The sequence below is a fragment of the Struthio camelus genome, chromosome 14 (genome assembly GCF_040807025.1).
Source record: "Struthio camelus isolate bStrCam1 chromosome 14, bStrCam1.hap1, whole genome shotgun sequence".
In the NCBI taxonomy this organism is placed as follows: domain Eukaryota; kingdom Metazoa; phylum Chordata; class Aves; order Struthioniformes; family Struthionidae; genus Struthio; species Struthio camelus.
The window spans coordinates 5721965-5792360 of NC_090955.1; the positions used below are offsets into that span (position 1 = coordinate 5721965).

Genomic DNA, 70396 nt, shown 5'->3' on the forward strand with positions numbered 1-70396 from the left:
AGCTCCTGATTTCTGCCTACTCTATTAGTGCTGTGATGACTGCCTAAAATTAGCTAGGACTTCACAGTTTCCCTGCACCCTTGCAAGACTAGCTTTGAACTTGAAAGCCTCCTACACTGAGTGCTCCCCAGTAGCAACCTGGTCACAGGAGAGGTGAGAAACGTGGCCCTGAAGAAAGTGGCTTTCCAATAAATACTTCCGCATGACTCGCAAGATCAAAGGCACAAGTGCAAGTACCAAGGTCATTAAACATGAATGAAAATACAGAAATGCAACAGCTTGCATTAAAGGCTTAGCTCGACTTTAAAGTTAAGTGATGAAAGCCTGTGCAGTCAACGATTGTTCACCCATAATAATGCTCGGCTCTTGCCATCAGTAGTTCTCTGTGCTTTACAGAGGTGAGTAAGAATAATTAATCGTTTTCCAGATAAAGTGCTGAGGTATGGGGCAGTTAAAGACTCGTACAAAGTGAAAAAGGCTTGGAGATGCTTAGCATGGTCAGCTCTAGGGAACGTCAGAGCTCCACACGGATGTTAGGATCATTTGAAATTCGGCTCTTGGTTTCCAGCTGTACAGCCGAGAGCTCAGCCCACTGCGATGAGTAAGGATTTACCCGCAAAAACGCCATTGTGACTGGTGTGACACGAGGAGCCAACGTCACGAAGGTAGCTTTGGGGTACAACTTCCAAAAACATGTCCGAAGGCCTCTATACCCCAGCCCAATACAGTGCTACACCAGCTTTTAAGAGACCATCTTCACTGATGGTCCTGCTTTCTCAGATGGCTCCATTTCTTTGAGATATCACATTTTATGATATTCTGAAGCATGCCAAAACCCAATCACAGGAGACGCTTCCTGGCTCATATCAGAATAGTTATTGTAGTCTGTGCAGTGTTTTGAGCAACTGTAATAGAAGCTGTGCTAAAGCTGAGGATATTTGGGGATCTGTGTTAGCAAACAGACCCCCCCCACACACACACTTTTAGGGGTTTGTGGGTTTTTTTGCAGCATAGCTATCTAATAAGGTTTCTGGGGTGTTCTGATATGTCATAGTATCATCTGACCTGCAGCCTGTTAATGAAGTGTCTGGAGATACTGAACATCACCTGCTGCCAATGTATGTATACTGCACTGTTTGGAGCCACTTCTCTGCTGGGATGGTTCACTGGCAGGGCGCTACCCCCAAAGGTGTAGGGTAGGTCCTCGGAGGTAGCTTCCTCTCCCCAGCGGCAGGCCTGCTACCAAAAAAGCAAGCAACGAAGGCTCGTTGGCTACACGTTCCCCATGTTCATCCCCCACCTCCAGCACAGCCACTGAGGACGGACCTTCACCCAACAGCGTAACTCAGCTGGGGCCAAATATTTTAGCCCCTTTCCTAGCCGACCAACTCTTTTCTCACACTGAACTGTGGGGTCAGAAGCTCCCCACAGTATCACCTCAAGCTTTGAGCACTGTAAACCACAGGCTCCTGCATCCAGTACTGAGATTTCAGACCAGTGTCATTTTTCACGTTGGCTTGACATTTAAGTCTATCCTAAAAAAACTCCACTGACTCCAGCACGGTAAGCTTTTTGACTGGGGAAAGTTTGCGAGAAATGTGTTACATACCTGGCGGGTGAGTGAAGATGCCAGCAGCAATTGGGATTTTCCAGTGCAGCGCAGCTCACGGTGCGACTGCAATTCTCCAGCCACAGCTATGCAAAAGCAAGCACGCCACGACCACCGAGCCAGGCTGCGGAAAATCTCCAGGGAGATGATGGCAGTATTTCCCATGAGATCAAGCAGTCATGCTGCCAGGAATACGGAGAACTGTTTCATATATGTTCCAGATACAAGAGGGGTGCAAAGAGGACTAGATTTAAATTCTGCTCAGGTACAGGCAGATGGCAAAGTTGAGAGAGCCGAGCCGTCACTCAGCCCCCACCCCGAGCCCTCCGAGGGCTCAGCCTTTCGGGCAGCAGCATCGGGGATGGCTCCCTCTGCTCAGCCCATGCTCCTTACCGTTATTTCTCTAATTCTGCTATTCAGAGCAGGTTTTTTCCTCTCTCTCACACTTTTTCCATGCTCTCGGTCGAAGCATTTAACCTCTGCGCCTCGCTTTCCCCGTTTGCAGGTGAAGGGATGCTGTGTGAACATGCTAGTGCTGTGAAGTGCTTTGGAAAAGCTATTTTTTTGTAATTTTCTCTTTTCTTACATTTCAGAAGGAGTGTTTTTTTTCCCCTGGTGTTTCTCCAGCCCTTTCTGGCCTATCATACATTTTTTTTGTGCGTTCTCAGCCAGCAGGACCGATTTGTGAAGTGGGGTTTGTTGGCCGCACTGAGTGCTGTTTGGCTTTCTGCACGTGGCGCTCTCCTTGATGTTTAGTTTCGCGTTCTCTGGAATCAGGCTTTGTTGTAAAACACCTATCTAAACCCTGAATTAAAGCTACTGGAGTTCCTTCTCTTTTGTACTAGCCAGAACCAGAGTCTGCCCAATGCTACAAATACCTAAAATATAAAATTGATTTAACCCTTCACACAGCGCTCACTCTGCCCTCACAGTATGTCAGAAGTCCTGAGAGAGCTCTGAAAGTTATACAAGCAAAAGGCAAAATATACAGACATCCGTTTTTTAAATTTTTTTAGGGGGTATACTTTTGCGATAGCAAGGCCGGGTGTGATTGCAGTGATAGGTGCAAGGCATCTGTTCTCGGCCGTGGGTAAAAACCGGTCCCCCCAGCTGGGATATCACTGGGATGGGCAATGCCTGCGTTTGCAGAGAGAGCACGAAGACAGGCGCTCACTGCAGCAGAGCGCCTTGATTCACTGCCTTTCCATTTCCAAGTCTAAATAAAACCATCAGGTCACCCAAAGGTGATTTTTTTTCCTCCCCCGCATATACAGCTGACTACAGAACTCATGTTTAATTTTTCTTCCCCCCCCCCCCCCCAAAAAAAGTGAAAAATGTGATCTTTGCCGTTTTTAAGGATGTTTTAAAATAACTGTTATTTTAAAATAACTGTTCTGTCAACATCGTGGCTTAAACGGAATCATAATCCTGCTACTTATAGCTTGGAAAACAGATAAGATCCCAAATATCAGATATTTTTAATAGAGTTGGAGAAATAAAACATTGGCTATTTCCTACTCCTGCCGGTACGAGAAAGCAAGATTTAAATTAGAGACCACCGTTCTAGGCTCCTGTTATATACTCTTAAGGCATCAACAACTGTTAAATACCTTTACCTACACAGGAAGTTCCTTAACTTTGTAAGGAGCTACAATTTGGTGAAACCGGAATCCCACTGAAAAGCCCCAACAGTCAAACAAGCATGACAGGTATGCTCAGGATACAATTCCCAGCAACAGCGTGGATGTCTTGTGCGTAAATCTGTGCAACAATTCTGCTTACTCACCAGCTAAGATTCATGGCTGTGTGATCTGGCATTTCAGGATGAAAATGCAATTAGCACTGATAACCAATTTCTGCTGCGGTCTGACGTTCTCCACAGCTTTCCTTCTCTACACAGACACGCTTTCACTAGCAGTTTTGGAAATGGTCATTAAGTCTCACTTTGTTTTCAAGCTTTGAGATACGTAATCCGTTATTATATGTATTTCTTAGTCGGGCCTTGACAGCATCAAGGCAATGATTTAGGTGCATCTGCCTGTTGACTACCTTCTGCACCGTTACACTGAAAGCTCAAATCACAAACTTCACGTTAGGCACGTCCAAGAAACGTTGCCTCTGTGGTTTCCAAATCACAGGTACAGAAGAAAGGTAAAAAAGGCAAGGCAAATCCAAGGCAAATACCCCACCTGGTTTCATGACTCCTTGCCTAAACTTGAAGCTGTCACCTTAGCCCTCTTCTGATGCAACCATCCAGCTATTAAGCATGTCTCTTCTGCAACCACTTCAGTCAGAACAACTATTTCTCAGCTGATATATAATAATTTTGGACTACTCTCTTAGAAATGCTCTTACCACAGACACTGAGATTTCTACGTGGAAACTGAGCTCATTACCTCTGTCATTTTGTGTGCAACTTGCTACAAAACTGCAATGATTAATGTTTCTTAAATGTTACATGATACCACAGAAAGCAAGCACGTCAGACATAGCTTCCTCTGGGATGGCTAAAACAGTTGTTTCAGGATGCTGCCATCAGGCTGCTGGTTAACGTACTTTCAGAGAAGTTTTTGCGGAACAATAAAGCAAGTTAAAATGCCATGCATAATGACTTTAAATTACCTGTTAAGAATATAGTTTACAAACGAATACAGTATTAACCAAGACACCATGTTGAGAAACTGCTTTGCCTAGTAAAACTAGTGATTCACAACTACCCAGTCTTTTCCATCATTAACAGCAGAGCAATTAGCTAGAGCAGAATTTGGTTTCAGGAGACCAACAAAAATGGTGCTATTTAAACCTGTTGCCCATCATGAACTTAAGTCTTCTTAAAAATAGCTTTAGTCACTTTTATTGGTAGAAACACCTAAATTGAGATCTAACAGCAAATAAGGATTGCTCATCCATAATAACCTCAGCTGTGAAATCTACTCAGACACAAGACATACAACCTTCTATATACATAAGTTACTTGTCAGCAAAGCAGTATGCTGCCATTCTGAAACAATTACATACAGTAAAGGTTTTCAATATTTTATTAAAGAAAACAGTCAAAATGTACAAGTATTACCCAGGTTTGTAGATAACTTCCTATAAAGGCAGTAAAATATGAATTTCAATCTAGGTTTAAAAACTGCTATAGTTGATTATTTTTAAAGTTGATATTTTAAAATCACGTTTCACAAATAGTTCGGAAATATTACCAAATGAATAGTGCAACAAGAAAATTGAAATTAGTTCTACGCTGTGTTTGCATGTCAAGCAAAAGTTTTAAGTAACTGCTTTAAATACTTAAATCATTTGAGAATGAACAACCCAACAGCTCCCACCAAAAACTGACTTCTGACCACATTAGAAGTGTCCTCTTCTTGTTCTTCAATTAAAATCAAATAATAATAAAACAACACCTCTTGAGGTCATCAAAAATAACTTTAGTATAAAATTGTCTTGGCCTTTATCAAATATTACATGAGTAAAATCGTTAAGCCTTTATCAAAACAGACAGGAATAGGAAAAAAAATGTCATGGCCTTAATCCGTATCTGTTGGAATCACGTCTAGAAACGTTAGAAGCAAGACCAGAAACTTGGAGCCCTGTTTTGTTTTTAAAAACCACACAATCACACAGAAAAACAGCTTCTTACAGCCTAAGGTTTGGGGGTGTTTTCCTGGAGTGCCTGTTCCCACAGACAGCAACCTTTTATGTTCTGAGAGCATACGCAAAATATAGAAAAATAAATAAAATAGCTTCTTACAGCCTAAGGTTTGGGTGCTGGGCGGTGGTTTAGTACATCCCCCACAGGTCACACTCTGGAGATCATATGCAGAACCACAGAAAATGGTATCCACCTTTCTTGCTTTTCCGACTGAGAAAAGCCTCCCTACATCCCGAAGCTCTTGAGATCGCAAAGGATCGTGCCCTGGGTGCTCTGGATGCTTTGGCAGCACGGGAAGTGGGCTCGGAGACAGACCCTGAGCTCCTTGTTGAAGATGAAGCAAAGGATGGGGTTGACCCCTGCCTGGGCAAACGTCATCCAGACGGAGGTGGTCAGGTAGACCTGGGGGATGGAGCTGGCCTTAATGAAGACCCGCAGGTAGCAGGCCACAATGTAGGGGGACCAGAGGAGCAGGAAGAGCAAGGTGATCATGTAGAACATCTTGCAGAGCCTTTTCTCCATCTTAAACTCCTCCAGCACCAGCAGCCTCTTGATCTGGCTGTGGGTAGCCTGCCTTATGCCCACGAGGGTGGGCGGTGTGGGCCCCCTGCCAAAGCCAGCTGTCCAGTTTGCAGCCGCTTGGCCGGTGGCCCCCGGCCCGTGGAAGGTCCAGTTCTGGCTGATGGCTGGTACCAGCTGGGCCGGCTTCATCTTGCGGTGGCCGTGGATGAAGAAGAGCAGCTTGATGTAGACCAGGTGGGTGGCAGCGATGACAGCCGCCAGCATGAGCATGAAGCCCAGCGTGTCGTTGGCCTTGACGTAGCGGTGCTCAAAGATGCACTGCTCCTCCTCCCGGATGAATTTGTAGGTGCCCACGTCGAAGACGGGCGGGAAGGCCATGGCCATGGAGAGGGTCCACACCATGCACACCACAGCCAGGCAGGTCCAGCCCGTCATGCGCTTGGCGTAGAAGCGGTGGTGGGCGATGGCCATGTAGCGCGTGACGCCCACGCAGAAGAGCAGGAAGGCGGCGTGGAAGCAGAAGAGCACGGCCAGGAAGGCCAGCACCTTGCAGCTGAGGGGCCCGTGGGGCCAAGCGCCGGCCCCGCTGCGCACCGAGAGCATGACGAAGGGGAAGCAGGCCAGCGAGCGGAGCCCGTCGGCCAGGCACAGGTCCAGCAGCAGGTAGTAGGGCGCGCGGTGCAGGTGCCGGTCCTTGAGGATGAGCCAGGCGAAGAGCACGTTGCCCGCCAGGCTCACGCAGAGGATCAAGCCCAGCGTGGCCAGCTTCAGCCCGGAGGCGCTCAGCAGGCCGCCGGCGCTGGGCAGGTGCGGGCTGCTGCTGCTCCCCAGCTCGCTGCCGTTCGCCATCGGGGCCTTCCTCCTCCTCCTCCTCCTCCTCCTCCGCGCAGGGCCGGGGGGGTCTCAGCGCCGCGGCAGCGCGCCGGGGCCGCGGGCCGCGCCGCCTCCCGCCGCCCGCCCCGCGCAGCGCGGCGCCCCCATGCCCGCCGCCTTCCTCCCCCGCCGCCCTCCTCCTCCTCCTCCTCCTCCTCCTCGGCCGCTCCGGCTCCGCGCGGCGCCGGCCCCGCGCTCCCCGCCGGGCTGCCCGCGGGCCATGCGGCCGCGCTAGAGCCGCGCCCCGCCGCGCCGGGCTCCGCGCCGCCGCCGCCCCATAGCCGAGACGGGGGGCGCTTAGGGCAGGGAGGGGGGCGCTGAGGCGCGGAGCGGCGCGGAGCGGCGCGCAGCCTTCCCCCCCCCCCAACCTCTCTCTCTCTGCTTACCGCCGAGCTGCTCCTGCGGCGCGGGGCGAGAGGGGCCGGCCGAGCCTGCGCACAGCGCACCGCGGCGGCGCGCTCTGCGCGGCCCCCGCCGAGGACAATGGGGGACCCCCCCCCAACCTCCGCTCCGCGCGCGCCTTCCTCCCTCCTCCTCCTCGCGGGCAGCGGCTCGATGCGCGTTTCTCCCCCCCCCCCCCTTTCCCCGCCGGGCGCGCCCGCAGCGCGGGCAGCCGCGCCGCCCTCCGCGGGCGCGCAGCACGCCGCCCGCCCCATGCGCATCTCTCCCCCACCAACCCGCGAGCTAGGGAAAAACTACCCAATTTTTGGCATCCGTAGCGGTGGGACCTGAGGCAGCCGCCCCGCTCTCCTGCGGGGATAGCGACGCGTGAAGCGGCTCCCCGTGCAGGCACGAAATATAGACGTGTATGTGAACAGTCCCGCTGCGTGTATGTTACACTGATGCATACCTCCCCCAGCTCACGGTCGCAGCCGTGCTTTTTGGCAGTTTAGCCACGCTAAATCTACGTCTCTCTCTGCTGCAGCCGCTTCGCCCGGGAGCGGCCCGTGGGTTTCCGTGGACCTGTTCCCGGCGTCAGAGCCCGCGTGGGCTCGGTGTTGTGTTCCCTCCTGGACGGCAAGAGCGAAGGTTTATGGCGAGCTGGTGCGGCAGACCCTGTGGTGTGACCGTAAGGTAAAAGTCGCCTCTGCAAGCCAGCAATCTGATGGTTTTAGAGGGTTTTGGGGTCTGACGTTCAATTCCTAAGAAGGGGGATGGCAAAACATCTTTAAAGTGCATTTATGCTTTGTGTGTTTGTATGTTGCGCGCTGGCTGCGCTGGCCCAGGTCCAAGCTGAAGTTTCATGTGGCCTGTGGAGAGCCGAGCAGGTTTCTGGGAGATGCTTGAAATGCCTTTGGCCTAACCAGCACCGAGCTTATGCTGATACACCTGTACTGTTGGCCCGCGTTTACAATGGGCAATTTAACTGCCCTAGGCCAAGAGCCGGAGGAAGGACTGTGAGACACGGAGACTTGTCCTTCCTCTCCCACGTTGTCTTCCTCCTCTATTTGGGGCAAGGCCTCTCCGTGTGCCTGGTAGAGCAGACAACGCAGCGAGAGCTGGTTCTCACTTGAGATGCTAATGTAATTATCATACTATTACCGAGTTTCCTTCATGGCCTCTGGTGAAGGGCACCGCTTAAATCCTTTCGGAGAGTTCTATTAAAAGACATCAGCAAGCTCAACGTTACTCCAGAAACTATGGCAATTAAATTGTCTATCAGCTCCCAAGTTGTAGGTGGAACAGTTTTGGGGCAGATCTAGGTGGCCTATTTCAGAATGTGACTTTTTGGGTTGCCTGCCGCCAGGCGCTGGTGGCCCCAGAGACCTTCAGAGTCACCCTGTTGAACTCATGCCATTTAAACGTTGGTAAACCACAATCAGCTTTTTGCTCAAAGATCTGTTGAGGGCAATTCATGTTGTCCGTAGGTTTGTAGCTGGTGTTTATCGTTATCATTTGGAAAGCGGAGAAGTCCTGATAGCAAAAAAAAAAAAAAAAAAAAAAAGGAAAGAAACCCTCCCAAAAAAACCCGACCCAACAAAACCCCCCAAAAGAAGGTGGATAATGAGGCTGCTTTCTGCCAGTACATCCGAGCTGTTTTCAGTTGTTAGGTTTCTCATTTGCACTGAAGTTTTACTGTGACAGAGAATTGCCTACGGGCTGTTCAGTGCTTTGTGCAATTTTCAAGGCATTTCTCACATTTGTGCAGTAGGCAGTGACTTGAGTATCTGGTGTGCAGTGTCTCCTTTACAGCCCGCACGAGCCTACCTTTCCAGGCACCAGCAAGAGGAACGGTGCCTCGCAGGAAGAAACGGAGGAACGTGGTCGCTCGGTTGCCCCCAGTGCAGCAATGGACTAAATTAATGACTATCACAACAGGGTGCAGGCTGCTGGGAGCCCGAGCCTGCGTGCAAGGATCAGTTTTCCTTGGGGATGCGTGCCTGTCCAAAGGAGTAAAAGGGAGTGAGAAAAGGCCACCACATGGCCTGTGTTAGCTCTCTGAGCTTAGCATCAAGTGAGCAAATGAGAAGGACACACCTGTGCCTGCGGGGAGGGTTTCTTGTCTCCCTGCATGCCAGCCAGCACGGCAGAGCTGGTGCAAGGGCCGGCGTAACTCCCTGCTATCTTGTCAGGCCTCTTTCTAACACCTGGAGCCAGGGGGGAGCGGAGAGGGGATGGTGCTTCACAGAGCCTTCGGTGGCCCGTGAGGCTGCTGCTGTGTACTGCTCCCTTCAGCGTGAGCCAGGGATTTGCTCTGCGGGTCCTTACTGGGGTCGCAGACCTTGCATGAAATATGCCGTCGAGTCAGAATTCACCCTGTGTTTTGCACGAAAACTCCTCGCGTCTCCACTTCTCTGCTCCTCTCCTGCCAGAGGACGAGCGCTCCCTGCTCCTGGTCATCTGAGCTAGCCAGCGGGCCAGCACAACTGGGGACACCTGGAGCTCTGGGCACATCTGGTGCTTTTTGCATCAGACCCATCAGGTTCGACCAAGTTCCCCATCTGGGCTCAGCCTCCGTTCAGGTGTTTAGATAAGGTCAGTATTTGGAGATCAGAACTGGGTCTGTGGCTCAAAAATGACAAATGGAATATTTAGTAGTTCCTCAGAATAAGCCAGTGTCTTCTTGCCTACTCCTGCATGCAGTGGGCATGAGGTCCTGCCAAAGTAGCAGGGCTGTGTGTCAGGCCCTTGGTGGATCCTGAGGAAGGGAATATTAAAATGTCCCCTCAGTTTCTGCTGCAGGGAAGCTGCTCGTGGAGCTGTCCTGTCCTCAGGGACCGCGGTGTGTGAGGAAGCTTCTGCCACAAAGAGTCAAAGGGAGCCCCAGGGACACCCACAATGTCTCCACGGCTGAGCCATCAGGTCTGGTGCTGCTGTGAGTCTACGGGCATGCAGGCTGCTGCTCAATGGGGGCGTCTTTGCCCTTGGGTACGTCCCTTGATGCAGAATGTGGCACTGAAACGCCAGGCTCCTGCCTCCTGATGTGCAGGTAGGGACTGGAAATATTGGGTATGTATTGATTTGGACGTAGCTTGATGAGAACCAAATCCGTGCGTTCTCTCAGCAGCGCTGGGGGACAATTGCCAGGGACTGTGATGAGTGTGTTAAGCTATTTTCCTTTCTCACTTCAATCAGAAGTGCACAAAATGAGTTTAATGAAGGGCTATTCTCTGCTTACAAAATGGTGCTGCGAAAGCTAGATGAATTCCCCTGACCTTTCCATGTGCTTTACATTAATTGTCTGCCTCTTCATGTCCTCTTCTCGCTGCCTTAAACGGTCAGCTTTTGGAAAGGCAGCTGAAATATAGCATCTTAAAATACTAAGGCATGTTGCCTTCTTTCGAGCAGTCGCTGGTGTTCTTACTGAAGTCTTTGTTATTTATTATTGTTGTTATTTGTATTCACGTGTCGGGGAGCTCTGCATAACGCTTTGGAGAAAGGAATATCCTGGATTCCTTGATACTACTGTAGTCAAAATCAAAGTACCCTCTCCAGTGTGATGTAAGAGAAGTAGAAGGAAATAACCTGTGGATATGCCTGGAGGATAAAACCAAAGCCTCTGCTGTGGCAGCCACGCTGTTGGGAAGCAGAAAGGACAGGTAAGAGCATCAGCCAAAGCAATTCTTTATCATGCACATTCAGGCAAGGAGAAATTTTCAGGCTCAATAATCAGGGAGACGCAAAGGTCATCGTGTACCAGAAAAGGATAATGGAGGCTTGAATCTGATATCGGTGCAGGAAAGGTTTGCATCCCACTTACTGACTTCCTGTAATTTCTAGACAACTATCGGTATTGCATTTGTTATTTCTGCTCTCTTTGCACCTAGCAGGATAAGTCAGGGACCAGGGTGCTAACACAAGCAACACAAAAAGGCTGTCCCTTCTCTGGGAGAGGTTAAAACCTGACTGCGAGGTGGGAGCGAAGAGATGAACCCTGGGGATGGAAGGGGAGTACCCGTAAACAGGGAGATGGCAGCAATCAGCGTGAGGAGTTTTAGGTCTGCAAAATTTACGTTACTACTCAAAATAACTGCTTTGCACAGGATTCATGCTTGCCCTCTACTCACGGCGCAGCTGTGTTACATGCCGAGTAAAAGAACGAAGCGAGATTGAAAGCAACACCAGAAACCCCAGCCCTCGCTCTTGCTTGCAGCGGTGCAGCTGCCAGGTCGGCGGTGGGACACCGGGGACTGCCATCCCACTGGGAAGAAAATAAACCAGCAGCGACCAGGTCTGCCTTCGGCAAACACTAATGAAGCATTTTGGGCGTGTTTCTGTTCACGTGACTCTTAGTACAATAATGCAAAATGTACAAATCAAACCAAATCAGGTGCGAATATTAATGTCGTTGTTGAATCCGGATTTCTTAGATGGTGGCGCAGCGTCTGTGGCCGAATATGCGCAGAACTGCTGGTGGCTAGACGAGAGGAACCCGACAGCTAGCTATCACATTCTTCAAGGGCTTGTTCCTAGCTGTTTAATACCTCATATGCTCTCTTGGGGAGGGAGTAGAGAAGAACGGAGGAGTATATTTGGCACAGCAAGGAAGTGGACTCAGGTCTTTTCCATCCGTTAGTGCTGTGCCGAGGGAGAGAAAGCGTGGTCCCGCAGTGGTGCTGATCCTCCTCCACAGCGAGCTGAACGGTTTGAACTGGAGCAACTCCTCTCATTTTTCCCCCATGTGAGTGTGAGTCAGGCTGAGCTTCTCTATTCTTCTCCATAATTGAGTAGGAGATTATTTTGACTGGAAAGAACCAGACGCAGGTGTCATGGCTGTGAACGTCTCCGTGCAGGCCACTTGCTGAAAGTCCTGTAATGTTCTGCGAGGGAAGTTGGGCTTTAAAGGGTTGGCTCAATGGAGAGGGAAGAAAAGGAGAGGGGAAGAATAGCTCCTTCCTGCTCACTTCTGTCTGTCACGGTCTCTTCTAAACTGAACCGGCTGAATTGTTGGTGGCATGCTGTTCCTCAGAAGTGGCTCTTTTGTGGAAGGGCTCCCCGGCGACACGGGACGAGACGGGAAATATCAGCGACGTCGTGTCTTGCTACAGGAGCTTTTAGCTGCTATTCCAGTCCCTGCCACAGACGTGCCAAGAAAGTTACAGAACAGCGTTCCTCTAAAAAAATCTCCCAGGGAATCTCCCCATGCACGCGTTTTCCTGTTTCTTCACTTCGTTTTTCCGTAGTGCCCTCTCATGGCCGTGTGCTTGGGTTGTACTTTGCACCCCTTGGCCGTGGATTCAGCAAGCGCTGGAGCGCAGCGCAGCACGGAAGAGAAGCAGAGCCGGCGTACGTAAGGCGCGTATGTACGCACGCGTAGGGGTGCGCGGGTCTCCCTGCCGCCGCGCGGCGAGGCGCTGAGCCCTGCGGGTGCCGGCTCGTTGCAGGGAGATGGGTGCAGGCTCCGCTGTGAGGGCTGAGTCCTAGCTACGTGCTCTTGTACTAGCAAAGCCCGTTCCTAAGGAGTGTCTGACTAGATCAAACTTTCCCCGATTTATACCTAAAGAAAAGTGGAATGGCTTCAGGCTGTTGAGCCGCGGTGCTGCAGACTAGCCAACCCCAGAAGTTTCGTCTGTGCTGTAGTGACCTGCAGGCACTGCTCGTCTGCTCGTGCACCCGATGTCCCAGCTCCATGCTGTGGAGCTAACGAGCTTTTGGAGATACTAGGGTGCTGCAGGCTCCTTAGTCCGGGGATAAGCAGCTTGTTGCCTTTAGGAGCCCTTGGCTCTGGGTCTTCTCAGCAAGCAGAAAGTCTTCTATATTAGTAGGAAGGGTTATGACGTTTTGTCACTAAATAGGTGTATTGCTAATTACCTGCATGCGCGTGTGCGCTGCAGCCATCTCCGTGGGCTGAGGTGACAACTGGCTGCGGCAAAAACGGGCAATGCGTTATATGCTCCGTCGTCAACTTTGTCTGCTTGACTGATTTCCAACTTAACAAGCTACGCTCCCTGCGCAGGGACTGTGCGGTCTCATCGGTGCAGGACGACTCTACCGCCCTCGTAGTGGTGAAATACCCGTTGACACCCACAGCAAATTTATCACTAACAGCATAGACTCTTTCAGAGCAAAGGGTGACTGTCTTAGTTATGAACTTCTTATAGTTAACTTATTTAGTTATAAATGACTTATTTTCACCAGTTCCCTTTCTCTGCTTTCAGACAGAGCTACTATGAATGTCCGTCCAGAAAAGTCACTGGCTTAAAAAAGAGGTCATGTACAACTGAAAGATTATTTTCAAAGTCAATGTGAAAAGAAGCTTTTACTTCTTCAGCATGTGTTCAACCCATCTTGTCTTCTCCACTTGCTATTTACTAGTATCTGCCATCAGAAGCAATCCTGCTGCACCTGGTCAGTAGGACTGCTCCTGGTTGCAACTGCCGCTCTTACGAAATGCCAGAGAGACACTCCTCTTCGGGCAGTCAAAGCATCTTCATTTTTATTGTGCATTGTACTTTTTTTCCCTCTTTTAATTATTGCCCAGATATAAATGATCCCAACAGTGCTGCTGCAAGGTGTAACTAGGAACATAATTTGGTGTGTGTTCCTAAAATTTATTTTAATTGCTCTCCCTGGAGCAGTTTGGGAATTGATCTAATCATTGGGGAGAATTATTTGAAATGCTGGAGGTACTACTAATGGAAATCTGTCCTGCTGCTGACATCAGTTCATTGGCAGATTTGCCAAAAAGTATCTTTCAGTATAAGCTATATTGAGGTATGATCATACAAAATAATGACTTAAGTGCAATTATACAGTGTAATTGTTCTAGATAAATTTCTTTTTTTTTTTCTTTTCTCTTCTGCAGCAATACGGAAAGTGCTTAGGTAAGAATTTCACACTGTAGTTGCACAGATAATATCTGCACATGCATTTTGTCTGAAAGTTTTTCCACGCTGACATCAATTAGTGTTCCTGGCATTGCCTTGCATTGCTGTCACTTCTAGAATCCAGCAATTGTTTGCAGAGTCTGCTTCAACTTGCACGTTCACTTATTTTTTTTTTTTTAATTAGGAAATACCCAAAGGGTGGTACTGTTTGTGCTTTTCCTAACATTATGCTCTTCCTGTACACGCACGCACACCCTTCTGACATTATCTTTTAACTCAAGCAAATGCAATCTGAAATCTGATTTCTTTATTGGTATGTTGTCCTTATGTGTTAGATTTCCTGTTGATGTGTGGATGATCCTTGTGCACAGCTTAGGCTGAAGCTAGTCCTACTTTCTCTTATTTTGCACGCTGTGCCAATGGACATCCCTCCTTCCCCACGGCCCCTCCGCTGCCTCACTGGCATCCCGGCTCTTGGGCACGGGTTGAAATGAAAGGATAAGGAGTGTGAAAACTTTCCACGTGACCAAAACTGTAAGATTTGGCAATATAAGAGAGTCCATGAACAGTTTACACTAGGTTAATGTTTGTTCTTATTTAACCTGGTGCTGCCTGTCTAAGCAAGGCCCCTGCCAGTGTGTTGGCAAGGGATGATACTTCAGCAGCCCATTACTGTGGCCTTAAGCAACTTGCAGGGACCAGTTCAGCATTTCCCAAAACTACTTTCTGAAGCCATGCAAACAATCCAGCGCTCTGTCCAGAATTAAAATCAAGCCATCGTCGGATTAATGTTCGGGGCTGAAAGATGCTAACGCACGCTTCTGTATTTAAATTACTTCTGCAACAAAGACATTGTCTTGTTGTTCAATTTTGAGCTCTAGAAATAGCACGTAAAAAAGACTTTGCAGTTCAGAAGTGTTCATGGGGCTGTACCAACTTTTGCAGGCTAAATAAAGCGTGGGAAATATTTTTTACCAGACTACTTTATCAACGGAGCTTTTAAGGCAGTCTAATGAAATGGAATCTATTATGTTAATAGCACTTTCTCTCTGGTAAAAGTTCTTACTAACTTACAGAAGCAGAGCTTGAAATAACAGATAAAAAGTGTCCAGAAAGCTGTGATGTAATTTGGAGCTGAAAATTGTGACTAAAATCTAAGCTTACCTGAACGCTGAGTTTAAATGACAAAATTCCCTGAAATTCTTCAGATCATCATGTATGCTGTTAAGGATAACAAATAGCTTATTTGTGTGGTTTTTTTTTTCATTGTCCCTTTTGTACTAAGGGTTTTTCTTTGGGAGGATTGGCTGCTTTCATTTTTTATTTATCTGATCTTTTGCTCCTGTATTCTATCTAATGAAGTTCACTTCACTGACCCTCCAGCGGATGCAAAATGAGGGAAAAAGTCTCCCCCAAATAGCCAATACTCCCTTTGTATAAAGACTGCCTGCTAAGAGCATAACTCTTAAAGGTACTGCTCCAGGAGATTAATGTCACCTGTTGTCCTCAGGACCAAACGTGCTTCTCCTTATTGTCCACATGCTGACAAAGTGAGAAGACGGAAAGGCTTTTGGGAAAGATCCAACAGGACTTCAGATTTTTTGTGGTCAGTGTTGCAGTTAGATAAAAACGAAGGTCAGAAAAAAAGACCTTGGTTATGTACAAAGCAGAAAAGCCTCGCACGAAGCCTGTGTATATCCTTTGGATGCTATTTTACGTTTACAGTAAGGACGCACGTGGTTGGAAGGACCGTCGAGATCTGCATGAATTTCATGCATGCAACGTGTGAGTCCGACCTGGGAAACGAGCGTTACCTGCCAAGTTTTATAAGGCCACTCGCCGCCGTTCTCTACGGAGAGACCCAGCTCTGTTGCCAGTGAGCAAAGCGGGAATTTTGACAGTGATTTCCAAGGGAGCTAAATCGTGCTCCGTGAACATGGAGCGCTAGCATGCAGTGCTCCTTCTCGTTTTTTACTTATTAATGTGACTAATTAAATGTTTGTATTTTTTAAGCGCTAACTGGTTTTTGATAGTCGTTTAGAGACTTCGAGAAAGTCAATAATTTTGATGAAATAAGACTGGAGACTCCAGAACAAAGTCCACAAGGAATCTGTGGTGTTGCTAGGATACCGCTATTAGTATTTTCAGTGGCTGGGGTATTTTTTTGGTGCGTTTTTTTAATCGATTCGGTCTAACCAGTCTTACAAACAATAGGAGAGCATGCGACTGACTGATCTCATTTACACAACACTCCCCCCATTTACAGTAACGAAGCCAAATTTGACCCATGAGTTTCATCCAATTTTATATGTGAAGAAGAAACACAGGGCGTAATTTTGACCTGAACTAGGTGGAGCACATTTTACTCCAATTTGGACTTTTTTTCTCCCTTAAGGTGTAGACTTTTCTACATCTGCGTGTTACATTCATGAACTCAGTCTCCCTCTAGCGGTTATTTCCAAAGGGGTCCTTGGCTTTACTGTCGGAAAAATTTGATGGGCACAGAATTTGCTTGAGTGTGAGGGAGAAAGTTGAGATAACCCGCCTGAGCTGAACCACAGAGTAGTAGTGAACTCACAGTTTGCAAGAGATGAGTGTAAAACCTATGATACTTTTATTATTTTCTGTGGGGTTTTTATTTTCATTTTAGTTTTTTTTTTTTTTAATTTTTACAATATAAATAGCAGTTGAGGCTTCCCATCTCAGGCTTACTCTGCTGTACAGACCAAAATGTTTTGCTCAATGTGTAGGATTTGACTCCTGCATATTGTTTCCTTCAGCTGTATACCGTGCTGCCTGTAAAAAAGAGATCTGCATTTAAGCTGATATTCCACATCAAAGGAGTTGCCGGATGTGGTGCCAATAACACTCTTCTTGACTTAATGTAACATAAAATGAGCTTGGTGGATGATGCTATTTTGGGACCCCCATGTTTAGGGAAAAGATAACTAAGTGAAACACTGCACATATTTTACTGGGAAATAAGGAAAGGAAAGCTGTTTGGAGTTTGTTTCTTACATATAACAAACCTTGCTTTTGAAGTCCTTCAGGTTTCTTGCATTTCTGCATGTGGTTCGGTGCCTTACAAGCACGGGAAAAGGAAAGGGGGAGGGATGAAAGCAGAAACATAGTATCTAAAGCCAAGTGAGGAATTCAGGTCTCTCTACACTGGTGGATGGACTGGGTGCTGAGTTAAGCCAGTGCAGCTCTCTGGAGATGACAGGAAGAGTAAGGATCTGATGTCAAGCATATTTAAGTCATTACGTGCCTTTACTTAACTGTAAAGGGCTTTGGACCAGGTTCAGACTTTCTTCCCAAGCAACGGTAATCAAGGAGGGCTGTGATTCTGAAATGCATCAAAGATCCTGGAAAGATCAAGTCATTCCAGCCCGCGTACTGATTTGAGGTAGGTAGGGAGCTGGTGTTGCCTGCTTCATGCGGATAGTCACATCTGGCAGAAATTTGCTTGCTTTTTCATATGCCAGCGGAGCTATTTGGCCTTAGGTTTTGCTTTATAAACTGCGATAGAAAGAAAGCTTGGAGAAATTTAGGATTACCTGGCCTAGAAGTGAGCAAACTCCCATTTGATTTCCATAGGCCCTGGAACTGGAGGTTATGAGATGCTGCTACCTTCTCTGAAGTGTTTCACAATGTATGCAGTTACATAACAGCTTTAAGGGCAAGGTTTTGTTTGACCTTTACTTACTGGTCAGCTTCTATCAGGCAATCAGGAATTCTTGATCCCTTGGGAGATCACCTAAAACACTTTCCTGTATATACCACCGTGTAAGAGGTGCACGGTGCTGCCCATCATAACTGTTCTGTAGCCATTTTTATCTTTCATTTTCAGACATAGTGTCATGGCCAAAGGTGATTTGATTTTGATTTTTAACTTGAGCAAGAACTATTCCATTAGTTTTGTGCATATTAAAAATAAGTATTTACTCCTAGCAGATGGAACAATTTTTGCTCTTTTTCTTTCCAACAGCTCCGCAGCTAAAAGAGCAGACTCAGAGTTCAGTGTGCACATAGTCCTCTCTGAAATTTGTTCTAGTATCACTTGCAGACAGTAAGTTAACAGGAATCCTGTGCTTACAAGGACATTTGGTCATTTGAGGGGTTTCCATGAATACCTGAACTGGCTTTACTGTTATATAATTGTATAGATTTTTTTTTTAGACTTGGACAATGCATATGGAGGAATGTTTCTGAGAAGGAAGGAAAGGATGCAGTTGAAATAAACTTCTTTTTGGACCAGTAAATTCTGCAAGCTAAGGAAGTTTCCTCTGCTTTGTGGAGCTCCAAAGACTGAACCAAAGATGGGTATCAATATCAGCTGTGTCAGGGCTCCCTCCTGAAGCACACTTTTCCAACCAACAGCACGGGTTCCTCGGGAGTAAACTTCAAATGACAAACTGCAGTAATAACACCTGGGTAAATGTCAAAAGGGAGGAAATGCCATAGCTGAGATTTCATGCAAACCGTAGCTCTCCCTGGACTTGCGCACCTTGTTTGCCTTCAGCACGCTCGCTCATTTGAAGGAGGACATCCGTGAATGGGCGCTCCTAGGGATCGAACGTACCCGAAACCTCTCCTGCGGAGCAGTGCCTGGTATTGCTGTGTAACTTTCTGTCCCAGCTGGGACCGGGTTCAAGCCTATAGGAAAAACAGCTGGTGGCGAGCCAGTTTGTTTTTAACAAAACAAAGTTATGCAATACCTTGTAGTGCTGACATGTTCCCAACATGCAGCAAATGAAGAACTCACTAAATACAGTGTATCTCTGGCCATATCATTTGAATACATCTTGTTTCCACGGCAACCTCACTTAACAGCTTGGCTGATATGAAATCATTCCTGGATGGGGGAGCTTTTGCCAAAAGCGTTTGGATTCAACGCTTTAATACCATGTTTTAGCTTTTTAAAAAACATTTATTTAAATCTGTGCAGGCAAATATCAAGTAAAATCCCTTCAACCTCACCTCTGCTTTGGCCTTTGGTTGATCGGTTTGTCTTCCTAGGAGCCTGTCATAAGCAAGTCTTGTGTTTCTGAATATGCTTCTAGAGTCAGTGCTTCTAGAGCAAGCGATCGATGCTCGTGAACCAGCGTTTCACGACTGTTGGCTGATCCTGTGACCGCAGGGGCACCGGCAGCCTGGTGACCACGCAAGTCAGTGAAGACTGCTGCTGCCGCTAGCTTTGGCTCAACGTAAGGAGTGTCCACAGGAGCTCCAGCTAGACAGAGGTCCTTCCCAACGTTTCATGCAGTTTGTTTTGTATTAGGAGCACCGAACGAAGCCCAGTTAATCTACTAGAAGTTTTCCAAGGTGTCGCACCTATCATCTCTAAAATAGCTGATGAACTGTGGAACGTTTCCAGTGTAGACATGAAACGTGACTGCTCATATGGCGCTTGTTCTCGTCCTTGCTTCCAGGTGCTAAACTGCATTAAAATATAGCTAAAATAAGCCGAATGCTTTCCTAGCGTTTCTCATGCATGCAGGTAGTGTAGTTGCCACAGTGACAATACACAGCTGTCGGTGAGAGGAAGGATGGTCCTGAACGTCTGACGATGTGCTCTGCCCCTTCGAACCACGATTTCTCCAGATTATAGGGATTCTCTGCTCTAGCTGGGAGCAGAGGGTGTGTGAAAAGCTGTTTAAGCAGGCAAATAACTTTCCAAGCGCATGTAATAAACCCATTGCTGTCAAGGCTTTGGGATCAGCAAGGATTATAGGAGCAAGGTTTTAAATCTCAAGTGAGACCATGGAAAGAGTTAGGCAGTATTCGCTGTTTATTCTGGCTGTAATGTGCCTCCTTCAGCTCTAATTAGCTCCAACATGAAACGACTTGGGCCTTGCTTGTGGCCAAGAGGTTCAGGTACTTTCCTGGGGGCAGGAAAGCAGTGCTAGAAGCACGCAGAATGTGCTTCCAAACTCTACTTTTTTTTTTTTTTTTTTTTTGCCATTCGTTACCTGAAATTAGTTGAGCTAAGCTAACTGCTGACTGCTGTTGTAGTGGGAAGGTCATACTCCCTCCCTCCTGCTCTCAGCCACACAGGTCTGCTTCATAAGACCCTTTCATAATCTGATTCCGTTCACTAACGTGACAAAAATATATATTTATCCAGAATACTCTGCAAGCAACAGGAGCACATGCTTGGGAGCTGGGAAAAGAAGTGAAGATTGGAGGAAGGCGACCCTTCTCTCACGGTGAGCTTTAATTGACTCATCTCATCTTTGCACCACCATCTTGCAGTGTAGAACTACACCATGATGCAGTGTATTTATTGTAAATCCGCTTGAAAAGGTTCAAAAGCACAGGAGATGGCTTCAACTGAGTTTATTTGAAGAGGAGGCTTTCAGATAAATGGCAACTATCAGGGAAATACATATTTTTTAATTAAAGCCCTATGAATATCTAAAAGTGCTCATGCTTTCCTGGGATTTTTAATCTCTGAATTGAGGTGGTTTAAGTGCTGGCAGCACAAAGTGGCTAAGAAGAGCGAGGATATTGTTCTCAGCATCGTTTTTCCTTGTGCAGTGCATCTCAGGAGGCTCATTTTTGCCTTTGTGTCACGACTTCTTAGAAATCTCCGTAGGCAAAGGATGCGCTAATTCAGTGCATGCTGTGATTGCCCTTCCCTGAGTTTACTGTTACTTGAGATTCCCACAATGTACCTTGTGCTGCAGTGAAGCCTGGTATTTACTGATGTAAACAAGAAACGAACTGAGGCTTTTTTACATGTCTGATTTGGAATAATGATGCAGACTCTGCAGCCTGGTATTCACTCAGTATCTTGGAGGTGTGGGGGTTGTACTTGTATCTTGGAGGTGTGGGGGTTGTACTTGTATATTGTTACTCCCAGCTCAGATGATTGTTCATAACATAATAATTTGTTTTCAACCTGAGACATAATGTTTTAAATCATGACTAGCTCAGTGATAATGGAATCTGGAGGTTTTCATTGAAGCTTATGCTTCCCGTCACAGAGGCAGGTGGTAGATTTTAAGTTAGTTAGTTTTTTGTAATATATTCTAGTAGTTTTGGCCTTATTTCCAGAGTGCTTGTGCGGCATATCCAAAAATGGACACTGCACTGGCAACCGCAGCAGAGGGATAGCAAAAATGTAATAGGTGTGGAGACTGACACCGACAGTCACAGAAGCAAGATGTGGTCCCTTAGGGTCATAAGAAAGAGCACTCTCCTCCTGCCTTCTCTTCTCCAGAGCTGAGAAAATCCAGGCTATTGGCCCTGGATACAGCCATTTATTGGTATTTTTCAAGAGTAACATATTTGGTGGGCTCACCACCAAAACTGAGGGAGAGCTCAGAGCAGGCATGTCAATGAATTGTAGCATCCGAGCTCTCCCAAATGGTCATTATCTTCTGCCTTCTATTTAGAGAGGAGTAAATTAAATTGCAAGAGATGGCGCAACTGGTTTTCCAGATCTGATTTAATTTGGCTAAGCAGTTAGCATTTTCCATCTGCACAATATAATCATTAACTTTTTTTGTCTCTTTGTTGTTACTGTACATACTGCTTTTTATGGGTGATCTCTGCCCTTTCTTACTGTTAGATTTCGTTTCTATGAAGGAGTGTGGCTCCACTGATTCTTCTCTGAGGATGAACTATATGTAAAATTATTCATCCTACTAAATACGCGTGCGAGGAATCCTATGTGATTCATGGTCTTTGATCCTGCTATCACTTCTGTGGGTGTTTAGCTTTACTACTGTGCATAGTCCCGCTGGGGAGAGCCTTAATTTATAAAATACTGTTATGAAAATAACGGGAGGTTTTAGCACATGTCCATGCTGGATTAGGAGGAACATACAGAAGCAAGCACATAAATTAAATAGGCTACAGGGAAGACAAATAATTCCTCTGCCCCCCCTCCCCTATTTTTCAAGCGATTCCTGGTGGTGCTGTGGTCTCCATGCATGGTCAGTTTGTACTGTTGTCGTCCCCGCGTTTTGTGATCGTGTGAGAGCTTTGTGCCCTAAAACTTTTAGAGCCATTTAGATCCTTTGCTGCTCAGCACTGCAACGCCAAACTGAACCAGGAGGCAGTCTTCGCGAAGGCACCCTGAAGCCTCAGTTTTGCAGCTCCGCAGCCCAAGGCTCCCCACCACGGTGCCTGCGCTGGAGGGACGGCGACGCGCTGGGACAAGCACGGGGTGATGGGTCAGGGCCATCCTGGAGCCACCCTGGGGGCCCACCTGTGCCCTGCCCATCCCTCCTCTCCCGGCCCCGTCCTTGCCGGCAGGTTTGTCCCTTTCCCTGCCTGTGTCCCCTTCCCCTCTTTTGTCCCTTGTCCCCTTGAGAGTCCCACTGATGACCTTCACCGTCCCTCCCTCTCGCACCCCTCCTGGGGCTCCTTGTCCCCTTGTTGGTGTCCCCTGTCCCCTCACCTGTGTCCCTCTCACCCCGGTGTCCCCTTTCCCCTTGTCCTGTGTCCTGCTCACCCCTGGTGTCCCCTTGCCTGTGCCCCTCCATCTCACCCCTGGTGTCCCCTGTCCCCTTGTCCTGCATCCCTCTCACCCCTGGTGTCCCCTCACCTGCGTCCCTGTCCCCTGGTGTCCCCTGTCTCCTGCGTCCCTCTTACCCCTGGTGTCCTCTCACCCATGTCCCTCTCATGCCTGGTGCCCCCTGTCCCCCATGTCCCCTTCGCCCCCATGTCCCCCTCTCCCCCGTGTCCCCCTCTCCCCTGTGTCCCATCCCTGTGTCCCCTGTCCCCATGTCCCCCTCATCCATGTCCCCATGTCCCCCTCACCCCCGTGTCCCCCTCACCCCCGTGTCCCCTATCCTCGTGCCCCCTGTCCCCCTGACCCCTGTGTCCCCATGTCCTCCTCACCCCTGGTGTCCCCCTCACCATGTCCCCTCACCCCTGTGTCCCCTGTCCTGTGTCCTCCTCACTCCTGTGTCCGGTGTCCCCTCTCCCCCATGTCCCCTGTCACCATGTCCCCCTACCCCTGGTGTCCCTATCCCGTGTCCCCCTCACCCCCGCATCCCCTCACCCCCGTGTCCCCTGTCCCCGTGTCCCCTCTCCCCCGTGTCCCCTGTGTCCCCATGTCCCCCTCACCCCTGGTGTCCCCCTCACCATGTCCCCTCACCCCTGTGTCCCCTGTGTCCTGTGTCCTCCTCACTCCTGTGTCCCGTGTCCCCCTCACCACCGTGTCCCCTGTCCCCCGTGTCCCCCTCACCCCTGGTGTCCCTGTCCCGTGTCCCCCCCACCCCCGCATCCCCTCACCCCCGTGTCCCCTGTCCCCGTGTCCCCCTCTCCCCCATGTCCCCCTCTCCCCCGTGTCCCCTCTCCCCCGTGTCCCCCTCACCCCCGTGTCCCCCTCACCGTGTCCCCCTCTCCCCCGTGTCCCCCTCACCCCCGTGTCCCCCTCACCCCCGTGTCCTCTCACCCCCGTGTCCCCTCACCCCCCTGTCCCCTCTCCCCCGTGTCCCCTCACCCCCGTGTCCCGTCCCCATGTCCCCCTCTCCCCCGTGTCCCCTCTCCCCCGTGTCCCCTCACCCCCGTGTCCCCCTCACCCCCGTGTCCCCTCTCCCCCGTGTCCCCCTCACCCCCGTGTCCCCCTCTCCCCCGTGTCCCCTCACCCCCGTGTCCCCTCTCCCCCGTGTCCCCTCACCCCCGTGTCCCCCTCACCCCCGTGTCCCCTCACCCCCGTGTCCCCCTCTCCCCCGTGTCCCCCTCACCCCCGTGTCCCCTCTCCCCCGTGTCCCCCTCTCCCCCGTGTCCCCTCACCCCCGTGTCCCCCTCACCCCCGTGTCCCCTCTCCCCCGTGTCCCCTCACCCCCGTGTCCCCCTCTCCCCCGTGTCCCCTCTCCCCCGTGTCCCCCTCACCCCCGTGTCCCCTCACCCCCGTGTCCCCTCACCCCCGTGTCCCCCTCACCCCCGTGTCCCCTCTCCCCCGTGTCCCCTCACCCCCGTGTCCCCCTCACCCCCGTGTCCCCTCTCCCCCGTGTCCCCCTCTCCCCCGTGTCCCCCTCTCCCCCGTGTCCCCTCACCCCCGTGTCCCCCTCACCCCCGTGTCCCCCTCTCCCCCGTGTCCCCTCACCCCCGTGTCCCCTCACCCCCGTGTCCCGTCCCCATGTCCCCCTCTCCCCCGTGTCCCCCTCACCCCCGTGTCCCCCTCACCCCCCTGTCCCCTCTCCCCCGTGTCCCCTCTCCGTGTCCCCTCACCCCCGTGTCCCGTCCCCGTGTCCCCCTCTCCCCCATGTCCCCCTCTCCCCCGTGTCCCCCTCTCCCCCGTGTCCCCCTCTCCCCCATGTCCCCCTCTCCCCCGTGTCCCCTCTCCCCCGTGTCCCCTCACCCCCGTGTCCCGTCCCCGTGTCCCCCTCTCCCCCATGTCCCCCTCTCCCCCGTGTCCCCCTCTCCCCCGTGTCCCCCTCTCCCCCATGTCCCCCTCTCCCCCGTGTCCCCTCTCCCCCGTGTCCCCCTCACCCCCGTGTCCTCTCACCCCGTGTTCCCTCTCCCCCGTTTCCCCCTCACCCCCGTGTCCCCCTCACCCCCGTGTCCCCTCACCCCCGTGTCCCCTCTCCCCCCTGTCCCCTCTCCCCCGTGTCCCCCTCACCCCCGTGTCCTCTCACCCCCGTGTCCCCCTCTCCCCCGTGTCCCCTCGTCCCCGTGTCCACCTCCCCCGTGTCCCCTCGTCCCCGTGTCCCCCTCACCCCCGTGTCCCCTCTCCCCCATGTCCCCCTCTCCCCCGTGTCCCCCTCACCCCCGTGTCCCCTCACCCCCGTGTCCTCTCACCCCCGTGTCCCCCTCACCCCCGTGTCCCCTCACCCCCGTGTCCCCCTCACCCCCGTGTCCTCTCACCCCCGTGTCCCCTCACCCCCGTGTCCCCTCTCCCCCGTGTCCCCTGTCCCCGTGTCCCCCTCTCCCCGTGTCCCCCTCTCCCCCGTGTCCCCTCTTCCCCGTGTCCCCTCACCCCCGTGTCCCGTCCCCATGTCCCCCTCTCCCCCGTGTCCCCTCTCCCCCGTGTCCCCCTCACCCCCGTGTCCTCTCACCCCATGTCCCCTCTCCCCCGTGTCCCCCTCACCCCCGTGTCCTCTCACCCCCGTGTCCCCCTCACCCCCGTGTCCCCTCTCCCCCGTGTCCCCCTCACCCCCGTGTCCCCTCACCCCCGTGTCCCCCTCTCCCCCGTGTCCCCTCGTCCCCGTGTCCACCTCCCCCGTGTCCCCTCGTCCCCGTGTCCCCCTCACCCCCGTGTCCCCTCTCCCCCATGTCCCCCTCTCCCCCGTGTCCCCCTCACCCCCGTGTCCCCTCTCCCCGTGTCCTCTCACCCCCGTGTCCCCCTCACCCCCGTGTCCCCTCACCCCCGTGTCCCCCTCACCCCCGTGTCCCCCTCTCCCCCGTGTCCTCTCACCCCCGTGTCCCCCTCACCCCCGTGTCCCCTCACCCCCGTGTCCCCCTCACCCCCATGTCCCCCTCTCCCCCGTGTCCCCTCACCCCCATGTCCCCTCACCCCCGTGTCCTCTCTCCCCCGTGTCCCCTCTCCCCCGTGTCCTCTCACCCCCGTGTCCCCTCACCCCCGTGTCCCCCTCACCCCCATGTCCCCCTCTCCCCCGTGTCCCCCTCACCCCCGTGTCCCCCTCTCCCCCGTGTCCTCTCACCCCCGTGTCCCCCTCTCCCCCGTGTCCCCTGTCCCCCGTGTCCCCCTCACCCCCGTGTCCCCCTCACCCCCGTGTCCCCTCTCCCCCGTGTCCCCTCACCCCCGTGTCCCCCTCACCCCCGTGTCCCCTCACCCCCGTGTCCCCCTCACCCCCGTGTCCCCTCTCCCCCGTGTCCCCTCACCCCCGTGTCCCCCTCACCCCCGTGTCCCCTCACCCCCGTGTACCCCTCTCCCCCGTGTCCCCTGTCCCCCGTGTCCCGTCCCCGTGTCCCGCGGCCTGCCCCCCTCTCCCCCCGTCCCTCGCCCCCCCCCGGCCGTGTCCCCGTCCCCGTCCCGGTCCCCGGCGCCCCCCGCGGCGCGGCGGGGGCGGGGCGGTGGCGGCGGCGCGGCCGAGGGAGATGGCGCTGCGCCCCCCCGCCCCGCCGCCGCCGCCATCGCCGGGCCCGGAGCTGCCGCTGCACTCGCCGTGGACCTTCTGGCTCGACAAGTGAGTGCGGGCCACCACCACCACCACCACCACCACCACCACCACCACCGGCCGGCGGCGGGGCGGCGGGGCCTGCGCCGCCCGCGGCCTGCGCGGCCTGGCCCGGCCCCCGCGGCCCTTCCTGCCAGCCTGCCGCCTGCCCGTCTCCTTCGTCACCGCCCTGGCCCCGGCCCTGGCCCCGGCCCTGGCCCTGGCCGGCCGAAGGAGACCTCTCTCTCCTCCCAGGGCCCTTCGTGAACGCCGGGGCAGGCCCCTGCGCTGGGAGCAGCGGCCCGGCGCGGTGGGGTCTCCGCAGGCCGCCGGGCAGTCCCCCCGGCTTTACTGGGTTGTAGCATGACTTTAAAAAAAAAAACAAAAAAAAAATTGTATTTTTTATTTTAAATTTTCATTTCGCTGTCTCTCACACTTTTAAAGAGCAGGGTTTCTTCCTACTAATTCCCCCCCCCCCCCGCCATGATTCCACAATCAGCTACTATTGTTTCTTTAATTATAAAACTAGGAGCGTATGCAATTTTTTTTGGGGGGGGGGGGCGAAAAAAACCCCCCCACCACCACCAACAGTCACCTTCAATTTTCAGAAGTTCAGGGTGTCTTGGAAAAAATAAGGGGCCAACGGCCCAAACGTGATTACTGATATATACGCAAAAAACCTGTTGTGTTTTGTTTGCCAGCAGCAATCACAGAGTAACGTCAGGGAAGGAGGAGGACAGCAGAAGGGGTGCTTCATACAGCTAAAAGCCGTGTAAGGCATTAAAAGGGACACCGGAGGTAGCTTTTAACGCGCAGCCATGAGCATAACCTGCTGCCGCGCGCGGAGGCCCAGCGCGGCGGCTGCCGGGTGCATCGGCACAGCCACGCCGATCTGCAGCTTTCCCTGGACTGCAGCCACCTGCCGGGTTTGTTTTTTTTTTTTTTCTCACTTACTTCAAAAAACACGCGGCGTGGGGCAGCGGTGCTTTTCTGGTGAGATGCGGTTGATTTTGACTGCCGTCGCGTACCGCCCCGAACTTGGACTGAAATGCAGGAAGAAGTGGCTCTTGTGAATCAGGCTAAAGACCTGCTGAGGTGGATATGCAGAGTGGCCTTTTTTACTGTATTACTGTGAGAGAAGTCCATAACTTAGGTTCTGAGAGCTCCAAAATGTATCGTTAAGTGACACTGTTAAAATACATACCCATCAGCTAAACAGTGCTATGTATAGCAACTGGTGATACGCTACTAAATAACTGCCTTAGGTTTAATGACCTCACCTTTATAAAATTGTCACATGATGTATCTCCTGCTTCAGCAGTGCGTGTCTTTATCTCACATCAGCACTTATTTCTGTAAACGCCTTAGCATAAGCATAGCATCTGGAAGCTGTAATCCTGTGAGCAGGTCAAGTTTGTTATCATTGCCTCATGTATGGTATTGGACATTTGCATTTCCTGTAAGCACTAAGCCTTTTCTTAGTGTGGGTGACTACAGTATGTACCATCTAATACCGCTTTCGCATGTATTACCCCATATTTGTTTTAGGAAAGTGAGAATGGTGAAAGTAGGTGGGAGAATATTATTCACCAGTCTGACAGGTAAGATGGTATGTATGATCTTCAAATGTCAGGCGGTCAGCCCATTCATAAAAGAAGTGAGAGAAGCCATCAGCTTTTCCTCTTAAGAGAAACGAGATTTTCTTTTTAATTGTAAAAATTTCTTAAGGTCATTATGCTAAAGGTCCTACAGCCAGGAGTTTAGATCTGCTGTTTGGTTTTCCATGCTGCAAGTCTCCAAGTGCATACCTGTGTGTCCCATTGGTAGTGCTTTTGCATGCGGTGCAGTGGTGGCATCACAAGACGTGGGATATCAGCAAGGCGGGCAGATGCCGTCGGTGCTTCCTCGGGAAGCGGATTCACGCTGGAGAGCTTTGCTCTCGCGTTCGCTTCAGTGAGGCTCTGTGTTGGTGCTGGGTCCCGTTCATAACAGTCTCTGGCTTTTGAATGAAAGATTGCATTTCTCATTTTTGCAACTCTTGTCTTTCAATTTTTCAGCAGTCTTTCTATTTTTTACAACAAAATATGGGTATGCCTCAGTGAATATAACAAATTAAAAACAAGGATTAGAAATCTGGTCATTGTATTCAGGTTGTGTAGCGCATTCAACATGAGGACTGCACAAAAGGAAAAGTCAGATGCGGTGACCATCAAGGATTCCGGTGTCATCGATAACAGGTGCTGTTTGGCATTGGAAACCATCCCTTAGTGGCATTTTGGGAGGTAGATATGGGTTTGATCTTTGCGTAAATATAAAGATGTGAACCTGATTGCACTTTTTTCATGTATATATGGGCATGAAGCAAGTAGCCTACTTTGTAAACCTTGCAAATCACAGCTGTAGTTTAGATGGGGTGTTATATGCCATTTTATGTTTAATGCCACACTGAGTAAGCCTTTCCCTACAAAATAATAAAGAAAATTTACTAGCATTAGTAGCTGCCTGATTTTTCAGCCTCACCGTGAGAAGCTGGAGGTTTTGTCCGTGGTTACAGTTTTCGGTACAATGTGTGTGAATGCACATGCGGTAATGGGGACGTTACGTGCCTTTGCAAAAAGACATCTTTTGAAAGCCTACCTGCATCCGAGCTGCTAGTATTGCTAATGTACCAATTTCAGCCAACAGTAAGGAAAATATCAGTTCCCTTCTTTACAAATCAGTGCTACCAAGAAAAGAGCACAGATCGCATTACAGTCTGGTACAAAAGTCTAGCTGAATTTTGTCAAAGATCCCCTTTCTTCAGCTGAAGTCTGAGTGTACATCTGTACAGGTCGGACTGTAGGATCAAGGCTGGCCTGTCATGTCTTCTTGCCTGACTTCTAGAAGTGATTTTAAGTTAGTTTGTTTCTGTGGTAAGACCAGTTTAACTTTTCTGCATCTGGTTTTTGGGAGGAAGAACATGCTAATAAATGTTATCAAATGTAATGTGATGCTATTAGTCTGCTCTAGGAAAGTGAAAATGTTCTTAGAAAACACATTATATGTTTATTTTTCTCGCTCCGTGTTACACTGGTGAGTTTTATATAAATAAAGTTTAGTAGATAAGTTCTTGTAATTGAGCCATTTTTATAATAATTGTGAGTTTTTATAGCTGAACACATCAAATGTTTGAAACAAAACTTAATACTTTCCCTTCTTCCCTATAGCAAAATCTTATTTATCTAGAATCATCTATTTCATCTTTTAAAGCTCATGAGTAGGTGGCTTACAATGAAAAATGATGGTTAATATTATACAAATATGCAAACCAGTAAATGCATTTTGACAGGCTTTGATAGCTTGAAATCCATCTTTTGTCTGTATTCAGAATGGATTACTAGATTTGTTTAGTTTCCACAGCATGTTTTTGAGTATATGCTTTGGAATTAAATATTTTGCTTATTTGTACCAAAACTAGTTGCACCTAAATACTTGCAGTGGTATTTTCTGAAATGCTCAGCTGCTTTTAAAGTTGCTCCCACTGAGGCCATGATAAGATTCCTGTTGGGAAACAAAGGCCAACGTGAGCACATTTGAGCACATCAGAAGTCCTACCCTTAATTCTTTGTAGGGAAACAGAAGAGCTACAGTTCAGTGCTAGACATTAACATAAGTGCAACCACCTGGAGGTGTTTTATTCATGGATAAAACAATGGAATTTATCTTTTTATCTTTGTTCATTACTCATGGCGGAATAATAAAGAAGTCATTTGAAACTCATGTGCCATTTTGTGCTGATTTAAGCTAAACTTTTCCTATGGACTCAAATTCAAAAGGTTACTATTTCATGGGATTCAAGGCACAAAAACGAATCGGTTGTCGTCTATGCTGATCTACGGAGCTTATGGGTGTCTATCACAGAAATGCAGCACTTCAGATATGTCAGCGTTCTGTGGTTTTGCAGGAAACCACGTGCTTTTTCCTGTTGTTGTCTGTAGCTTGAGTACTTTGTTTTAATGTCTGCCGCTTTGGCTGGCTGTGACTGATATATTGTTTCTGCCTTGGACTCCTGCGTTAATCCTATTTTATGCAAGTGTAACTTCTCGTAGTGCAGTAGAAGGTGCAAAACTGAAACTTAAATTGATGCATGTTATCATTTTATAATTTACAGTCCTTTCAATAGTTTGTTTTTCCTAGTTAATCAAATCATGAATTGGGGTTTTGATTGTATACAGAAATAATAGGTTATAAATAATCTAGAGGTATAGCAGAGTATTCCTGATAAATTTGAACATTTTAAAAAGATAAGCTGAATATAGCATATAAAAAAGGGTTAGTTGGGTAGTTGAATAGTTATTTTGGCGTTCTCTTCATCTTTTCTAAGTATTTTTTTAATAAAAAAGCTTTGGGCATTAGAGGTGAGACCCAAAAGATGAATGACGCTTTCCAGAGTGGGATGAAAGGCTGAAATAGTGCTGTGTAGTCTTGTGGGCATGAAGCGCTTGCCGAGCAAGTTACTAGAAATAAAAGAATAGTCCATCACCTTAATTTTTTTAAATAAATGGTCTGCTAGTTGGTTGTTTTCTTCTGCCAGCTGATCACATAGTTTGTCCGGAATACATTATTTACAACTCTCAAAATTAATCCTTTGATGACCTCAGAGCTGAATATTCTGTATTTCTTAGCTGATTCTTAGCTGATTTTTGAAATGGCATTAAAATTGCTAAATGGCTACTATGAGTACCTGAATAACCTTTGGTGGCTGTTGTTACAGAATACCTTTTTATCTGTCATTTGAATAGACTTTATTATCACAGCATCTCAATAGCAATATCAATGTCGATATATAGAATGATGATGCTGTAAAGCAAAGTTATAAAGCCAAGTTAACTCTGTACACCTTGCTGGCTGTCGAGTTAGCAAACTGGCAGAAGTAGTATGTAACAGAAGTGATTTCTCTGGCAGTGGTATGAGACATAGAGAAGCAAAGTTATCCTGGTTTCACCTGTGTATGTACATGAAATAATATTTGAGAGGTTCTGCTTTCTGTCAGCGCTACTGTTAAGTAGACATTTCTACACTGAAAAAGTTGAGAGGGGGTTCTCTGCCTTTTTTGTGTGTATTTTTAAGTCATTCATTTTGACAGGTGCCTTCACATAACGTTGGCGCTAGTATTAGGGTTTTGAAAATGTGATGCTGTTTTAGTAGTTTTGCTTAGGTTAGTTGTTCAGTATCGTCCTTTATATGTATATCCAGTTTTCGCCCCAGAACCTGAGTTATATCTTTAACAGCGGCGAGGTCTCCTAGTGTATTCCTGAATGCTTTCATGCTGATGGGATGTATCGGGGTGAGACGCCGCATAGGTGGGGGGGTTCCTGAGGTCTCTTTTACCCTTATCCTTAGCTCTTTCTGCAGCAGGTACCTGGGCAACAACTTTGTTTTTCTCTCTGTTTCTTAAATCTACTCTCTTGCTCCTGTTTCCTGGTCCAGTCGTCTTATACACTTGTGTTTCCTTTTCTTTTTCTTTTTTAAAGGTGAAACGGAAGGTTGCTTTGTCTCAAAATAAAGATTCTGTTGCGATCTTCGTTCTGCTTTAGAAATAGCACTTTTCAGTTCGGAGAAGGAAATGTTTCCAGTGCTCACACACTGAGTACGCCTTTACCATTTTAACTTCACGCCCCTCAAATCCTACCTCAGCGATGCTGCGGTCGCAGAGGACGGGTTTTAGGGGTTCGCCGTGCCTGCTTGGTGCGATCGAATCGTCGAAGCGCTGCGCGGGCCCCCGAGGCCGGGGGCTTGCTTTGCTTTTGTAAAGGAAAGGGGCCGCAGCGGCCAGGCCACGCGGGGTGTGAGCATCCCGATGGGCTCCTGCGGGTTCGGGTACCACACCGGTTACGTGAGTTTGTAGTTTTGTGCCATCTAGCGGTGCGTGCGAGCAAGCAGAACTTCAGATTGAGAATGTAATCAATTATATAGCTAACCTTTCTCAAGAGAAGGTGGAAGTATGAAATGCTGAGCGTATTTTTAAAAGGCCAAAGGGAGATCTGGGTTATACTGAATGCATTTAAAAAGAAATCTTGGATGTTAGCTTGAATTCAGTTGCTGATAACCCTTAAAATTCAAGATATTTTTTTAATGCCTAAAAACAGAAATGAGAGTGGGGTGGCCTTTAAAAGGAACCCAGTTCTTTTTGGTTTAAAATCTTAATTCACCTGTCTAATTAAAACATAACTTTGTAAACTACCTGACAAATCTCAATTCATCCTAAAGCATATGAACAATTACATTCCTATTTTTAAATGAGTAACGATCATCTAAATTGGAGTTTATTGTGTAACTTTGACATGGGAATGTTTCAGCTTCTTGCTAATACGATTCACTTTTCTCCATCCACCTCCCTCCCTTGCCTCCTGCCCCCAGATGAGATACATATTTTTATTAACCTCTACTTTTTTTCAAGGTCACTTCCTGGTACTACAGCTGCTGAATGTGCATCAAATTTGAAGAAGATTTATACAGTACAAACAGTACAGGTAAGATCAGCTTTGGTACAGTAGTTCCTACACATGAAAAATGAAGCTTAAGGTGTGAAGTTACAGTAACACTCCTATGATGAGTCATACTCATGCCTTCACTCACCTGAGGTATGAAATGTAAGTACTGCTCTTTGTATGTGGTATCACTTAGTCATTCTTTGAATTTTGTTTGGCTCTCCAGACCGGAAAAGGATGAAATATATTCATTTCCTTCGATCAGACAAGCCCACTCTTCTTAATCATTCCGGTTTCCTCTTTTACCGCTATTAGATTGTTGTACTTGATGCATTTTAAGTGTTTTTCCTGCTTTTTCTCCAATTGTTCTTTAGTACAGCAAAGTTACATCTTATGGTTGATTTTCCTGTCTCTACCCTTGAGCATGAACTGGCTTATGGTTAGGTACTTTTACATCATGGGATATTTGCAGCAATGAGAAATCATCCATGTTTCTACGTCACCTAGATTTAAATTTTCAGTGCCCATCAGTAAGCATCTCTTGCAGGTAAAACTTCATTTCTGTTTTACTGCCAGAGTTGGTGTGAAGTAAAGTGAATTGGTATTTGCCTTACCTTAATGCTAAGCTGACCTAGTTCACTAAATCTCTGAACTTCTGAAATGATGCTAAAACCTTCCCTTTGGAAGAACTCAGCCATGGTAATTTTCTGTAGCTTTAAGTGAAGCTGTCTTAGTAACGTTTATACACTTTGTAACATTACATGAAATGTCTCCTCTCAGCTGATGGACTTAAGAGATGAACTGGTTTTAGAAGATTTCTGGAAACAAAGTTATCAGTGGCAGTACTTTGTCATAAAGCATGCAAATCTGAGGTTGTTCTTTGCAGGTCTTGGGGGCAAAGTCTCTTTCCCTGCCTGTTTTAGCAGAATGTCCACATCATTCAGGCAGTGAAATCAAATTTGACAACGCAAGTGGGTTCATTTCAAAATGAGGTTGAACCAAGCGTCATCAGCTCACCCATCGGATCACCCATTTTTGCTCACTTTTCCATTTTCCCAGGGAAGTAAGATATTGCACAGGGCAAGGACTGCACAGCAGCAGTCTGGGGCAACTGGTGCTTGTGAATATGAGTCCGTTGCATGGTAATTCTTCATTTACACATCTCTTCTTTGATCAACTTCAGCAGATTACTTCAGCAGCTTAGCATTAAAAGATCAAAAACGGGACGCACAATATAAATGTTCCTACTTCTCCTGGATTTTCATATCTGTTTTTATATTTTTAATAGCTTTCCTTCTCTTTTAGTGACTGGATAATGGAAATGGCTCTTGGGTAGAATTGCCAAGGGCCACAGAAAATTGTCACATAATGTTGCAATGTTTGGGTTTAAAGTTGTACTTATATTTAATGTTACATCACTGCACGTTGCTGCAACATACATCTTTAAAATCTTTAAGAAGTGAAATTGCAACAAATTGATTTCAGAGCATTTTTTTTTTTTTGGTAAAGTAGAAGGTAATAGTTCTCTAGGATTAAGATATGTGATGGTTCTAGAGAAAATCAACAAAGGAAGTAAATCTGCATGAAATTTCTTCTTATGTGTTAATGCAACTATACTTTTTTTTTTAAAGAATTTCTGGAGTGTCTACAACAACATCCCTCCTGTGACAAATTTGCCTCTGAGATGGAGTTACCATTTAATGAGGGGAGAGAGACGGCCGCTTTGGTAAGTGTATTATCATTAGACATTTCTGGGAGTGGGCAGTGAAAAACATTGAGTATATGGTGAAAGGAGGCAGGAGTGGGACAGAAGTGTCTTGTCACTTTTGCCTGCAAATGGCTGGACTTAGGCGATTTCTTTTGTAGGTCTATTAGGATCTTGTTAAGCTTAAAAGTTGCTTGTACTAAAGAGAGTCTATATTAAAAAGACTGTAACTTAATTGTTCACTTTTGAACATAAACGTAAATAAGAAATTAAATTATGAATTAAATATTAATGAATTACGTCTCTGAATTTCAATTCAAGAATACACAGAAAATATTTTATGGTACATTATGCTTTCATGTGGGTTGCTAGTATTTGAGTGATTTTTAACTTACAATTTTTTTTCTCTCTACTGAAGATAGCATAGTAACAATGCAAATGACTGATGCTCCTTGCCAGTTTGTACCCGTACAAAAGTATGGTTCATATGCCTATAACTGTTTATACAGGCTTAGATTAAAGCTAACTATAACTGTGTAACTATGCCATTAATATGTTGCAGCAAACTCCTGCAAGATTGTAGAACAGAAATGGAATAAAGTATAAATCGTTGTTATTTTCTTTTCAGAAGTTGAGTTTAGCGTACTTTCTTCCTGATAAAATTCCTTGACTTTCTAATTAGATAGCTTTAATATTTTATAAGGAGATTTTATCTTTTTGCCATCGTTTGCACTAGATAGTGGTTGAATTAAAGTTCTTTCACTTGATCATAGTATATCTAACTGGATGTTGACTTACTACAGAAGGTTTCCATCCTAATCTGAAGAAGCAAATAATTTTCTAAAGTAAAATATGTCTGAAAACATACAGTAGTTTTCTAAAAATACTGCAACTGATCAGAATAGCTAGAGTGGGTTGAAAGAAATATTGATGCCTGTACAAATCAAGTAGGCAGTGGTGTGCAGGTCTTGATATCTTTGTCAGGATGGGTAGGAACATTTTGGTTTTTTCTCTATTTTTAGTTTTGATTTGTTAAGTGACTAGTAGGGGTGTGAAATGCAAAGATCTTTTTTGAAAATGATCCATCTATTTTACGACTATCAGAATAAATGTATATACTGTATTTTAGGAAAGGGATTGCAAGATGTTGATATCATCAAAGCCCACGAACTTTTCAGTAATTATTGCACAGAAGCATTTCTCTGATTACGGTTACAGTGTGCTGGCTAATTGCAGCATTGTTTTTAGGAGGAAAAACAAATTCTGGAGTGCAAATTGAGGACTGCAGATTTTTGAAGGTGTCGTTCCAAAGTTTACCTCTCTTCTTTCCCCGATGTTTGTCTGGATTGGTGGAGCTCACTGATTAAGGGGAATCTTTATAAGTTTTGTATTGAACCCTTGTAGGTTTAGATATTCAAAAGGTGAATTTTAGGGTATGCCTGTGAAAACCTCAACTTTGCTTTTACAGAGTTTTAACAGAAAATGAAAAGCCCTAAGTGTAAAACTTATAAAAAGAAGAGTGACAGAATAAACCTGAAAAGTCTACAGGTTTGTTGTTGTGCCTTTGCCATTATAAAGCAGTTTAGTGATCACGTCTGCCCTGACCCCAGACAACTTCAGTCTTTACTTCAGTCTTTTTTCTAAATAAGGACAATTAATTCCTAGCTGTCACAGAACTGAAATGAAGTGTGTTCACGTTCTTCTGTTAAACCGAATGAACTTGAAAGTAACGAGTTGCTTATGTGAAAATATGCCAGAGTTTTTCCAAAATAAAAGGTTACCATAGCAAAACATAAAATTGCTTTGTGGCCTGTTCCCATATAGTGTGCAGCCACTTCAAAGACAGTCTGTGGTCAGGGAAAATATAAGTATTTTCCAACATACAAAACTGAGGAGAGGGATTAGGTGTTAAGAGATGCGCTTCATATGAACAATGAAAGATTTATCTCTGATGTCAAAAGTCACAGCTTGAGTCATGCTACCTGGACTTAGTAATTGCGTTTCAAATGGGGTTTTTCTGGGAAAATTAAACCCCAGGCATATGTTTATCTAGGTGTGGATTTGAATGTTTATTTTACTAATATATTTCCCATAACCAGGGAAGAGGAAAGTAATTCCAAAGGAGGTGTATGGAAAATGAAGGTCCCTAAAGAAAGTACGGTACGTAATGCTCACTTTTTACTTAGAAATGATTTAACAAGGGGGTTCCTTTAAAATCTCTAAAATAAAGCTCTTGTAAAGTTTTTCAGTTTTAACGTCATCCAATGCAACAACCAAACACCATTTTAAAGTCCGTAGCCTTTTGTTTCAAGGGAGTGAGAGAGCATTTCTTTTTAGCTAATTCAGTATCCTGATTTTGATGATATTTGTGACTGTATGGTCAGTCAAGTGAAAGTTGAAGTGTTGTACTCCATTCCCATTGGGCAAGCATAGTATTTTATAAGTGCCTCTGTTTTCAAGATTCTGTGTGTTTACAGGTATGCAAAACAAAATATAAAAATCTTTTCCTGGTAATACTAAATGCTAAGTTATAGCCAGAACCTTAGTGATACTCTTCAAGAATCCACACACAGTTCAGCACGACTGCCAGGGTTTCGCTGAAGTGCCGAGTGCAGCTAAGCTCTCTTTTGGGCTCAGCAGGACTATTTGTGCTTAACATGCTTATATGCACCTGTGTTCAGATGTACGTAGCACTGTTTGCACTCTGCCTTTCTCGTGCCAGTTGAAGACTAAGGCTTTGTTGCCGTGGATAGCTAATCCCATCTCATGGCTTGCTCGCACTGGAAGGGGGAAGATCTTGCTCATTCTCCTTTCCCGGTTTCACTTGTTCTGGCTGTGGTGCTCATCGGATCATTCTGTGAGCCAGTTTAACACACAAAGATGGCAGAAAAGCAATTTTTTTTTTAACTTAATCAGGATGTGACCAGGAGATATGTTTGATGCGTGTATGGGGTAAAGGAGAAAAGAGGAAGAGTGGGGTAGTCCCCTTTGCTGGCAGCAGTGAGCTATCACATCACCTTGTGCATGTCTTGTGAAACTGTAGCACTTTTTTATTTGCTCTTTTTTATTTGCTCTTTTTTATTTGCTCTTTTTTATTTGCTCTTTTTTAAATTTGCTCTTTTTAAAATTTGCTCTTTTTTAATGTTAAAATTTAAGAGCGAAAATCTGTTCAGGCATGTCATTGTTTTAGCCTTGCTGAAACAATTTTTCTGTGTTCCGGGCTGTGTGCCCCTATTAAAAGCATGTGAGTAACTTTTCCTGTGAACTGTCACAATGAAGAGATTTGACCTATTCACATGTGTTATTTATGTGTGTAAGTGTGTTCTGGATCAGGCCTTCAAATGCTAAAAGTGAAGTGCAAGAAAAATGTGACAGCCTTGCAGAAGGCATTAAACGCTGAAAGATGGTACTTGAAATTTCAGCCAAAAGTTAATTGATTTTGCCTGTGGGCTTTTTTTTCCATATGTGAATTGCAGCTTTCCTCCCCTCCAATCCTAAGTGATCACAAAAGACTGACATTTTCTTTTTCCTTTTATAATCCAAAGTGTGAATATTGTCAGAAGTGACAAGTGGTTTGAGGGCCTGCGTTTTTGGGTGGTGAATTTAGAGACCTCAGAGACATGTTTTTCAGAGGCTGAATGATCGCCACTTTTTGAAATAAGGGAACTTTCTGATCTCTCAAATTGAATGTCACAGATCCCTGGTCACTTCTGAAAGGTTTAATTGGAGATGAACTTGAGCCAGCTTTTAGTACCTTTTTAAATGGGGTAAATGATATCTTCATGCCTATTTCTCATTTGTGGCTTCTTATTTCTGGGGTCACACATCCACACGGTATCTCTTTGGCTAAGGAGAACTGCCTTGTACAGACCTAAGTAGAAAGGATGATCTGCTATAGCAGTGCTTTGGTGAGGGTGTGGAGGGAGGGAGATGTAGTTTTCCTAAAGATAACAGTCTTTCAGGTGGTATGACAAACTGACTGACAAAATACTGACATTTGAAAATGTTTTTGCATGTGTACAGTGACACTTCTGTATGTCAATTTTTAATACGAAAACTAATACTTTTTAGATCCTCATAAGCCTGATCCTGCAACTGCTTACTACTGGATGAAGTGCTTCCTACCCATGAGACCATTAGGACAACTCACAGTAGTGAGCACTACGCCTGGTAATGAGAGTATGCATGGTCAGTCTCAACATTCATATATGAACTCTTCCACCGGCAGGCAAAATACATCATGTCAAAGATTGTCACACTGACATCTTCAAACTGCCTCATGATGCATTGCATCAAATAGTTCTTTCCGTAGCCTAGATCTCTATTATGCATTGGATTAGTTGATAATTATCGAGTCTCAGAAATGCATGATGCTCATCCTTTGCATCCTAGAAGATGTCTTAGAAGCACTCAGAAACTCCATTAAAGCAGTTTGTTGGTTTATCTTCTTCATAGCTGCTTGCTTTTTGTTTTAACCTTGGTGCATTTGATTTTTTTTTTAATAGTACTAAAACCCAAGCTAACTCGAAATAGCAGAAGACAATTCCTTAGAAGCAGTATATGAAAAAGTAATTATGGTGGTATAGAAAAATACAGATGTTGCCATATTCTAAAAAAAAACCAAACAACCGCACACCTTGTAATATGTTGGAAAACAGATCCCAAGTTTTGAATGCTCTTTGGCTTAGGTGATAACAAATGTCAAAAGCAAACAACAATGTAATTAGCCTAACAGAGCCAAAGAAAACTGGCTGATAGCTTTTTTTCTCCTGTTTTAATTCTCTACTTAGCATTTAAATTTGTTGAAAGATGAACTTATTTCATAGTCAAGGAGAATCACACATGATGTTTAAATATAAATCCATTTAGTTTACTGGTAAGGTTTTCTGGTACTTTCCTTAAAGTGGATAGTAATTATTTTCCATAGAAACAAATCATCACGGGTAGAGCTTTATGGTGTTTTTATCATGTGAAATTCTTGGGAGAAATCTACTTTCATGCTTTACAATAATTAGTGCATTCAGGATGAGTCATGGACACAGATGTAGAGAAGGTAAATTTATACTTAAATATATAAAATGTTTATTAAAACAACTCTCTGTTATGGTATTTATTATCAGAGTTTAAACTTGCTCCAACTATACTGAAGAAATGAATGATATAATACACTGTGCAACTGTTCATTTGCATGCAGTTCAGTGCACAATATACATTTGTTCTGTCCAGAAAACCACAGAAAGAGAATGCGCTCAAAACTGAGCTAGCAAACCTAACACTTAAATTAAAAGATAGTAACACAGTAGTAACTTTTTTTTTCTTCTTAGGCTGCAGTTTGGAAGGAGCTACTGTTAGCAACTATTGGAGAGCAGTTTACAGACTGTTGTGCAGCAGGTAACTTTTTAAAGTAACTTAAGCTAGCATCACAAATACTGGGTTTGAATGCAGAATATGGGAACAGTACTAAAAATGTAGGACAGGGCAGGAAATCTATTGGTACCCATTTGTCACTAAAAGGAGGACAAGGTTTTCTGGCTGTCTCAGGGCAGAGCAAACTCTAGATTTGAGTTCAACAGCTTGCATCTCTTGGAAGCCAACAAGTTTTCTAGAGTTTAAATATCTGTCTATTGGCCAGCGTTCAAATGGTTAATGCTGATTCCACAGTGTCAGGATTCTGGAACCCTATAATTAAATTTTCATACTAGATTGCTTGTACTATCTCAGTTGGAAGTGGCTAAATTAGATAGACACCCACATTACCCCTCATGGTCTCTGTTGATTCTCCTGAGAAGCTTATGAGTTGTCAGGGGAAGCAACAGAGAAGACCTGAAAAAGGGGAGCTGAGTGTTTTGCCCATGGTTACATTAAACTCTTGTAGCAGAGCCATGATCCAAATCTGGGTCTCCTGAATCCTACGTTAGCGCTCTAGCCAAAGGTGGTATTTTCATTGTCACTTAAAAATATTGCTTAGGTCAAACTTAGTCTTTAGTGTAATTGTGTTTACATAGAAAAATTTAAAATACCTTGCTGGTTTACTGGAAAACAGTCATTAATCATCCAGAAACTAGTACATGATTTTGTTCAGGTGTAATAATTCAGTGAAGTCATTTTCAGAGTAAATTTCATCTCTATGCTTGCAAGCTTGCATGTTTTGTTTGGAAACGGTCGTCAGGAGGGGCTTGTGAGTGCTGTCTTGCCTGAGATGTATCATCAAATGCTATATCTTAGTTATGAAAAGCAAGTATGAGTCTGTGACCATGTCATAAGCTAAGGTTCAGTTGCAGAACTGTTTCTTGTTCCTGGGTAAAGCAAATGATTAACTTGTCAATCCAGTGGCCTACAGGGAATGAATTCCGAGAACTGATCACTAAGCTAACTTTTCACTTTAACATGATATTTTCAATCATTTCTTGCAACCGTATTTACTTCTCCTAGACATAAATGTATATTTGAAGTGGCTTTTATTTAATGATAAGGAATATCCCATTAGGAAGTGTTCCATCCCTGCTTTATAATTCAGGAGAAAAGAATTCAGTGTCTCCAATTCACAGAGCAACTCAGCAAAGATTTTTCACACAAATAGCATCTCTCAAACGTAGAGCAGGCATATTGCATTAGGTTGCTTCTGATATGTTCAGCTTGGTTGTTTTGTTTTCTTTTTTCTAAAAGGGTTTACTGAGCCAGTTTCTCAGATAATATATTTCCTTGCTTGCCTGACTTACTTTCAGGATGATGAGAAAGAGAGTACAAGCCTCAAATCCTTTATCTGCAAAAGACATTTCTAGTAGGTGCTTTTTAAAATCCTCCGTATGCATAGTTGAGCTGTTATCAAGAAGAAGGGAGAGTTTCTGCCCAGGGAAGGGGGGGAGGTAATCAGTGGGAGGAAGGTAGAGGCAACCTTCCTTTTCAGCAGCATCACGGTCTCAGATGGAGCTATCCACACAACTGTATCCGGAGGATTTCGTACCAAGAAGTGCTTCTCCGCTCAAGTACAGAGTCACCAACACTGGTTAGCAGCAGCAGCAGCAGCAGGCCTGACTGGTTTTGTTAATTTTTTTCTGCTGCTGCTTTGACAAAACGGAAGGGGAAAACAGAGCAATACAGCTTACAGTTTGGAAAAACTAATGTACGATCTCCGCCAGGCACTGTTCATGGGGTATTAGTTGTTTTTTCCCCCAAAAATTTTGCTTACTATAGTAAGTTGCTGAAGTAAATTACCTTTAGTAGTTTATGTTACTAACTTCAGTGAATATTGTGATTGCCTTCTAGTCAAGGATAAGAGTGCGACAATAAGGATGAGTAACCCTGTGACAATTTATTAAAGCTATTGTGAGGTAATATTTACAATAGTTTCTATGAGTAATAATGTTTGTTTCTCGCTGGTAACTGTTTTGTCTGGTTTCAGCATTGGTGTTCTCTTTGTTGGAGATTGCTCTCTTTCATTGCTTGAGTTTGTTCAACTTTTGGGCAGTGTTTTATAATACATAAGTATCAAATTAGACATATCTCACTTTTAAAGAATTCTTTAATAATGCTTCCTGTTCTGTGCAGATGATGAAGTAATAGGGGTTAGCGTCAGTGTTCGTGACCGTGAAGATGTTGTACAAGTCTGGAATGTGAATGCCTCTTTAGCAAGTGAAGCAAAAGTTTTAGAAAAGATATATAAACTTCTACCACACACGTCTTTTAAAGCAGTGTTCTATAAACGTAAGTATTTTGTATTAGTTCATTTCTACCCTCCCTAGAGAAATGAAGTACTAGCAGGATATTTCCATGGGCATAACCTGCTTGATTCATCTTTAAAGATTTAGAAATATAGCATCTGTCATTGCATTCAATTTTTTACTTCAAAGTTATAGATGGTTATGTCCCTTCAATGTAAGAATTAGCAATCCTTCAAAGTATAGAATATTTTAATTTAATTTTAGAATATACTTGATTTCATATTTAATATGCCAGATTCCTAAAATGAGTGAGGTAAATTTCTTGATAACTCTCAAGATTGCATGCTTTTTAATTTAGATATTTATGTGGTGCAACCGTTTACGATCAGGATTTTAAGGGATGTCTTATTTTAGGCTGTAAATAAATGTACTATCAGAATAGTCTGTTCCCAGAATCGCTTGTTTGCATGTTGTGTCTTCCTTGACCGCACATCCATTGTTATCTTCTGTTTTCATCTTTTTAACTTCTTGGCAAAGCTTACATGACAAAGTTTACACTTTTTATTTTTTCCTTTTTCCCCTTTGTCTTCCCTAGCGCACAGAGAACATCATGCGTTTGAAGGCCGACGTGGAAAACAGTAACTGCAGCCTGTACCAAGCTCGTTCTTTGTTATTTAGTGTTCTGAAGCGCTCTGAACGGGGAGAAGGATGGGTGAAGCCCTGCAGGAGCACCACATGCAGCGTCCTTTTGAGCTTCTAACGTTTCAAATTGGGCTATTGCTACTGAAAATGAGGAAAATGGTTGCCTTGATTATGAAATGCGCCATTCATTACTTCTTGTTTGGCTGTATTTTTAGTTCTTCGTTGTTTCTTCAAAAAGATACTTCAGTCACTTTTTTTTGGATCAGATTATGTTTCTCTCGTACTGTTTCAGTAAGAGAGAAAGCTTTCATTTTTTCTGTACTGTACGTAGTTAAGTGCAAATGTGCACAAACATGCTGTGCTGCTTTTTCTAGATGTGCTGTACATAGAGGAATACTGGCTTGATGAAATGTGTTTTCAATTTTTGTTTTGAAACATTCCTATCATGTTAAGATTTACTCACTGTCTTTGTCCCAAGAGAGGAAGAAATTGCACTGCGTTATTCTAATATAGCATGTAATCTGGTCTTGCACTGGCAATAGCACACATACTGTAAGAGTAAATAATAGTCACTGAGAGACTAAAGAGAACACACTTACATTAGGACTAACCCTCCGCGAGATGACGTTAACCGGTGTTTTAACTTTAGTAGTTTCAAAAGAACACTTATTCAGACTGAGAGATCTTTCAATAGGAAACCCTACAAACTCTGCATCTCTCTTACTTTAAGAGAGGATGGTGTTTTTAATGTTTGTATATTGTATGCTTCCTTACGATATTTTTCTGTACATTCATGAAAAAAAGTGTCCTGAATCATTCTAATGCATTTGCCTAACTGGATCCATCCCTCACAATTCTTAGGTTGTTTTAGGCCTATGCATCACTGTCAGAATTGCTGTTGACTTCAGTGCAAAGGGAAGAGATCCCATCATATGTAGTTTCAAGCTATCATGGCACCTTAAGTGAGTTTTTTTTTTTATTTACAGAAAAGAAATGTATTTTGTTTTGCAAAGTGAATGTGAATATGAACCATGCTATTCTTTTAAATGTTTGTCTATGTTAATTATTTGGAGTGTCAGTTTGTTTTACTATACTACCAAAGATTAATATAGTTCCATTTACAAGAAGAAGCTGCAAAGTAGAGATGAATGTACACTCCACTGAGCATTACTTCATTGTTAAGAGTTTTTGTTTGGCAACTGTTCAAATTGCACTGATTTCCACATGTTTAGTATTATTAAAAGGCAGCCATTAGAATCAAATAAATTTAAAAATAAGAACCACATTTGAGGTTTTTTACAACTTCACCTTTATTTATGAATTAAAGCTGTGCAGTTAATGAGCATTATTAATTAAACAAGTTTTCTAAAATTAAATGTCTTGCTTCTGTAATTGCTTTCTGAGATTAAATGTTATTGGACCTTCTTTTTCAAACCTGTGTATTTTTCAGTGAAACTTTTTTTCAGAAGCTATCTACCTTTTGTTCATAGATAAAAATGTCTTTTAAATGGATTTTTTTTGTTAAATCAGAAAGGAGGCTTAAAATTTAGTAGTGTCTCTTGTAGATTTTCAGTTAATACTTAAGATGTTTTTCTTACAGTTCTTTATATACTTTATAAAGTATATACATAGACTGAGGTTTCAAAATAGAAAATATAGAGACTATTACTAGTTTAATTATTTGACATTTTATAGTTCATATTGTTGCAGTGACATTATATGATTAACTCTGGTTTTTACCACTCTGCTTTTCTAAGATGCATCTAACGCCACAAGGATTTCTTTTTTTGATATTATTCCCTTTGGATTACCCCACAATTGTCTGAGACCTGTTACAAAAAACAGATTTTTTAATGTTATACTTAACTACAAACAGGGTTTGAACTAACTGTGCAATTTCTTTAACAGGTACATCCTCATCTATTAGATGTACCTATTTTAGCCTTAGACTGGCTAGCTCAGGTGTTGTTACAGGTGTAGCTCTGTCTGCACAGAGGCCAACAAGGACCGATACTGTGAATGCAGGGTTTTCAGGTAATACGAAGGACCGTGATGTCTCAGCAGCTCGGTTAGCACTGCCCAAGTCAGCTGAAATGTGACTAGGTTGCAGGACTTCATTGGAGAGATACTTCATCTTATTGGTAAAATGACATCTTTAAATAAGAGAATGTAAAAAGGTACTTTACTTTCAAGGTGAAATGAGCTCATTTGCTGTGGCAATGAGTAAAACTTCAGCTACTACAGTTTTTACTGAATAGGCTTTGATGTAAGTGCATGTTTAAAAGACTCATTTTCATCCTTAGTGAGGCTGGTGTTCCTCTTTTTCTAAAGAGGGGGTAAAAGAGGGCCTCAGAATATCAATTACCTGTTACGTACTAGCTGATATTTGCAGTTTTGATATGTACAAATATGGAAAAGAAAAGCCTTCAGGCCTGTATTATAGAGTCCAAAGAGTGACTTCAGAGAAGTGAGGGTAGAAAACTTTCAGAAAAATGTTTTCAACAGCTTGATGAGCAAGATTTCTCACTTGAAATTCTGCCCTATCTGTGGAGGATACATGACTGGAATACTAACGGGAAATTAATCATATACCTCATCCTTCCCATGCTTTTACTTTTGGAAACAAGCCAGCATGTCTTACCTCTCCTCCAGCTTTGTCTGGTGGGAGGAAATTCCCTGCGGCCTCTCTGGCTGCGGATCCGTTAACTTCAGGAGAACAGTATCTGCTGGCAGAAACAGCAAATTTGGCGATGTAACTGGAACTTGCTAGTTAAGATATTACATTATTCATCTTATTGAAGGGAATGATTTTTATGTGGTTGCCTTGCATGCCTCTTTTTGCTTGAAGACCTCTGTGCTCAAGCATTGAATAGAGGTTGAGAGAGATTTTATCCCAGCTGTATCGTGTCCCTATAAGAGCTAGCTAGCCATTGTCCGCCAAAGTCCACATTATAAACTGTTGTCAATTTTTTATTGTTCTAAATCCCCGCTCTATTATATAAACTCAGGGAGTGTTCTGTGTAGCTTGAAATTCTGGTGATAATTGTTATTACTGCTTGATATCCAGGTTGACAAGGATAGCTTCTGACTAAAATTCAGTATATGCCACAATCCAACCTTCAGCTTAGATCAAAATGTGCAATACAAGACTACAGGAATATGACAAATTGCATTTGTGAATTTTTAACATTGCAAGCATTAAATCTAAAGACTTTGTAAACTTTCCAACTGACTGTCCTTTCATCCAGATGGATCTTTATAGCACTGATACATTTTTACAAAATGATGTTAACAGTTAATTTTTTAAAGTCTTTGAAGATTTATTACTTTTACCTGGAGATCTGCTTTATTGAACATGATTAAACGAATCCTTCACTACTTGAAAATCATCTAAATTGTTCAAATGCATATCAAAAGAGGGACTGCACAAATTCCAATCAAAATGAGTTTCTGGTGGCATTTCAACGTAAAATTAAAACTTCCATGACTACAGGCCACAAAGAAATTCCAAATATCTCCATGAGCTGAACTAAAGAAGTGTGGTTCCCTCTGATTGTCTCTTGTGGGGACCCACATTGGGATAGCTACTGGAGAGGCTTTCCCTTGGGATTTATCCCCAGCGTGGGAGATCGCACTGAAGCCTTTCACATAGCTGGAGTACTTATCTTCTCACCTAGGCAGCTGTTTTTATGAAATTTGTAGGAACTTCATTATCTTTGATACATCTGTCCTGTCAGCTGGGTCTGGCAGGCCTGGAGTTACTGCATCCACGGATGGTTTCAGCCTCCTCCTAGCTCATAGGAAGCAGGGCTGAAATTAGAAGTAGGGGGCAGCTCTAGTAGTGGTCTTTAAAAAGGTTTGCACTGCTTGGTGAGAGGCTATCACTGCATCTTCCAGGTGAAGGAGCTAGGTGCTGAGTAGCATTAAGTGGAGGAGCAGGAGCAGGAGCAGGAGCAGGAGCAGGAGCAGGAGCAGGAGCAGTGCCAGCTGGGGAAGGCTGGCCAAAGAAATGCTGACTCAGGCTCTTAGGTGGGCAGGAGGAAATTAATGGGCCGAGAGGGGAAGTGTGTGCTTGGTGCCTAGGACGCAGGAGCACAGGCCTGTCTCCCTGAAGATGGGCTCGCTGAGGGAGCGAGGAGCATGTGGACCCTTGCTGGGCTGCTCCTGGAGCAGCTGGAGCTGAGCCTGGGGTGGAGGAGATACAAGTGAGAAAAGGTAAGAGAAATACCTTTTTGCATCTGAATATTGCACTTCTTGTACTATGCAAAGTCTGGAGTTGCCCCAAGTACTGGTAAGGCTTGAAGGAGAGGTTGTCCCCAGTGAAAGGCCTATTAGGAAGAGCTCCTGCCTTTACAACAGGCAAAGGCTGCTTTGTGCGCTGCAATGTCCTCACCTGCCATCCAGGAGCAGCTCTGGGCCCTGGCAGCACACGCTCCCTCCACCTTCCAGGGACCCGTGGCCCAAGTAGCAGATCCTTATTGTGCTTGATGGTTTAACAGTTGCTGAAACATGCCACATCCCGTTATGCATCTGTTCTGATGCTGCTTATCGGCTTTCAGTCGTGCTCTGCGGCCCTGCACGTGATTCCTTTTGCCACAGCTTTATTTAGGCTGTTTTGTGTCTTCCTGGCTGAGGCTTCCTGCTAGGCCAGCATGGACAGTGGGCTGAGCTTGCAGATCAGGTTCCCTCTAACTTAGGTGGCATTGCTAGTAACTCAGCGGTCTCGGTGGCTCCCCAGGCAGCACCACAACTGCTACTACAGAGATTGAGTCTTTCACTTCATAGGGATGCAGGGCTGTCTTCTAGGGCAGGCTAATTAACAGGATTCTGTTCTAATAATTATATAGCACATAGTATTAATTGCTATGTCTTCAAGAGATTTCATCAAACAGCAGACAAGGAGATGCTACTTTGCCTCAGAAGCCTATTCCCAATCAGTTGCTGCTATGGTTTTAACAACTTTTCTGGAGAATGAAAGTTATTGACTCCATTTTACTTATTTGTTTGCAGCTGTCATTTGATAGTTTGTCCCTGTTCTCCTGTTAAAGGAGCTGGTTCCTTCTATGGACCCATCTCAGCTTTGTAGAGCTTTCTGCTTCACCTGTTGCTTCTTGCTCTTCATTTGCTAAAATAGTCCTCATCTCTTCCTCTTCTTCTGCGTAACTGATGATAAAATATTTGCTCAAGAAGATTGCAAGACTTTGGGGAGGGGAGGTTAATTTCACCATAAATTAAGCTCTGAAAGGTGTGGTGCACTCAGTATTTATAGGTCATCCTCCCAAAAGGAGCAGCTGAAGGCAGCTGGTACAGCTGAGTCTTCTCCAGAGTTTCAGCAGCAAGTCCAGGACCTGCAGGTGACTCACAAGTCCTGATAAGAGAGGGCAGCTCCAGTCCCTCACCTGCAGGGCAAATGGTGCTCTTTGGGCTGGCAGAGCTGCTCAGGGCTTGAGCTAGCTGCAGGCAGCGCCATGTGCTGGTGTGTTGCCAGCGGCCCCCATACTGCTCGCTGCAAGGGCAGGGAGCTGCCATGAGAAAGAGCAAGCCGTACTTGCCAACTATGAGGCCATGCATGCGTTTTTCTGCATCTTCCCAGGCTTGTGCAAAAGCACTCGTGGTCAGCATTGCCTCGGGCCATCGTCTGATCGCCGGGCTAGCTGAGGCTGGGCCGTGATGGTCCTTAGCTGTCCTAAATCTTGCACTTTAAATGTCATTGGAAATGGCAGAAGGACTTGCTTGTGCTGTGTAGATGGTTGTAGAGTTTTGTTTTGGAGAGCGGTGTTGAAAAATAGCACGAGGGGAGCAGGCAAAAGGTAGAGGAAGACGTACTTTGTTGTTATTGTATGATGTGCCTTAGAAATGCTGCTTGATTGCCTCAGGGGAATGCATCAAAGCATCTTCAATTTAAAGCCGTTTCTTGCTGCAGGCTTTGCTAGGTCTTCTGTGAGCTTTTATTTCAGTATGGCAGGCTCAGAACGCGTTTGCACATTCTCATTGGTAATAATTAACTGGACTTAATACTTCCAAATGATGAATACGAAAGAAGTGCAGGTCATAAGGGGCTTGGTCAATACTTGGCTCTTGCCAGCTAATAGGAGCACAAAAGAAAACACTCTTTATATTCTTCCTATGGCAAGATTGACCAAAGGGGATGAAGCTTAAGAGTCTGCTTAAAACACAAACGTGAGTGTACAGAGGAAAAACAGAGGAAACATTACTGATCCAGAGTAGCTTATACAAACACTCTTGTACCCGCTCAGTTGTGAAAGATGTGTTTTCAGTTGGAAGCTGTTCATTTCTTCATTTCTTCATTTTTTGTGCTTTCTCTTTTTTCATCTTTTCTTTTTTTATGATCCTCTTAGGACAAGGAAGATGAGGAAATTAGATTGGACAAATAGTGGGAGATCCCATAGTTTTCTATAAAAGCCACCTCCAGTCTTAGTTACTCTTTGACAGGTCTCAACTTCCTAATTTGACAAGTTAATGAAGCCTGAATTATTGTAGAACTCGCGCATGCCCCTCCTGACAGAGCGAGCACGCACTGCATGCGCGCAGTGCTTGGGGGGGTGGTCAGAGCCGTACCAAAAACAGAGCCATCCTCCTAGATAGGTTGCATTGGGCCTTTGACGAGGAGTGTGCCGTGGAAGAAGCTTTGGCGATGGCGTTTGCAGAGCGGTCAGCCTTGAGGTCAGGTTGTGCGCCAGCCCTCCGGCTGCTCCTGTGTATGCTACTTCCTCGAAACATGGGAACTTTCTTCAGGGCATGTTGGAGAAGCTCTGCTTTAATAGTTGACCTTTTGATGTTTTGTCTGGCTGGCTATTACACTGTTTCCTTCTGCTTCACTTGGCACTGTATACAGAAAGTGGAAAGAAATGGCCAAGAGGGCCAACCTAAATAAAGCAATAGAAGTCCCTGTAGCACCTCCTAAGGTGTGGAGCACTCTCGATGCCAACACATGGGCCTGCAGGGCAATAGGCATAGCGGGGTGCTTGCTTTCCGCCTGGTGATGGGGTGGCAAAGCTGTTGTGGAGGGCCAGCAGCACTATAGCCTTGCAGCCCTGCAGGCGCTGCCTGCCGTCTCCTCTTTGCTCCTGCAGTGCCTGGGACCGCATTCACATAGCTGAGATGCAAGATTACAAGGAAGGGCTGCAGTTTTAAGCTTGGAAACTGAGAATAGCCAGTGTCAGGAAGTGCTTTCTGTAAGAAATGCAGCAGTTCCTGCACTGGCGGCCCAGGGCCATCTCCAGTGGGGATATCAGGTCTTTGCACGGTGGGAGGCCAGGGGCAGCATTTCATGCATTGCTGCTCCCCCAGTTTTCCTCCCAAAACTGCCCATTGCAAGCCTACTGCCAACAATGCATTCTCCCTTGTGGAGAAATGGAGGAAAAAGAGTTTCCATCAGTGCTGCTGCCAGTAAAACTCCATAAATTGGCAAATCGGAGCAGGCTGAAAGCAAAGACCGAAGTAGGTATCATTCATCATGCGAGGGGGCCTGGAGTATGTTCAAGCTCATAATGCGCACGGGCAAGCAGTGTTATGAATAGGCATGGGATGAATCCCCTTCTTTTTGGATCACGATTCTGTGTAATAAACACACAAGACAATTTGTATAAAATAGTGAGGATTCTTTCCTAGAGAGGTCATATAAAGCTATATTTGCACATCAGGGAATTGTTCTTAGGAACGCTTGGTTGTTAAATTTCCATACAAACATGTAAAGTGAAAACAATGCGTTTACTCAGTGATAGATGATGCACATAAATCTGTGTGACACGGCGCAGCGGGCTCTCCTGCTTGCACCTTCACATGGCACCCAGTCTCTGGCCAGCTTTGACTGCGTCCCACATGACCCATGGGGATGTCCCGTTGCCATGTGCCCCCTAAAATAGCCTACTACTACCTGATCAGCAGCTTACACCCATCAGTGCTGGATGTTTCCTGGTTCTGACTTTTAAGAAGTCTTAAGGGAACCTGATTTCCAGGCCAGGCATCCGCACATCTTATCTCAGTGGCTCACAAGTCTGGCGATTGCAGAGGTTTGCTGTATCTCCAAAGCTTCGTCGTGAGCCAGCTCCAGCCTTCCCTCCTGCGACACTGCTACAGGTTGTGCCAAAGGGCTTTAGTCAGGTTATAAAAGCAACCCGAGGTAGAAGGAAATTTTCCTGAATATCTCTGGGTCACCAAACTGTGTTTTGGGAGTAGGAAAAAGCTCGTCCCAAATACGTTATCATTGCTGAATCTTAGCAATATTTAAAAGTAATATTCGCTTGTAAAAGCAGAGAGTGTCCCACAAGGTAAAATGTGAAATGGGCAGCATGGGAAAGTTCTGCACAGAAAGTCTGTTGGCTTTTTTTTTTCCCCTTGGGTTATTTTTCAGGTTTGTTTTTGTTTTGTTTTTTCCCTAGTGTTTCCCAACTAGCTTATTAGTCACTCCCCACACCCTGCCGGAGCAGCTGAGTGACTCTGCTCATTTCACTTATTGGCACCCACACCCTGGAGCTGGTGCTGCCTGGCCGCAGGGCCACCAGGTTTCTCGAGCTCGGTTTCTTACGGCTAGCCAGTGCCACGGAGGGGCCCCGAACAGCTCGCCGCTGGTGCCTTGGGGTGCCCGGGGCCGTGTCCTGGCCCCACTCCCGCAGCGCGGGTGCTGCAGGGGCAGGTTTCTTCCCCTGGGGCTGCTCCAAGCAATTTGTCCAAGCAAGAGGTGCACAAGCCAACTGGGGAGTGCCAGCGCCCGTGCGCGCCTCGGCAGGGCAGCACATCCACGTGAGCTGCAGCTTTCTCTTCCCTGTAATTATTTTTCCTAATAATTTTTACCAGGATTTTTTCAAGGAGAGACTCGGTATCTTTGGCAGGAGATGTCTTGTTCCAGACTGCAGGACATTCTTCTGGAGAATGCTGAAATGTGAAGAGAGAGGGACAACTTCCGTTTTTCACTTTTTATCAGTTCAAAAAGCTTCCTATTCCCTGAGAAAGGGACAATTTTGAAGTGGGAGGAAAAAAAAACCTGAGAGCTGTTTCACTCCTGAGTGCTCTTCAAAAAATGCCCATCAATTTCAGGGTGTAACTGAAATCGCCTTGATCTAGGAGGAAAAACCTAAGTGCAGGCTTAAACTTCCCGTGGCCTGAGCATGGCTCCCGAGCTGCCTCCAGGGAGTTTTAACCAGAAGCTGAAATTTTCAGCTTCAGATGGGACAATTTATCCAACAGGAGCCAGCAGCATTTGTGTCTAACTGGGCTGACTGTTCTTCTGGTTGCTTTTATTGTATTTTATGAAACCTGGTTGCTCGGGTTGGGTGCTCTTCCCGGGAGGAGATTATGCGCTGGGAACTGAACCGGGTCCGTTCAGCAAAAGCATGCTGGGCTGGGTGCTGGCTTTCTTCCACTTGGGTATTTGAGGCTTGGGCACCGTGCCAGGAGCATGGAAGCTCTTGCTGCTTTGTGAGTCGATAATACTAGTTCTGGAGGGGCAAAACCCCCTATTTTTTGTTTGCTCCAGACTTGCCTCTTGGTGATCCATGGGGGATGACTGAGGCTGGTGTTTCAGGCAGCCAGGCTGCCTGTGGTCCTCTTTCAGCAGCTCAATGGCGCTATCATCTGATCTACTGCAGCGGTCTTAGGTTTCTGCGGTAGTTTCGTGGGGGGGAAAAATAATAATAATTTTTCTGGTCGGGTCATGTTGAAGCCAAACGCTCCCCTCCGCCCCGCTGTGCGCACTTGTGTTGTGTGCCTCCTCCTGCTTGCTCCCAGACCTTACTCTTCTGGATTGGGCCTCTGATCCTTCTACCACCTTGATGAAAAGATCTTTTGAAAGCTTGACTTTCCCAGCACGCCTAATTGGCTTGCGACATGTCACGAGACAGGGAGCAGCATCTGATTTTTGGGCTCTACTACTTCTACTTCTCCTCTTCCACGTGAGAGCTGGCTCTGCTGCTGCCGCCCTGTGCACAGCCGTCGTGGGGACCCAGTGTCACCAGAGCTGGCCTTATGCTCGGCCTCTGGCACTGCTCAGGTCGGGTACTTCTACTGCTAGAAACTTCTTGGAGCCATGAAAACTTGAGTGGGAAGTCAGCATTTGCAATAGTTTTGCTTTTTGATGGCTGCAATGGCTTCCAGATTTAAGTGCATTTTTTTATCTTTTCGTTTTCCTCCTGAAATAAATGAGCCATTAGAGATGGTCTGTAATATGGAAGACACATGTCTGTATAGTGTTACCGGTTACATTACAGCAGTCTGGACTAGAAAGCTGATCATCTTATAAGAAAATAAATCGTCTCTTTGCTGCTCGTGCTCAGTCCTGCGCTTTTCTTTTAAGGCTCTTGAGTGTGGGGCACAGGGCTTTTGTAAATTAAAAACTTACTTAATCTGGGGATTTCATTGGGGTTTACGCATCTAAAGCACGACAGATCAACAAGAAAATACCCGCAAAGACTAAAGAAAACAGGTCTACCCTTAAAAACTGGCAATAAAGCTGCCGTAAGATGGCACTGCAACATAAAGTATGGTGAGCGGCTGCTCGGTGCTGTAGGGACTGACCTGACTACAGCTGCTTTTATCCTGCCAGGGTGCACATAGGAGCACCCTTCCTGGTGGAGGAAAAAAAATGCCAAGGAAGAGAAAGGACTTATGTAAGGATAGTTCTGCCATTAGTCAGGGGGAATCTGTCATGGAGCCTTGTCTGGACTGGACTTTTCCTGCTTACACAAATGCATAATGCTGCAGGAATTCGTGTATAAACAGTGCAAATAAGAGGGGGGAGGCTGTCTTGGTTATGAACAGCGCTAAGGAAATGGATCTTCTTTAAACGTTGCTGGCAATTTTGGAAAGCCTTTGATTTCTGGGAGGGGGTTTTCTGAGCCTAACTGCACGTTTAAAAATAGCCACGGCGTAACTTTCTACTAGGTTTGTGTGTTTCTCCCTTTTCGTGAGCACACACAAAGCGTAAAAGCGGCCTCGAGACTGGAGCGAGGGCGCGTTGGCTTGGCAAGCCCGCGTGGCCGCGGCAGGGCCTGGCGTCGCTCCCTGGGGAGCGGGCAAACGCTTTCCCGCAGGTCGGCGCTTCTGCCGACATCCTCTTCGCCAGGGGCTACATGCAGCGAGCCGCCAGCAAAGCCGCGGCGTTCGTGGGATGTATTTGCTAGTTTTTTTGTTTTTGAGCTCGGATGTTAGTACGGGAAGGGAGACGCAAGGGCAGAGCAAAGCTCAGCCCCAGCCGCTTGGCTGAGCCTGGTGGCACAGGGCTCTGGTGCCTGCGCCAAGGTTCAGAAATGTTGATTGCAAAAATTAGAAATGCTAAACTATCAGACAGGTCCTCTTTATGTACCGAGAGAGGCTTCTTCCCTCTGGTGAGCTGAACTGAATGGTTGCTGCTGCCTGGGAATACGCTTTTTTGAGTGCTCAGGCTCCGTCCAACTCCTCCAAAGTTAACAGAGGGACATCGCATCGAGTTTGTTTTTTGCAGCCACGAAGTAATGGTGGGATGCATCTCTGCAGCTTTTGTGCTGCACTGACAAGGTCAGGAGAAATTCTGGAGGAAACTGGCAAAACCAATCCATTTAAATATCCTTCCCATCAGTTGGTGAGCAGGTGGGAATGATGTTTCAGAGCCTGACCCACATTCTTCCAAACACCCAACCTTTTCTTCCATTCTTTTTTTTTTTTTTTTCCTTCCTTTTTCCACCATCAAAGCCAGTTTCATGCGTGCTGGCAGTGCCGAGATGCAGCTCGAACTTCAGCGTGGAGGAAATGGTTCTCCTTGCGCTCTCCGTGCCAGCTGAGCATTGCTGCCACAAGCCGCATCTGGCAGCTCAGGCGCAGCCCGTTGCACAGCAAAGTGCGGCGCTGGACATCGCCAGGTCTGGCACAACACAAAAATGATGCAGCAGCCAGAGGAAGTCTAAAATCATGCATTTTGTTTTTGAAAACAGCCGTGGCAATGCCGAGGCCGTCTAATTCTGCAAGACACCGTATGAGAGAGGGAGCGAGAGGAGGAACTTTCCTTGTTAGCTTTTAGCATTGGAAAACTTCCCCAAAACTCCTGGTTATTCCAATATCTGCACTGAAGTCCAGACAAGGAACAGAGAAAGGACATTTCTTGGGTTAGTAAGCAGCAAACTCCCCGAGCAGCAGCTCTGTCCTCTCGGGCTGCTTCCTATGTCCCTCTGAGCTCAGCTGGGACAAGGCGGTGCTGAACCGGGCCCTCCAGGTAAGAGCCATGTTTCCATACGATGTGCCGTATTTCCGTGTTATGAGCCATGTTTCCCTGGCCAGTTCAGGCAGCACTGTGATCAGTAGCTAACTCATGTAGGAAGGACGGTTGTGGTGGGGTTTTTTTCCCCCAAAGGCACCAAACTTCTGAAGGCACCTCTGTAGTTCTTAAGGGTGGTTTTTTCACGTGGGGCTTTGGGGAAGAATGGCCCTTTGTGCTTCTTCAGAAATGTCCCCTGTGCACTTGGTGCTCCCATGGCTCTCGGAGGACTGTACCCTTTACGAAAATGTGCTGGCTTAAGCAGCCTCTAAGCGATACGAACCTTGACTGATGGTACCGCTGGTCACGTAGTTGAGTCTCCTAATGCCATTCTGGATATTTTTGCACCAATTGCAGCCTATTCATCAGAATAAAATGCCAATAAGTAAAGCATTGCAATGCTTTCAGAGGGGAGCGCGCAAAGGAAAGTAGGTGAATTCTGCCCCCAAATGGATATTCAATCTTATAACAAGTATTGTGTATTTAATGAAACGGGAGCGCCTCGGCTCTTGGCCACGCTGCAATCGTAGAGCTAATGCTTTTTCCCCCCTTATCGTTCGCTCGTGCGTCTACCCCCGAAGCACGTGGATGCTGAAATGCAGTAACTCCTGGCGAGCGAATCGGGAGCTATTTCATTAGGTTTCTGCTAAAAATGGTAGCCTGTGCCCAGAGAAGAGCTGGCAGGATGCTGCGAGGGCAGGAGCCGCGGCTGCGAGGGAGCCTGAGGGATACCCTGGGTCTCCTTGAATTTCCCCGGGGAGGCTGCTATCCAGCTCTCCAAATCCCGGCCGCGGGCCCTGCCGAAACGCTGATGAGCAAGGAAAGCGACGGAGTTTAACGCAGGAGGGGGAGCTTCGTCCTTGCACCGGGGTGACGAGACCCGCAGCCACGCTACAGCCAACCCCGATGGCCAGTCGCAAATCAGGCATCCAAGGAGAGGCTGCGTTTTCACGACAGTTCTTCTTTGCCCTCTATATTTTGAGCTCCTGATTTTGCATTTCCCAATTTTTTTCCTCCGGGACTCGAGGGCAGCAGCACTACCCTTCCTGTCTCCGCACCCTTCCCTAAGCCCGTTCCAGGGGACGGGGCGAGCCTCGGCCGCGCGGTTGCAGGCCGTGCTGCTGCGCCGGCAGGGGAGCCGGCGAGGCTTTCGGGGGCGACGGCGCTCCCCTCGCCCGCCTCCGCGCCGTCCCCATGGGCCCTGCGCATCGCCGCAGCCCGGGCTCTGGCTCATCGCCCTCCTATCGGTGGGTGTTTTTTCGTTTAAACCGTTACAAGCGTAAATGATCGTTCTCAATTACAAAAGCCTGTGCGAACTGGCATCTCGAAAGGAAACTCTGAAAGAGCTGCTGGCACCACGCGCCTTCAAATATTTGGAAGCTCCGCTAGACAGGAGCGCGCAACCCTCCCGCCGCCCTCCCACCGCCGCTTCGTCCCCGTGCCTCACGCGGAGGCCAGCCGAGATCCCCGTCCCACCTGATTGTCAAGCTTTTTGCCTGGCTGGGCTGGCCTAAGTCTTTTGCTTTTTTTTTTGGGTTGTCTTTGCTGCAGCCCCTTGCAGGCGTCTAACAGTGCAGCGAAGCTGCCCGGGGTGCTCCCCTCCGGCTGGCGCTGCGCCGATCGCCGCCCGCCGTCGGTTTGGGATCGGACCCGACGGAAGCGAAAGGAGCGGCTGAACAAACGCGGCGGCCGCCTGCACGCAGGGTGCCGGCCCTTCCCGCGCCAGGCAGCGTGCTGTTTCAGCTGCGATATCTCCTATCAATTGAGATTGGAAGTATCGATCCGAGCTGATTGCTGGGGACAATCAGAAAGCGAAAGGGTAATTGGCTGCCGTGTCCCTCATTGATCGGGCGCCGCAGTTCACAGCAGCTACCGTTATTTTCAAGTACTTTGCCGCATCTCTTCTAATGAAGAAATAGAGAATTTAAGTAGCAAAGTGACTTCCGTGTGCTGCCGCTTAGAGGGTGGCTGAGGCTGTGCTGCGCCTACCTGTCATTGCCTTAACCAAACTGAAAGATGTTGTCCAATACAAGAGTGGCTGAAGGAAAACATGGATTTGTGTTTGTGCATGAGTAACTGTGGGACAACACAGTGCTCTAGGACTTCTATAGGACTATTTTATTCTTCTTGCTATTTGAGGGCAGCAGATATTAAAGAACAGCCTCGGCCACGACGACGGCAGTGGCGCGCAGGCCACGCGAGCTTGTCTTTCTAGGTTGCTTAAAATATAAAAGCAGCAAATATTTTATACCCTGTGCTCCAGCAGGGCTCGCTGGCAGCTGATCGAGGAAACGCTGTCCTGGGAGAGGAGCACATTGGGAAGCATCCCAAGTTGCCGCAATCAAATCCACAGAAAGCTCATATAAAATTTTTACATATAATCAGAAGGATGGAAAAATTACCTTATTCCCTGCTGTGCACTTCAGATTAATATAGCTAAACATTATTCAAGCCTAATACTTGCAGTGACCATGAAACATCTTCCTGTACTTACTAGGAATGAGCAGCTAAAATGGCTCTTCTCCTAGAGGACGTTTATCTGCTGTTGGTTTTTACTAATTTGTACCAGCTGATGTTCCTGTTCTTCACCTGTATGCTCCTTCGGGTAGTGGTTGCTCCTTATGAGCAGAGGTCTAGTGAAATCAATGGGATTTAGTTGCTTGATGAGATTTTTCATGACCAAAGAATCGGCCCTCGTAGGTCTGAGGGGCTCCAGGGATAAAAGTCTTCATTTTGCCTGGCGAAACCCCATTTTTCCCAGCTGGGCAGCAGCGGGTGTCTCGGGTCCGCTGCACTCTGGAAGTGCCGGCCAGTGTTGGAGCAGCCAGCTCCAGCCAAAACCCCAAACTCTTCCCCCAAAACCCAACCTCTGAGGCAGCCATCAGTGAGCGTGTTTCTAACTAGCACAGCATTAATGCTGCGCTCACGGGGCTCGTATCGCGCAGCGACGTTTTACCGCAGTGTAGCGCAGCTCCCCGCAACGCAGTTGTCAAAGTCCGTCCCGGAAACGTTCCAGAAATGGTTGCGTTTCTGTCGTGGCTAAAGCAAATTAGGCTGCAAACTTCAGGATTACTTTATATGCAGATTTCCCCAGGCATTTTCCAACTGAAAGTTGGGTGTAGGCAGGTTTTCTAGGGTTTTTGTGTGTTTGTCTCACGTTTCCCAGTGTTTGGCAGCCTATTGCGAGCTGCCAGATGTCAAGAAACTCTGACCTCGCCCGCTAAGCATGCGCGAGCTCTTTCATGGCGAGCTCAAAGCGAGCCCAGCGCCTCCAGAAGCAGCGGCCAGGCATGCAAGTGCCGCCGGGCCCTTTTGGGAGCGTGCAGGGAGCCTGAGAAACGCCAGGTTGCTGTCGACCCTCCACGCGGAGCCTGCCTGCAGTCGGTGCGGTGCGTGCTGAAGGCCTTGTCCTGGTGCGCGGCATTATTAACTCGGATCATTTTAGAAGTGTTGCAGGAGCCACGTACTGATGGGGAACCATGCGCAGGAGCAAGCTGATGGATTTTGTGCATAGACATGAAGCAATGCCTCCGTGAGAGCCAGTGCACAGCCTCCGCCCCAGCCTATGTGCAGTGCTCTAACCAGCAAAGTGGGCTTCTTGCCTATCAATTAGACTTAATGAGCTGCCCCTGACCCTAGCCCAGATTTCCTAGTTCCTTCCTAGGTTTCAGGCGGCCCAGTCCTGTTTCTGTGAGATTCGGTGCTGCTGGTGAAATGAAACACTTGCTGCTAGCAGTGCTCAAGTGTTTCAGAGTCGGGGCAGAGCTGCCAGGAGGAAGGAGCCCAAGCTACCGAACCCCTGCAAATGCAGCCCTGAGCGAGCACGATCGGGGCTACAAGCAAATTATATCTGCTGGCGAGGAGATGAAGAGGAGGAGGGAAAGAAAGGTTGGATGAACCAGCACTAAGGACACAAAAGAAAAAAAACGCCACTGTGTTAATTTATACAAATAAGCAGCATTTCTCCTTAGTGGGTGGATATATTGCAGGAATGTATTGCAGAACAAGCAGGGCAAATGCACACCACAGCTTAGTGAAACAAGAGTTAAACAACATCAAATCATTCCCTGTGATAGATCATTAAGACCGTGGAGTCTAAATGTGCAGTGAGATTACGGCATCGTGCAGATGTTCATATAGTGGAAGCTTATTTTGCATCTTATAAAGGATATAGATAATTCTTAGCAGCAAATGCGTGCAAAGACTAGTCAGTCCTGCGGCAAGTGCACGTTTGGGTTATTCTACAAGGTGAATTTTGTGGGGTGGGAAGGACTGCCCTAAATCGTTCACTGGGATTGCAGATGTCTTGGGGCTGGCTGCAGGACTTCTTTGCCTACGACCTCTCCACCTTTGCCTAGTCACAGTTTGCAGGATGGACAAATGAACAGCAAGTAAGATGGGTTAAGTAAACAAGAAATGGAGACTAAGTAAACACTGAGGATTTCTGGGTTTTTAACATGTGTAATATTGTAACAAAATTTAAGGCAACATTCCTCCTGCTAATTAGTGTTTCCACGGCACTGCAGAAACTACAGCTGTAGGAAGAATTCAGGAAAAGTAATCAGCGGCACAATTAAGCAATCTGCCATAATGACAGAACACAACATTAGGGCAGAATAATCAGAAACATATATATTTTTCCTTCTTGATTTTCATTTCCCACCCAATGATTTGCTTCTGCAGGTTCTATATAAAGTGATGCCCGCTAGAAATGCCCATGTTTATCTGCTACAGCTTGCAGTTCTTGCTCCAGTGAAGATGCCCGTGTTAATTCTTGTCAATCACTTACAACTAGTGTTATTTTTTTGTATTTTTTGCAAACCCAATATTTCACCTTCTTTAATCTTGATTTTGCTACCCTGCCCGTCTCACTTTTAAAGGACCCAACTCTTTTAACTGGAAGGTATCAATCCAGACCAGAGAGCTTGGAGCTGAAGGCTCCTGTGGTCCTGGTAACCCTCCTGCCTGGGAAAGTGGTACAGGCAGATGGCTCGCACGATGTTTCTGCAGCCTCAAGCTCCTGCCTGGGAGAGGAAAATGCCTTCTGCCTTCACCTGTGAACAGATGCAGAGGGAACGGGCCTGACCTGCTCTGTCTGTGCAAGGTGTTTTCCCAGCACTCCCCATGGCTACAAGATCCTACCAGGAAGGTAAGCTCTGCCCTCATATGGTTTTGAAGAAGGAGAAATACAATTTCTAAAAAAAGGGGGAATATCATACATATCAGCTTTCTGTCAGCTACATGTTGGAGGTGGCTGGGCTGGAGCCAAAAGGGACAGAAGCTCTCCTTGTTGCTGTGGGGAGGTAGGTCTTCTCCTTTGGCTCTGCTCAAGGAGACTTCCTGACTGCTGCTCTTTTGGTCACAGACAGAGCTCTTGCTTGTTAGTGGCTCTTTTGGAAAGAGTTTGCTGATCCAAGAGGTTCTTGGAAGAAGCAGCTCAAGTTTGTGACTTCTGTTGTAAGGGAGACCCTGGGATGTTTGAATTTACCTGCGGTTGCTAAAAAGTCAGCTTCTGTGGGAATCGTGCCAGAAAACATAAACCTGTTCTGTTGCTAAAGCTCTGTAAATACAGTGGCTATTTTGCATTCTGTGTAACTGAAGGAAATGACAATTAGAAAATTACGTATTTGGGGAATTAAAATGTCGTACTGGGACAAGAGCAGTTGGGAGCAATACCTCTGTAGCCCAAGATACTTATTTTTTTGCCTTGAAGAAAAACTTAGGAGAAAAACTGTCAAAGTCACATAAGACAGCTCAAAGCCCAAGTCCCCCTGATAGGAAGGAGGACAGAGATACTAAAAACCTTAGCATCACTTAGTTCAATTTCCGATACCTGCTTTTACATGGCCGGTACAGATTAGGGTATCTGGTGGCCAAATTCTGCTGTCACTCGAGCTGGTGGAAAGCCACACTACCATTACCCCTTCCAGAAGAGCTTTCATCAGTTCAAAGTTGCTATTATTTTGCATATTTTTGTTTCATCTGGGAGATTATCTTGCCAGCATGCACAAAGCTGTTCCTCCTTTTCTTGTGTGATATATTGTGCCCATGTGAGTGGGAGCTATCAAGGCTGCTGGGTTCAGGGATTGGAGCTCGGTCAGCAAAATTTGTGCACAAAACCCCAAACCATGTAGGAATGCTGGGTTAATTTTTCATCTTGGTATCAGCTGAGAGTAATGTACACCCCAAATTAATGCAGACAATGCCTGGTCTGATCTGCAGGCCCTCTGTATTTTTAAATTCTTTTCTACTCAAACTCAATAAAAACATGGGGGTGGAAGGTGCTGCTGGGAATTTGCTTTTTGTTCTGCGTAAGTGCTGTATTTCTCAGCAGTCTTCAAGTTTCTCAGCATGAAGATATTGTTACATCAGAACTACCACGGGTTTAACACAATTCTCAATTTGCAGGCAAATGGATGTATTGTGTTGGGGCTTATCCGCAGAGGACTGTGAAACTACAAATTATAATCCACCTGCATTCTCTTATCTTGATTTTTTTTTTTTCCCCCCATGCGCCTGCGAGTCCTCCCCTGTACCCAAGTGGAAGGTGCAAAGAGACACTTGAGTGAGGAAGAGAAGAGACATCGACCCAAAGTCTAAAGGGACCCTGACAAGTGCAGTCACTGCCTGTGTTTGTGGCCATTGGGTTGGGAACAGGCAGTGCGGCCGGTGTCCTTCCCTAGCAGCGCTGGTAGCGATTCTTTCAGCACAAAAAAATACATAAATGCATCAGCCCAGACTTGCAAAATGTTACTACTTGGGTGTGAACACCAGCAGATCTGGACTTCATCAAGGAGTTTAGGTGACTAATTCTTGGCAGTTGTTCCAGCAAGAAGTGTTGCTCAGTCTGCAATAAGTTTGGATGGAGGACTCCCGTGCAGAGCTAGAAACTTGCTCTCAGAGACTGCCGAACAACGTTCTTTGGTGTCTTGGTGGAAGTGGTGTCTTGATGAAGTGTAGCTCTCCAGCCAGCATCAGCCCCTGCATCCCCATGAGCTGGATGGAGCGTCAATGTTTTACATTAGCAGAGGATTTCATGCACCTGAAATCTGTGTTTTGCTGCTACCTGGAGATTTTCTGCTTCTGCAACTCTCCCTACCAAGCCAAGGCAGCTGGTGGTGAGAGTCAGCACATCCACTGAAGGCTGCTCAGCCAACAAGCAAGGGAAGCAGAAGGGCTCTCTCTCTGGGTACTGGTTGTTGCAGTAAAGTAGGGGATCCACGCATGTAACTTTCTTAGCTGTTCTTCATGCTCGTCCCCCCTCCTGGAAGAGAATCTAACTTGGTAAAAAAACATCCCGAGGGCCGTATGGATGAGACAGACAACGCTTGTGCTGTGCAGCAGTTTGAGACGCCATTTCATGACCTCTTGCTAGACCCCGGACAGATTTCATCCACCTTGTCACAGTCCCACACCTGAGCTGGGTTACGTGCCGGCTCCTCCACGTGAGTGTGTGGACACCCGGCTCCCGGGACGGATGCAGTGCTGGAATGAGTCGCATCCACCTGGGCAGAGGCGCTACTCCGCTAAACGGCCAGGGCAAGCTCTCAGCCTTGACTCCGCAATGCGAGGGACGATGTTACCTGATTTTAGTGACATTCTGAACACCTGGTAGCCTGTAACGGAGCTAAAACCAAATGATACCGCGGTAACATCGTTATGTTTATTTGCTTCCTTTCAAATGGCCATGGATACGCAGGATGCTGACAAATGGGAACTGAACTCATGCATTTAGTTGACCAGGAAATAAATATATCAGAGTGACAGTACTTCTTTGGGCTCTTTTTGAGACTTGAGATTTGCTGGCTCTTCTGTTTGCTGGCTCACTTCGAGCAACAGAAATGTCCATGTGTTCTGTCAAAGCACTTTACTTGTGACAGGCAAAGTGCTGCCCTGAACTGGAAAACCATTCAGAGCAAATAAATGCATTAGTTCAATGCAGAGTATCTTATATTTGATACACGCCACTTCCTAATCACTTTACAGAACATCTGGATTGCCTTGAAATGAAACCAGTGCTGGCGTCATATTCAATTTGGACACGGGCTCCATTTCTGAAGCCTTTTTCCAGGGGAGTGCCTCTTGGATCTCAGTAGCATTTAGGTTGGGTCCTACAGGTCTAATCTATAGTAAATAAAATTAGTGGCTGCTTCAGTATTAAAGGAGAACAGAAAGTAGCACACAGAAGCAGCTGAGCCCTTTGCTACTTGTGGTCCCAACTGCAGAATCACTAAAAAGCGCAGATGTTCTTAAGTGAGAATTTTTCCTGTGTTCCTGTCTTTGAAACAGGGTCTGTGTCTGCTCCTCTTAGAAAAGTGCCCAGTATAGGTGTTTCCTTGCAGCATACATGAGAATAATTAATTGGAACTGTTAACGTGGCGTACAAGAGACTGAAATTAAACCCATTGTGCTGGTAAAAGACGTGAAATAATACACAGCATGCAAAGACACTGGCTGCTCTGTGTGAGCTAGTGAAAAGAGGGAGCGAAGGGGATGACATAATAGACGGGAGATGCATTGCTATCACTGCAAGTTGGGCTCGGCCGAAGAGCAGCAAAAACTGTTTGCAACATCTTGTTGTCAACATCTGTTTGTCTTTGAGCTCATGAAAGTGGAACAATTTTTTTTTTTTGCTGAAATTGTGCACAATTGTTTCTGTTACTTTGGCAGCCAAAATGATGCTGGAATGTTTCACCTTCTTTTTCCAAGTTTTTGAGCTGGGTTGTTTGGTTGAGGTTTGTCACATAAATTACGAGGTTTTACTTCTGCTGCAGCCAAATCATAATCCCTATATCGTAAGCCTTTTATTATTTATTATTTTTTCTTAAAGCTCCAGCTTCTGGAATCACGAGTGTGCATGAAAAACTATACTCCTGCTTTTTGTCATGTGTTTGCTTTTCTGAAGTTCCCTCCACTGTTAACTGTGGAGAAACTCTTGGGTGTCATCTGAAAGATGAAAAACCGGAATTAATTAATTTTTTTTTTTAAACACTAGTTAGATAATTTTTGGAAACTGTGACTCATGACTCTGAATGCTTAGCTTTGGCAGTGCTGCGGTGCTGTATGCTGCTCCCACGTGACCTGGAGGGCTGCAAGAAGCCATGTGGGGCTTGTCTACATGGACAAGTTACAGCACAGTGAGCCCGGGTGTGAATTTACAGTGCCCTAGTTACGTTGCACAAATTCCCTGTGCGGATGCAAAGTGTGAAGCATCTACCTTTTGAACACGCTCTCGGGGCGTGCCTTTATATGAGCAGCACATGGCATGTGGTTCAGAGCCCCTGCAGCTGACAGCAACGTGTCCTAGCTCAAGGACCGGCAGTGGTGTGGCTGTTTCATGTGCCGAACCGTTTCTGTTAGCGTGGGCACAGCTCCGAGCTGATGCTGCCATGCTGGCATAGGTCTTCTAAGGGGTCTTCCAAGGATTTGGGTGGTTGGCTCAGCACCAGACTCTTTCGTGGGCTCCCCGTCTCTCATGGCTGTGAGGGCAGCACGTCCCAGCTCCTTGGAGCCATGGGGTGGGCATCAGTGGGATCGGGAAAGCCTTGAATGCCTTGAGGGAAACAGCTTGGGACATCCTTGAGGGGACAGTTTCAAGTGCCTTCTGGCTATCCCCAATGAATGTAGAGGGAAAAGGAGCCATTGGGGTAGATCTGGCAGCAGCGGCAAGGCTGGTGGGAAAAGCCAGCCAGCCAGGAACAATTTAGCTTGCAATCAAAGAAGAGCTGTGCTAGCTTCTGGGTGCTTGCCCCATCCAAGGCCTCGTTCTCGCGCCTGGCTGCCTGTTATGAGAAAGCCCAGATTTACCTGGTGCTGCCTCGTCGCTGGACCTTGGTCGCTCCAGCCGGGCTGAACGTCAGGCAGGAGCTGCTGCAACTCAGACAGGAGTGCACTGATGGGAACGAACGGTGCTGTGTCCCCCATGTTGGGGTGGACGGTGTCCTCCCACCATGGGCCTGGGGCTGCCGGGGGCAAAGAGCAGGGTCAGGAAGCTATGAGGGATTTCTGTGTTTTTCGAGCTGGCCATGGACAGGATGCTGAGGGATGGGAGACAGAGATCTCCATCTGCTGCAGACAGACAGGGGTGGTGGGTACCACAACCGCAATTTAACCCTTGCATGCTCCTTTCATCTCCTAAACGAAATGGTGCCTTAAGAAGCCATTCCAAGAAACTGCAGAAATTAGAGGTGCAAAAAGTACAGGATTGCTGGCACAGGGTGATGCCATGAGTTTTATTACACCAGTTCTCTCACCCCCAGGCGTGTTTTCCTGGCTCTGGCATTGCTTTTCACTTTGAAGTTTGTTTGTTCAGTGGCACTGCTATGCCCCTAGATGAACACGAGCAATGCCAAGGGAGAGGCTTACAGGACATCACCTGATGTTAGGCAGAGGCAGATTGTGGGAGATGGCTGCAGATCTGGGTGCAGAAATGGCTTTCCCTCAGAAGTCTGAGAAAGATGGGATTTCACTTTCCTTTGGTAGCAATGGTGAAGAATCCTAGGAGTCACCCCTGAACTGCTCCTGCTGTTACTCAACAGCGAAGGCTCTGCAGCATCTATTGCAAAGCCAGTAACAGGCAGCCGAGAGAAAGCCGAGGAGAAAACACAACTACTAGCAACCCCCATGCACCATCAAATCTGAGCCCTTGGAAATGCTGCAAAGACTGGATCAGGTGTGAGTACGTAAAGATGTTTGGGAGAGGTACCAGGCAGAAGGGAAGCCGGGGAAAACTATTTTGTTTACTGGACTGGAGTCTCCCAGAGCAGCGGAGAGTCCACATGGCTGAAAGTTGGCAGCCAAGGAGCAGGTGTGGTGGAAGAGCCGTGTTTTCTAAACACATTAAACACTTACTGCTCTGGCCTTTTGTAGATAAAGATCAGCTTTGACTGTAAAAGAAATTATAACAAAAGTGCTTGTACCTGGGAAGATGAATACCTGCTTCCAGGTTGGGCTTTGTGGAACTGAACTTCATAAACAAAATATTTGATGCGATTAATCGAGTCACAGGGCTGGTGGAAATGTGCCTCAGACTCTCACAGTATCGGGGTGGAAGCTGTAATATGTTAGCCAGAGAATTACCTTGGGTAGGAATAAACAGCCAGGAGGCTCTTGGGTGTGAGGATTCCCAATTTACTTCATTTCTCCTCTCTTGAAAAAAACCCATAGCAAAAATAGTAGCTCTCCTGAAAATCTAAAATTTGCTGAGATCCAAAACATTGCCTTCACTCTGCAAACACTTGATGTGCAAAGATGGCGGAGAGCAACTGTGAACTGCAGAGAGCCAGAGAGTTTGCAGCGAAACACAGGGTTTCTAGGCCGACCAGATAGAGAAAGCTTTTGGTAGCTTGGATGATGTTTCTGCCCTATGGTTGGGCTAATTTCAGGAGGAGAAATGGTCCCTCTACTGACCTCATATAAAGTTTGCAGGAGGGAATACAGAGACATCAGCCTATTTAGCCCTTTGGAAAATATGATTAAAAAAAAAAAAACCTTTGTAGCAGAACCTGAGTATGTGTTGATTAGGATACAGGCAAAAAAATATCAAAAAAGGAAAGCATGTAAAATGTGAGACTGAGTAGACAGCAAGACAAACTGACCCTCCTGCCTGCTGGAGAGGTGAAAGGTTTCTTAATGTCACGCTTGGCCCGTCCGTTTGTGAGCTGAGATCACCGAATCTCAAGCTGAAGGCACTGATGATGGCGGTAGCTTTTGCTGCTTTTGGCAAAACAAATAATGCCAAGGGAAAGATGAGCTCTATTGGGAGAAACCCATTTCTTTAACTGGGAATAGCAGGTCCCTGCTGATACCAGAGCTCATTCTCAGCCTAGGCGATGCTGGACAGATTGGCTCATCCCCTCCAGGGGCTGCTGCGGTCAGCAGTGAGAAAGGGATCAGGATGAAAAATCCTACCATGGCGAGGAGGTCTTCAGCAGAGAAATGGCTCTGCTGCATGGGGGCTCTGACCTGGGCTGGGGTCCCCGTTCTTTGAGAGAAACACAGCAGCTGGCCCTGGTTGGAAATTACTTGGGAAACAATAACATGCTTTTGGCAAGGCTTGACCCCCGCACAATGGACTTAGCTATTACCCAATTAGCTCTGTAGTTTGTTTTTCTTTATTAAGAAGGTTGCTTGAGACCTGCCTGTTTTCGAGCCTAGCTCTCTTTAATTTGTCCCTCCCGTCACTGAGGTTAACTGAGCTTCCTGCCCAGCAGCTCTGTTGGCAAATTAGAGAGAAGCAGCGCGACGTTGCCCCTAAGCGTTCCCCTGCATTGGCCTTGTCCAGTGGAGCCCAGGTAAATTAGGTCACGCTGCCTTATGAGCGATGCACTTGAGGTTTGACCTAGCTCCTGTGAAAGCGTGAAGGCCGGGATGGGGATGGAGGCTGGACCGTAGCGATGGCTGAGACAGCTGGATTTTGCAAGAGTTGGGTGGGCCGGTTTCATTTGCAACAGGAAGGAGACCAGCGTCTCCCTACGGGAGCTTCTATCTTTGCTGGAGGGCGTCTAGGACAATATTGCCAAGACACCTTGGGGCTGGGCTAGGTGAACGTTGAAATCAGACCAATGAATTTACCATTGTACAAGCTCCATCTGAAACTTCTCCAAGATTGCTTTGTGTAACTGTCATCTTGGGCATGATGTTGGCCTGAAATTGGACAATTTTCCACCAAATGACTTGCCAGCTTCCTATGGCCCTGGTCATGCACAGTTATCTGTTTAGGAGGAAGTAGGATTATTCTATTTAGCTCCTTTGGGCAAGCTGGCATCCTACAAGTGATGGTGATGGGCCAGTAAGGGTGCCACCACATCACAATTCATACTCTCAGCACAGAAAAGAAGATTAGTGCACTAACAGGGGAGACTCCTCTTCTGAAAAGAGGCTTTAAATGATGTCAAGAACCACTGCAATGATATGGTTTTTACATAAATAATAATTAATTACATGTAAATCAGACTTTTCCCCACCCCTTCCATTAGTATCGTCTTTGCTAAGCTCTCTGTCTTGTTTCTGTCCGCTCACTCTGACTAGTTGAATGGCAGCAGACATCATTTGCAATGCTAACGTCAGATACGGGTCAAAATGGACAAGGAAAACACAACCCAGGGTTTTATCAATGCAATAACAACCAATTCTGTCTAGAGATGGCAGCATACTGGGGTTTAACCTCTTCGCTGCCACGTAATAAGAACCATCAGGAAATTACTTTTCTGGTCTCTTCTTCCATGTTATTTCTAACATATTTTCAGCCCTTTCCTTCTCCTGATCATTCTTTACTTCTTTTTCCCCTCTGGTGCTTACTAGAGCATCTGGTAGCATTTATCGTCCAAGACATGGGAAACTGCTATATTCATAGATAGGTAACCAGAGTGAAAGGTTTAATTATTGTTAATGTTGGACCTTTGCATTAAAAAAGTCGTAGCAGTGGGGAAATTAAGATGAAATACTATTTTGGCTACTTCAGACAGTGTCAACAAAAAAAATCCATTGTGGGGAAAGTCCCAGAAGCACCAAGACGAGGTGAGACACCTGTTTTCACCTTGCGCATCGCTAAGGCTGCCTGCCAAGAGGGGCAGGAAAGAAGTTGGTTTTAATGCTTGATAGCACTTGAGACTTCTTGTTTTTTAGGGGTAGGATCCTGACGTTTTTACCTGGATGAGCACTTGTTTCTCTCCAAGTCCTTATGGACGTGAGCAGACTGAAGTCGGTGGTGAGGGCCCACCCAAGCGCTCGCCCTGCCTCCGTGCCCTGTTCACCACTGGCAGCTCCACACCTGGCTTCTGGCAATTCAGATGATCACAGGGGTTTTGGGAGCCCCAGTGGAGTAAAGGCTGCACTGCGAGTCTGAAGAAGGGTTAGTGTTTTGAATTTGGTCTCTCGCTCTAGAGAAGTACTGTGATATTTCTGCAGAAACTTTGAAGATGTGGAGACTGGGTTAATTAGAAGTTGTCAAGATGCAGCCAAAAAAAGTGGTGCTGTCCTAAGAGAGATGTAGAAAGTCTTACAGAAATCTGGTAGCCAAAGACAGGTGTCTGTTGTCTACAGAAGTGAATCCTGGCCTACGGATGTTTATGGCAAAACTTTATTCTCCCCTTCCCCCCCTTGTTTCTAGACACTGTCCCAAACCTGCAGAGATGTTGGCTATGCTGGAAGCAGACATGCAAAATCTGGATGGCTGCAGGCTTAACATCAAGAGTAATTTCAATTGCTCGTATTGCGAATGCTTCATGAACTTGGTCCCGTTAGTGAATTTTTATTGTAATAGCGTGTTATATAACTCAAAACTTCTAAATTAAATGCTGTATTTGAGGTGCTACAGGCTTCCTTCTCTTCCCACCCCGGCCTCCCAGCTAGGGAAGTTGTGACTGAAAACTTAGGGGAAAACATTTTGTCGAAACAGATCACTTTGGGATGGTTGCAAGCCAATGAAATGGAGCTTAGCTTGCAACTTCTTTATGGTGAAGGCTATAACGCACCAGGCCAATAAAATACCTAAAGTCATCTGAGAAACAGGTATGCGGCAGCCCGTCACGCAGCAGCACATCAAACAGAAGCCCTCCAGTCACTCTGGCCTAACCTTTGCTCCTTCTCCAGTCAACTAGCAAACTAGTTTGCCAAAAGACCAGTCCTGCTAAATCCTGAAAACCAAATGGTGAAATATTAATAAGCCGAAGAGGAGATGATGGGCATGGCCACGGCAGATGGGATCTGCTGCGGCGCAGTAGTCGCGGGGGGCTGTGGCCGAGCTCCTGCGTCCCTGAACAAAGGGAGCCGCAGACACAGCCTGGGTGCAGGCGATTTTGCCCAACCATTTCTTGTGTGCAAAAATGCAGATTCAGCAGCACCAAAACGGTTCGTGCACACGTGCCAAACTTGTCATTTATAAAAACTCAAAAAAGCTCTGACAAATGCTGAAGCTGTTAGTTTTGACACTTCTGACATGAAACGCTTTGATTTTTCATTTTGAAACTACTCTGTGTTCAAAATGTCCTTTAATTTTATTTTCAAGTAAAGGGAGGGGGGCTTTTTTTATTCCCCCAAAAAATCAAAATCAAAGTGAAATCTTTGAGCTGACTCAAAACGAAATTGTTCTTGGATTTTGGTTTCGCAAGGTTTTTTTAGATGTTTGTGTTCAGTTTTGAGTCACTTCCCCCCACTTCCCCCCCCCCCAAAAAAAAAAATTGCCAGTTGGTTTATCAGGAGCTGCCAAGAACATCAGCCCTTTTGAAGGGGCACAGCCACCGCAATGGAATAATTTTTTGTGACTCTGTCAGTCACACACAAAAAGAGCCTCATCTTGCTTTCCAGGAGATTGAGCTCATTTTGTATTTAACTGGGGGGGGGGAGGAAGCAATAAACAATATATATATATATTTTTTTTTTTGCTGTGCAGGATTTTGTTACATCATCTGTTTAAACATTCCGTTACATTTTAGTAATGCGAATAATCCTGATTCCTTTGCTTCTGAGCTCTGCTTCTTGGCTGCGATGCAGGAGGTCCAGGGGACACCTGGCAGCGTTGACAGAGGGCTGAACTCAAACGTGTCCGACTGCGACAGGGCAAGCCAAATATTTTGGGAAGAGTCCTTGTTATGTTATGACACGGGCTGGCAGCACTAGCGCTGGAGATGCATTTTGCTTTAATACTGAGCTGATTACTGCTTTA

The 70396-nt window shown here is 46.5% G+C and overlaps 2 protein-coding genes across 14 annotated transcripts; one reads left to right on the forward strand and one right to left on the reverse strand.

Moving 5' to 3' along the window:
- Positions 1–4629: 4629 nt before the first annotated feature.
- Positions 4630–6669, reverse strand: GPR27 (G protein-coupled receptor 27). The gene has a single exon (XM_009689080.2). It carries the CDS (start codon positions 6636–6638, stop codon positions 5493–5495), a length of 1146 nt encoding a protein of 381 aa, XP_009687375.2. The 5' UTR covers positions 6639–6669; the 3' UTR covers positions 4630–5492.
- A 241-nt stretch (positions 6670–6910) lies between these two features.
- On the forward strand, positions 6911–43920 carry EIF4E3 (eukaryotic translation initiation factor 4E family member 3). 13 transcript variants are annotated; one of them, XM_068906997.1, is made up of 12 exons: positions 6911–7468; positions 7588–7736; positions 9834–10092; positions 10520–13312; positions 13909–13927; positions 20058–20139; positions 32450–32522; positions 34112–34206; positions 36285–36345; positions 39510–39576; positions 41734–41889; positions 42442–43919. In XM_068906997.1, the coding sequence occupies exons 4-12, from the start codon at positions 13277–13279 to the stop codon at positions 42486–42488; spliced, it is 636 nt and encodes a 211-aa protein (XP_068763098.1). In that variant the 5' UTR covers positions 6911–7468; positions 7588–7736; positions 9834–10092; positions 10520–13276; the 3' UTR covers positions 42489–43919. The 13 variants fall into 13 exon arrangements, 12 of the variants coding, with proteins under 12 accessions (XP_068763098.1, XP_068763090.1, XP_068763100.1 ...); XM_068906996.1 differs by having other exon boundaries at positions 7363–12389; positions 13060–13174; positions 13262–13312; XM_068906989.1 differs by having other exon boundaries at positions 7340–7468; positions 7588–13312.
- The last annotated feature ends 26476 nt before the right edge of the window (positions 43921–70396 follow it).

What these genes read in the sequence shown, in the direction of transcription:
- EIF4E3 (XM_068906997.1), top strand. Translation starts at nt 13,277, where the DNA reads ATGTCCGTCCAGAAAAGTCACTGGCTTAAAAAAGAG. An exon ending in AAGGCGACCCTTCTCTCACG is followed by an intron (nt 20,140 to 32,449) that starts GTGAGCTTTAAT and finishes CTTTTTTTCAAG; the next exon opens with GTCACTTCCTGGTACTACAG. An exon ending in TAAAGCAGTGTTCTATAAAC is followed by an intron (nt 41,890 to 42,441) that starts GTAAGTATTTTG and finishes TGTCTTCCCTAG; the next exon opens with CGCACAGAGAACATCATGCG.
- GPR27 (XM_009689080.2), bottom strand. Translation starts at nt 6,638, where the DNA reads ATGGCGAACGGCAGCGAGCTGGGGAGCAGCAGCAGCCCGCACCTGCCC.